Source organism: Furipterus horrens, unplaced genomic scaffold, assembly GCF_987537825.1.
Source record: "Furipterus horrens unplaced genomic scaffold, mFurHor1.1.pri manual_scaffold_6, whole genome shotgun sequence".
NCBI classification, from domain to species: domain Eukaryota; kingdom Metazoa; phylum Chordata; class Mammalia; order Chiroptera; family Furipteridae; genus Furipterus; species Furipterus horrens.
The window spans coordinates 144,552,600-144,624,688 of NW_028327176.1; positions in this window are offsets into that span (position 1 = coordinate 144,552,600).

Sequence of the window (72,089 nt, forward strand, 5' to 3'; positions counted from 1 at the left end):
TTTTCCTTCTCTGATGTACCCTGACTGGAAGATCGAACCAGCGACACTTAGCTCGCAGGCCGACGCTCAATCCACTGAGCTAAACCAGCCAGGGCCAGGATGTAGCATATACAGCTTACTAAATGGATGAGAACTTCAATAGACACTGAATTCCTATCATCTTATTACCAAGTAATATTTAATAATAATAATAATAATAATAATGAATATATTTAAGGTGGTGCCCTGGCTGGTTTGGCTCAGTGGATTGAGCGTCGGCCTGCGAGCTAAGTGTCGCTGGTTCGATCTTCCAGTCAGGGCACAACAGAGAAGGAAAACTCTGACTCCAAAAAACCTCCGCTGCCTTGCGGCATACCTCTTCAGGGGAAAGGCTAAGGGAGTAAACCCCGACAGAAAATCCGGAGCCGGAGTCCCTAAGGCGGTTTGACGTTGTAGTCAACACCGGCAACTCCTGCGGCGCACCTGAAGCCAAGCTGTATTGACTCCGTCTTTCCCTTGGACCCTTCAGCTGCGAAGAGAGGGGGGGTCTGCTGCATGGGCAACAGCAGACCCTCCATATTACCCTGCCCAGGCTCTGTAGCTTCAGCGTCATCGCAAGATGTCGATTCAACACGGGAGGAGACGGATACCATGTCACTCCCGAGTCGGACTGCACAGCCATTCTCGGCGGTGCAGATAGACTCTTAAGAAGCTACACCATCGTCTCTCGAGACAGACGGCTGCCAATGACGATTTAAGGTGGTAATTTTGTCAAAATAAAAAGACTCTAGAGATGTCTAAAATTTTTGGCAAGTTTTAAATATTGTTTAATTTACATTTGTAGTATACTTTGGGTAGTGATATTATATAAAATTATTTAATAAAGTGACAAATCTTTATAACTAGAAAATGAGGGCTAAATCACTGGGTTTGGTTTTAGAAACTATTGGTTTGGTGTCTAGAACTTTGTCATAGCAGCACTGAAATATTGGAAAACAACTTTAAGCTAAAAAATTTTAACTTAAATTTTATTTTATGCTTTTTAAAAATAAATTCTACACTACAAGAATTACTTTTATGTAAAACTTGATACTATACAGGTAAAAATATTGTATGATATGAGAATTATACATATCTTAGTAAATAAAATTAGACGTATAGCTTCTATCAGGGATCACTAGTTTACACAAGGAGAATTGCACTTATGTGACATACAGAAATATATTGATTAAAGTTTCCATTGATTTTAATACTTGTTGTTCAATTACAGCTGTCCTAATTTTTTCCCTATTGATCTCCCCTCTCTTGTCCACCCCTCTGCTCCCACAGTCAATCCCCACCCTGTTGTCCATGCCCATGGGTCCTTTATACTTGTTCCTTGACTAGACCCTTCCCTGTCTTTCTCCTATTATCCCTCTCTTCTCTCCCCTCTGGTCACTGTCAGTTTTTTTCCTTATTTCTATGTCTCTGGTTCTATTTTGTTCTTTTATTTGTTATGATCATTAGGTTCCATTTATAAGTGAGATCATATGGTATTTGTCTTTTACCATCTGGCTTATTTCACTTAGCATAATACTCTCCATTTCCATCCATGCTGCTGCAAAGAGTAACCAAGCAGTGGAAACAGCCTAAGTGCTCATCAGTAAATGAATGGATCAAAACAAACAGAAACAAAACAAAACTGTGGTGCACTTACACAATGGAATACTACACAACAGAGAGAAAAATTGACCTCATTCTTAATGGTAAAACAATTGAAGTTTTTTCTCTAAGATCAGAAACAAGACAGGAACGTCCACTCTCATGGCTTTTATTCAATATAGTACTGGGAGTCTTGATAGAGCAATTAGACATAAAAAAGGCAATCAAATCAGATAAACAAAATTAATTCTATTTGCAGATGACATGATTTATATATGAAAATCCTAAAGACTACCCCAAAATTGTTAGAACTATAAATTCTTTCAATGAAGTTGCAGAATACAAAATTAAATACAAAATTGTGTTTATATACACAATCAGAAACAGAAATTAAAGAATACAATTTACAACATTAATAATATAAAATATCAGGGAATAAATTTAAGCAAACAATTAAAAGATCTGTACATTAAAACTATACTGAATGAAATTAAAAAGAACACAAATAAATGGAAATATATTCCATATTAATTAATAGGAAGAATGAGTACTGTTACATTATTCATACTACCCAAAGCAATCTATATATTCAATAGAATTCCTATAAAAATTCCATTAGAATTTTATACAGAAATAAAAAAAAAATCCTAAAATATGTGTGTAACCAGAAAAGGCCACAATAGCCAAAACAATCATAGCACAAAAGAAATCTGGAGGCATCACACTTCCTGATTTCAACTACATTAGAATACCTTGCTAAGTAAAATAAACCATACAGAAAAATATATACTACATAGTATCACTTATGTATGGAATCTAAATAATGATGATGATGATGTTTAAGTTAGATTCATAGAAACTGATTATACAAAAGAGGTTTCCGGGGCTGGGAGTGGGGTAAATATAGACAGTTTGTAAAAGAAAACTGAAAAAATTAGCCATGCACTACCAAAAATGCTATTATTCATCTGGAACATGATGAATTAAAATAATATAAAGATAAAAATGAAATATGTAAGTTATTTATAATTCAATACATTTATATATTTCTATCAGAATTTGCTAAGTTTGGGGAAACTGCTGGGTTAAATTGAAGGAACAGCTGTAAAATATGTCTATATTGGTATCAATATTCATATCAACATTAATGTAGATATATTTTTAAGCTAAATAGATATAACTTAGATATATATGAAAATCTTATGGTTATTAGAGAATTCAACCACATAGAAGAGCAATAATTAGGACTCCTGTAGTGTGATGAAATTATGTTTTTTAAGGTCTCTTTTGCAAACAAATGAACAAACACATAAATAATGAAGGGAATGAAAAGAGAGAGGAAGAGAGATAAAATGGACTATCAAGGTTTCTTGTATAAATAAGTAAAGACAAATATACTTCCTCGCTAAAATATCCAGGTCTAAGGGCATGGGCTGGTGAGAAAAACTAAAAGCTATTCAGGATGCTTTTGCAGAATTAGATATCTAGTAATTCCATTGCCACATATAATATATCATACAAATAAACAGTGGAGAGATAGGAGAAATAAGAAACAGATATAGATCTCTAAGGAATTTAGATACTGAAGTTGGTGTTCTATCTTCCATATCCCTGATAATCTATATTTTTTCTAGTTCTCATGAAATTGTTGGATGTATAGATAAGATCAAAGAAATACATAAATACTCAATTCTTTTTTTTTCTTTTTGATTAATGTTTAGTTATTTTTAAGGGTTTCCCCATCCATTTAAGTCTCAAAGAAATGCCTTATTTTTGACTTGCTCATCGACAAATTGCATCTTTCCTCTTTTCTCTCTCACTGTAAATATATATGCTGGCTTCAAAGTGGGAACTAATCCCCCTCATATAACTTCGTTGGGAACTTCCAAAGAGCTCTGTCAGTGCCTTGTTTGTTCCTCGTAATAATAGATCAAATTTCCTTTATTTTATCACTCCTTTGGTTGAGCCTGATCTAAAAAAAAAAAAAAAAAAAAGGAGAGAGAGCGAGCCTCATCTTCCTACACACATAGAGTCAATTATTAATTGAAATATTCAATTTAAAAATAAATAAAATTCAATTCTTTGAAGAATTTTTGAAGGTTTGGGCTTCCTTCGCCAGCATCAAAATTCAATTTAGAAGTTTGTGGTTCTCTGTTTTCCCCAATCCTGGAGCTTTAGAGATGATTTGTAACACTATTTACAGGAAGCTAAGGCTGGATATTTCATCTATAGTATTTATTTTTCCCACTTGTCTAAGAAAGTGGGACTGTACCTCACATTTTAGAGTTTCACAAGAATGTTATTAAAAACTAGGAAATACTTTTCTACATAAATAAGGCTCATCTGCCTCATTTTACTGATTTTTAAAACAATAAAAGGGTTTTGTGTCTATGAACCAGACATCCACAGAAAATAGACTAAAATTGTGAAAGAAACAAGGCTGCTGTTTCTGGGTTTCTAGTCTGGTTCATTCTAATTTCCCAACATAAATTCTGCCTTTAGGCACATTTATATCTTTCTACCTTGGTATTATACCCAAGGAAAGCTATGGTCACCTTTCTGTAGAGGGTAGGGGTGTTCTAATCCTCACATCAGTGAAAGAACACTGGACTAGCTCTTAGAAAACTCTCTAACTGTAATCATCCTTCTGATATTTTTCTCACACAATTTTTCAAACCAAAGATGTTCATAGGATTGTTATGAAGAGCAAATTAGATGATGCATACTAACCATATGAAAAATCCTGAGTTGTTACAACAATGCAAATGATTTGAACATTAATATGTAATCTTCCTTCAAAATATACCTTTAGATTTTCAGTTTCAAAATTACTCATATTTAATGAACTAGGCACTATTATTATTTTATACTCAGAGTTTCCAAGCTAATGAAGTAAGATAGCTTTAATAACTTCAAATATATTATTTTTTTACACGTCCTTTTGATTTGGTTTCTTTTGGTAAAACAGAAAGTACTATGAACTATTAACCTGAATCTCTCTGTACACTTAAAATATTTTTTTGTTAACAATTCCTTTTAGGATAAGTTGATTATGAAAATAAAATCTTACCAATAATTACCTACATCTTTTTTCCCCATAATATACTTAAATATTTATACTTTTACTCCTACATTATACTAATCAAATGAGAAATACTGCTAAAGAAATTTGCCTTGTAAATAAAGGTTGTCCAGAAAGATGATAATCTGCTCCTCTATGCCTGTGTAATTTTCTAACTAAATAGGTTTTCATTGCATTGCAAAATACTAGCAGATTACAAGTGACATGAAAAATGTGTCAGCACGTATAAATGCAGGCTGATACTAATGACTATTATTCATTATATTATTGATGCTCAAGAGGTCTTGTTTACAGAAAGTAATGTTTGTACAAAGGATGAATAATATGTTTTAAAAATATAAACCCCCCTTTCACTATTTTATTAAGTCCAACTAATTTTATTTTGAAGTTACTATTGGCTTAGATTTGTGTAAGTACTTATAGACAAGTTCAAACATATTGGTTAATTTAGGTAATTTTTTATTGCTATTAATTACTTTTCAGAAAAATGATAGGGTTATGTGATCAAAGGGAATTATAAATATATGTATTAGAAAAGATAGATGAATTAATCTACATGTTTGATTTTTTGTTAGAATATATCCACCATTATGGATGTTAGTATCATTATGAATGTTTATTTTTTCTTCTCTCAGTTAACCTAGTTTCTCTACACATACAGGAATATTTTTCAGAAATAACTTGGATGTTTACCTGAATAAAACAACCAAATGATTGATTTTTCTCTGCTGTTGCAATTTCTAAATTTTTTGAAGTGACAACATATATATATATATATATATATATATATATATATATATATGTATGTATATCCTATAATAGATGATCATTCAAAAACCTTGAACTTATGTTGTTAAATATGTACAACATGGGTTTATTGGAAAATGTCATTCATGGAAAATATCTAGAAATATTGAAAAGAAATTCTTGACTACTTTATTGGTACAGTGAGTGTATCCTGTTGATTTAGAAATAGTCATAGGATCACCAAAAGTATACATATTTTCCTGATCTCTGAAGGTATTTTTTAAATTTTTTCATAGGGATACTTAGGAGGAAAATATTCAGGAAAACACCCCTGGCTACACCTAGTGCCCATTGTCTTAACCAGAGGAGAACACTATCTTCCCCAGCAATATTTATCTAAGTGAACAAGTGAGAGTTGGAGTGACCTGGTGGAGTCTTTTTAGTACTCTCATGTACTCACTCGTCTTCCAGTCTCAAGTGCCTGTAACTCTGAGAAGCTGAGATTGCCAAGATTATGAAGTAGATGGTGAATAAGAGATTCCTTATTATTAAAGAATCCCTTAGATTGTTCATTATTATATATTGCCACCCAATTTGTGATTTTTTTTTTTCTGGCAGGCCTATCTCATAAGTACAGTAATTTAAAGATAAGTATTTTCTGTGATTATGGATATTGCAAATTGGCACTGAGATTGTGGGTTAATTTACATCAAGTTATTTATTGATTGAACAAGCTATCTCATGAATCAATACCATATTTAAACAGAGATGGATGATTAGCTGTCGGGACTCTCAAGAATAAATATTTATATATATTAGGGAACAAAACTACCTTCAAAAATCTGGAATAATCTTCAGACTATTGTGTAAGTTAAATTTTCTCCAGTGTCTTCTATATTTAAGCATTAAATCATAATCATAAAATAAATTGAATTAGGTAAATAATGATAAATAGAACACAATTCCTTCCAATCAAGGGTCAGAGAATGAGAGGAAATGCTAATAAATTATAAACTAAGTTATGAAGTGTGATTGAACTACAAATGTCTTCTGATGAAGAACAATGAGGCCACAGAGGAAAAATGAATGGACTTTTTCTAGCATAGAGTTGCCTGTTAAGATCTTTGAATTGGACTTAGGGAAACATAACTTCCTAAAATATATTAGTACTTTAAGTAGTTACTTGTGTAGAGGTAAAAAAAAAAAAAAATTACAAGTGACAGAAACCCAATTCAAATGAGCTCATACAAAAAATGGTACTTATTTTAAAGATTCTAGGAAAAAGGAAAGATTGAAAACTTAATCCATGGGAAGGAAATGGATGCAACTAAACCCAAGGGAACACTTAAGTACTGTACTGAAGTGTTTCCACAACTCTATTTGAATCATTCATTATTCTACGTGTTAATTTATTTTCTTTTACTTCAGAACATTTTCCAGAAAAGTATGGGAAATGAACAGCTCAAGAGTTTTTAATCTTAAAGAATAAGGGAAGACATATTTCTTTACTCTCTTTAGAAACAACTTCAAAAATTCCAGTGAAGGCTCAGAATACTAAGATTTTGATCAGTCTATTTTAAAAACAGCTGCATAGAAAAAATAATGGGAAGGAGATCAGCTGTATGTACAATAACCTCTAGTGTAGATCCATGAGAAAAGCCTTCAAGTAATTTTAATTAATTTAGTAAGTGTAAAGCAGGAAGACCAGAAGGAAGAGCACTTTAAGCTGATAAAATAAATGAAACTAAAATTAAGTGTTATTTATGCTATGTAGTAAAGACCGGGCATAAAAATAAAGTAAAAAGTAAAGCTGGATCATGGGGAGAATATGCACTAATTTTTGCTTTAATTTGTATTATTCATGGATTTTAACACTAGCGTTTTTTAGTATTAGTCTCAAAATTTAATTTCAAGGAGCCCTAAGAATTCCATGATGAACATGTCTGATATATAGTAAAAATAGAGTTGGATCAAGAAGTCAGAGAAAGGGACTCTGCATCCCCTCAGCAATTAGATGAGTTAATTATTCTTTATGTATTTTATTTACAAGTGTTTTCTTAATTGACATATGACATTATAGATTTAATATTTGTACATAATGCAAAAGAATCACCACAGTAAATCTAATCAACATCCATCACCACACAAAATTACAATCATTTTGTTATGATAAGAACTTTTAAGATGTACTCTCTCAGCAACTTTAAGTATTCAATGCAGTATAGTTCACTATAGTCACCTACTGTATGTTACATCCCTAAGACTTATTTTATATTTGGAAATTTATATATTTGGACTCCAGTTACTCATTTCGCCTCCCCAAACCTTTGTATCTATGAGTTCATTTGTTTGTTTGTTTTTTAGATTGCACATGTAAGATCACAAACATTTTGTTTTGCCCTGTCTGACTTATTTCACTGAACATAATACCCTCCAAGTCCATCCATGTGGTCAACAAATAGCAAGATGGGTGAATAACATTCCATTATATATATATATATATATATAGCATTTTCTTTATCAATTCATCCATTGAGGCACAAAGGTTGCTTTAATGTCTTGGATATTGTAAATCATGCTGTATTAAATGTGAAGATGCAGATATCTTGAGTTACTGTTCGTGTTTCCTCCATAAATGACCAGAGTGGAAATGTTGGGTCATATGATAGGTCTCTTTTTAACTTTCCGAATATCCTCTATACTGTTTTTCTTAGCCACTGCACCAATTTACATTTCCACTAATAAGATGCAAGTGTTGCTTTTTCTCCATATCTTTCTTTTGTCTTTTTGATAATAGTCACTCTAATAAATATAAGGGGCTATCTCACTGTGGTTTTGATTTGAATTTTCCTCATAATTAGTGATGTGTTCAGCACCTTTTCATGTATCTGTTGTCTCTTTGTGTGTTTTCTTTGGAAAAAGGTCTATTCGGATCTTTTGCTCATTGTTTAATTGATTTTGTTCTGTTTTTATTTTTAGCTATTACATTGTGAGTTCTTTACATACTTAGATATTAACCCCTTATTAGATATGTTTTTGCAAATATTTCCTCCCTTTTCATAGGTTAACTTTTCATTGTTTAATGGTTTTCTTTGCTGTGCATGAGCCTTTTATTTTTATGTAGGTCAGCTTAATTATTTTCACTTCTGTTGCCATTTTTTTTTTAGTGTCAAATCCAAAAAATTGTCACCAAGACTGATGTCAGGGAACAACTTGATGAATGTTTTCTAATAAGAGTTTTATGGTTTCAGGTCTTATATTCAAGTCAATGCATTTTGAGTTGATTGTTTTGTATGGTGTAAGATCCAGGCTTTATTTTCCCACTCTTTTGCATGTGGCTGCCCAGTTTTCCCAAACTATTTATTGAATATACTGTCCTTTCCCCATTGCATAGTTTTTGCTTCTTTGTCATAAATTAATTGATGTATATGTGCAGGTTTGTTTCTGGAATCTCTGTTTTGTGTCATCAATATATGTTTGTTTTTATTTCAATATAATATTATTTTGGTTGCTATAACATTAAATATAGTTTAAAATTAAGAAATATGATACCTTTGGCTTTGTTCTTCTTTTTCAATATTTCCTTGCCTATTTAAGGTTCCCAATGACATCAAGTTTTCATTGTGGAGTTAGTCTACTTCATAGAGGAAGGTGGGGAATGATGAAACTAGAACTATTAATTTAGTATGGAGGTGAATACACTATTCCAAAATAATGGATAAGGTTCTACATAAATGAAACGACAATGATGATCATAAGAAAGAAATGGATTCAAAACATTAAGAAAGTAGAAATTATGCTTCTATGGTGGGATAGAAGGAAATAGGAAACAGCTGGGAGGACAGTGAATGACACATGAAATACATAATTAAGCCCAAATTTTTAGCTTTGGTCATTGTATGAATAATGGGAGAAAGAATAAGTGTAATAAAGTTAAGTTGTCTCAGAACGTGAAGAATATCCTTTAGGGAGTGAGAAATTATAATATGAAGCTCAGAGAAAATGTGAAAGCTGATATAAAAATCCTTAGGGGAAGGTTGAAGATCAAGGAGTGGGTAAGATTGCCAAAAAGCAATGTTTGATGAGAAAAACACTGCTAAGGCCAAAACCCCAGGAAATATATTGTTTAGAAAATTAGAAGGGGAGGCAAACCATTAAGGAATTCAGAATGAAAGTCCAAGGAATTAAGCAATGGTCCAAAAGTAAATTTTGTCCTGAAAACCAAAGAAGAGGATGTCCCAAGAAACAAATTCAAATAATGGAGAAATATGACTAAGATGAGGCCTGAAAAATGTTGATTACTTTTGTCAGTAAGAAGCCTATTAAGCAGCTTAATTAAAGTGTCATTTTGGGAAGCATTAATGTAAGCTAGATTTCAATGGTCTAAGAAGTAAAAGGAAAGCCAGAAAGGATGAAAACTGATATAACTCTATGAACCTAACAATGAACAAAAGAGAGATATAATAGAGATAGGACTCTACTCTTTGGAAACTGAATTGATTTGTCAAATTAAGTAAACATTATAAGGTAGATTTACATATCATCATAAAAATGATTAAAACTAAATAATATATCAGAAAGGATGGACTAACCTAGACTGCAGCTATAATATATACACAAATTTCAATGTCTTAAAAAACATAGGTGGGTCTACTACTGGAGGTACATAAAAATTTCAGCAATGCAGACTGAGATTCATGATTGTTACTACAGGGAACAGGGGATGAGTGCTTATCACAGGATCTTTATGTTCTGCTATATATTGAGAATTCATCGGTCCAATTAAGTAAATGGCTTTGCCTAACTTTGGCAGAAGATAACATAAGTAGGGAAGAGCTGGGTATTTTGCTGTATTCTGTCTAAAACTGATTAACATATTTGCTATTGCACTTAATTAATCTTACCAGAAACTACTATGCCACTCTCTGCTGACCCCTTGATCTTCCCTCTCTATAATACCCCCAAAATTATCCCATATAATTGTAATAAAAAAGCTAAGATGATTCCAAACATGTCTAAAATGTTTACCTAAAAATTAAAGGACCATTAGATTATAGAGTTTAAAATATACACAGTTAGGAGAAACATCATTTTCCCTTGATAAGAAAACAAAGTCCATACCACACCTAATTTTTTGTTAAAGTTGTGCTGTTGAGCTAACAGATTTATCACCTTCCTCTGAATTGTATATCTCAAGCTTTAAATGAGTTCAGATATTACTTTTGCCAATTAGAAACACCCTAAATGCCAATTACTTAATTTTTAATTAATCTAAAGTTGTCTTGAAAAGATGAAAAAGCATCTCTCCTATAAAGTCACAGACATCCCTAGGTTTGTTTCATATGATCTTCATTAGAAGCAGATTTTTCAGTGAAATGGAACATTATGAAAGCCCTTAATCTTGAAAATGGGTGAGAATGAAAATCAATGGCTTAAAGTTTGGTCCAGATACTAGGTTGATTTATAGTCAAGAGGAAGGAAGTTTTTAGAAATCAGCTGAGTAGCACAGAAACATAGAAATAAAGTATATTCATTCATAGCTACACAAATATATCCATTCCAACACCATCATCCAAGAAATAATTTCTTTAAAAGAATTTACATTGTATAACGCAATTCATCTGAAGAATGAAAATCCATGTTGTAGTGAAATTGGTAATAAAACATCTAGTATTTTATAATGATTTACAAATTTCCATAGCTTTCAAATTCAAAAACCTCATGCACAGATGGAAATAAATAACAAAAGCCTCAAATATGTGTTTACACATGGCTTTTAAAATAAATACAACTGCATTTAGTGCGTAAGAGTATTAAGATAAAAATTTGAAAGTATCCAAAATAAGCTGTGATAAATAAACTTCTGTATTATAACTTATAGTTAATTCAAGAACTACATTCAAGAAGATATTTATTCTCATAAAAATACTCATTCTAAGAAACTACACAGAACCAAATTACAGAGAAAAGCAAAGGTTAACTCCAGTACATAGGTTGAAAACAGATGGAGTCTATGGTTTGGAGTCAGATCAATAACCTTAAGGGCTAGATAATTCTAGAAGAAATATTTCCAATAATCACAAATTCTGACATGAGTACAAGTATATCAGTGTCAGAATCATAGTTCAATATAGAAGGATGAAATAAGGCTGTTCCTGAAGACAGTATGAGTAGCATATACATTGAAATGAGTGGGAATGTAGTGGGAACTCGTGACTCTATATAAAATCATTCAGTAAGCAATAAAAGGAGCATTTTTCCATTAAATAATTTGATTATTTTTATGTTGATATTTTATTTTTTTGCCTTTTTTAATTGTTGTTCTTTTACAGTTGTCCGAATTTTCCCCCTGTTGCTCTCCCCTACCCCACCCACCCTTTCCTGCTCCCACAGTCAGTCCCTACCTTGTTGCACATGTCGGTGGTTAATTTATACACGTTCTGTGACTAGGACCTTTCCCTTTTTGCCCCCCATCCCCTTCCCTCTGGTCCCTGTCAGTCTGTTCCCTGTTTCCATGCCTCTGGTTCTATCTTGCTCATTTGTTTGTTTTGTTCATTACGTTCCTATACTAGGTGAGATTACATGGCATTTGTCTTTTGCCACCTGGCTTATTTCACTTAACATAATACAGGAGAGTATTATGTCAGTATTTTAAAACTAAATTGACTGATGCAAACATTGCTGCTAAGAGATAGAAAACAACTTGCTAACTTCTCCAGCGCTTCTGAGTTAGGCAATTCCTCCTTGGAGTTATTAAAAACTAGAATCTGTTCTCAGCTCTAATAGTCCTGAGTTTCAATGTTATCACACAATAACTTTATAAAAAGCTTACTGTTGATCTGGTAATATAATTGATTTATACTGATATATAGTTTATACTGTGGTCATAAAATTTTTTAACACCTTTAGGTAAATACCAAGGAGCATGATTGTTGGATCATATAGCAAAAGTCAGTTCGGTTTTATAAGAAGCCATCAAACTGTCTTTAAAAGAGACATTACCATTTTGCATCCTTATCAACAATAAAAGTGTTCATGTTGCCCACATCTTTGCCAGAATTTAGTGTTGTCAATGTTCTGGATTTGGGCCGTATAATAGGTGTGTAGTGGTATCTCACTGTTTAATTAGCATTTTCTTGAAGACATATGATGTGGAGAATCTTTACATATGCTTATCTGTCAACTGTATATATTCTTTGGTTAAGTTTTTATTAAGTTAATTGTATTTTTTTTGAATTGTATTATTTTCTTACTAGTAAGTTTTTAAGAATTTGTTGTTTACTTCTTATAACAGTCCTTTACCAGCTGTCTCTCATAAATGTTTTCTCTCGGTCTGTGAGTTTGTCTTCTCTTTTTCTACACATTGCATTTTACTAAGCATATATATTTTTAAAATTTTAATGAGCTTCCGCTTATCAATTCTTTCTTTGATTTTTGGTCTAGAAATTTGTCCATCAATAAAGGTAATGTCATCATGAGATTCACTTCATTTAGGTTTCTTTTGTACTGACTTGGTCCAATATCTGAAAAGAGTTATTTCATATGTTTATGAAGCTTTCCACTTGTAGTTAGTGAGGACTTCATTCCGCAGATTTCAGTTCATCTACCTAGTAGTTTAGAAAGATAAAGATACGGAAATCACTGCCTTTAGAATGTAAAAGCCACTCCACATTTTATTTCTGTAGATAGCTATTCATTCTTAAGTTTCATGTCATGTCACTTTTTCAGGAAGGTCTTCCATAATTCTTCTATATAAAATAGCATCTACCTTTGTCACTCTCTACTTCATTTACCTGTTCATATAATCTTACAGTTTTCTTCCTTTTTATTTTTTGCTTTTTATTATTCATCTCTCATTTTCTACATATATACAGTTGATGACAAGAGTCCTTCCTTTATGTTCATATTTATCATTAAATTCATAGCATCTAAAACATGGAGCCTACCACAGAGTGTTTTTCAGTTGAAAAAAAATTATAATGCTTCAGGATAAAAGGAAATACAGTATTTGGAGAAAGGTGATTGATTATTCCTAACACATGCTTATACTTTGGAGCTAAACCTCCTAAACTTTTATCTGTTTAGAAGTGTGAGAAGACCATTAATGTCCATCACAAGTGACAGTGGGGATTCTTAAAGTGGCACAGAGAACAAGGATCTGCAGGGTTAACCACAGCTGTGAAGACAAGAAAATTTACTATTACTGGTAACAACATGATAGCATCATTTGTATTCACAAGTTGATGTGATATGAAGACGTGAGTTATACATTCTTAAATATTAATTGTGGCATCTAATTTTTAATAAGATAAATTTAAAGGTCCATTGATAATTTTATTCACTGAATATTTCTGCCCATTCTAATTGTGATATTTAAAAATCACATACAGATTTTAGATTGCATCATTTAAGTAAAATTTTCCTTATTAGAACACTGATAAAATGCTCAAAATTCCTTTTCTTAGAAGAAGTAATGAATAGAATTAGAAATGCCTATTTATGCTGGGTACAGACTTTCCAAACAGAGATGAATTAGTCTCCCTGCTATCTGGTCCCTAAGCTCTATTTAAAATGATCAAATGTAGTTATGATCACAGAAAATCTCCAGTGAAGTTTTGTAGTGCAGCAGTACAAAAATCAGCATTTTTTCAATTAGCCTAAAAGGCTGAGTGGCTGCACAAATTTATCTAGTAAGAGAAAGATGACTGAATTAGTAAGAAAGCTGGTCTCTAGTGGGGAAGCCAGATTAGTAGATGATATTAACTTTTTTTTCTATTTTACATATCACTGCATAGTGAATTGAATAAAATCCAAATTGAGATATTGAAACAAAACCACACTAAAGATATTTGTCTTATGAAATTTAAAATTAGAATGTATCTGAATAGTACTTTTATCCTATTTCCCACCTTGAACATATTATAATATGTACTGTGTCTTCATACGCTATATTAAGATGTGAAATTTAGTGGGAAAAGCCCCAGTGGGCTTGGAATAAGTGATCCCTGATTTGACTGAACTCTATTATCACTGCCAGGTCAACAAGGTTACACTGCACATGCAATCCTGGTAGATTTACAAGGACACTTTAATAATTCCATTTTAAATGTGATAGGCAGAAAATTTCTAAGTTCTGCTAAAAGTATAGCCACTACAGTATGTCCATACTTACATTCATATAGGAGATTAGAAAACCACTGTTCTTAATACTTGCCTTTTAGAAAATGGCAACTGAGAATCTGTTATTTTGTCCATCTTTTTTCTACCTAACAACTACAATTCACAACTTTTTAAATGTGCTTTCATTAATAGTTCTTTAAGTTTTGTAATACGTCTTTATTTTTCTTCCCACAATACCCCACGGATTCTCTCCCTCAGTTATTTCTTGCTAATTCTCTGTCTAGGATCCTTACATTTCAGTCCCACTGAGAAATGCCAAATTCTTGTTAGCTTTATTCGCTCTTCTTTTACTTTAAATTAGATCAAGAATATTGGCACGCAAGATTACATTGATCCAATATACAGAAGTCTCAGCAGTGAACAATAGGCACAATTATTTTGATAAAACCATGAAAGGAGTTCAACTGCATAAATTCATGGAAGCCTTATAAGAGAAGCTATCAATGAGAAGTTAAAATTTAGGGGGAAATTAGAGATTTTGGCAGATATATGAATCATAACATTGTAACACCATGGGGACTCACTTGAACAGATAGGAATTAACATTTGAGAGATTTTATTAGAACTATATTGACCCAATCACAACATCTGGGCATGGAATTACTGTAATGTCATGTTTGATGGAAGAGTTGGATAATGAGATTAAGTTAAGGAAGAAATCAAATATTTAAGGGAGATATAAAATATTTTTACATACCTGGTTACAGAGTAAGGAGACAATGTAAAACCTTAAGCAAAAAAATCAGAACACATTTGGGGCTGCAATTAGAGAGCAATATTAGGGTAAAATAATTAGGATATCTGATCAAATCAGATAAAATGTTGAATTAGTGAGTTATTAGTATGTTTGGCAGCCGTCCGTCTCGAGAGACGATGGTGTAGCTTCTTAAGAGTCTATCTGCACCGCCGAGAATGGCTGTGCAGTCCGACTCGGGAGTGACACGGTATCTGTCTCCTCCCGTGTTGAATCGACATCTTGCGATGACGCTGGGGTGTCCTCTCCAGTGGAGCTGAAGCTACAGAGCCTGGGCAGGGTGATATGGAGGGTCTGCTGTTGCCCATGCAGCAGACCCCCCCTCTCTTCGCAGCTGAAGAGTCCAAGGGAAAGACGGAGTAAATACAGCTTGGCTTCAGGTGCGCCGCAGGAGTTGCCGGTGTTGACTACAACGTCAAACCGCCTTAGGGACTCCGGCTCCGGATTTTCTGTCGGGGTTTACTCCCTTAGCCTTTCCCCTGAAGAGGTATGCCGCAAGGCAGCGGAGGTTTTTTGGAGTCAGAGTTTTCCTTCTCTTATTAGTATAAGGCTCATCCAAACCTATATGAATAAATCAAGGATTGGTCCAATAATACTGTTTTCACTTGCTGTTATTTAAGCCTTTATATTTCTCTATTCCCTTAAACCTGTTAATTTCACCACACTCTTCTGGTAAATTATTTTTACCTGTAAAGTCTTATCTGAAACCCTTCATGCAGAATTGTATAACTGTTTCCTGAAATTGCAATAATACTTTTATAGTACTTAATGTATGGTCAATTTTAATGCAATTTTGGCTTAGATAAAGGAGAAAGGAAAAAATCCTAGAGTAAGTTTAGTTTGTAGTTAAAATTGAGTAATCCATGTCAGGCACGAAGAATAATTCCAGAAATAACAGATACTATTATGCAAATACTTCTAGAAAATTGTACTATGACCAACAGAAAAGAAACATATAAGTAAAAATGACAAAGGGAAGGAATTACATTTACTCTCATGAGGTGTTCCCTCTTAGATCTGGATCATAGTTGTCTTTCTCTTGTTTTCTCCAGATCAACCTCTCTATTAGTCTAAGTTTACTTGCAGAGTGAAGAAACTCTTGAAGTTCTTCTAAGCATAAAGGAACTTTATACATGAATTTGGCTCTTTCAGAATTATTAAACGGATTGAAGAAAGTTGAGCCAACCACAAATATCTGAGAACTTCACCTTGTGTTTTCCTGAAGCAATGATATAGGAAGGAAATGTGAAGGAGGGTTGTTACAGGGCACCAAAGAGAATTCAGTTAGAAAAACAGAAACCACAGCAACTATTTCAAAAGAGAGCATTTAAAATCAGAAGTTGATTAAGCAGACATTGGAGAAGTTAAATGGCAAAATGGGAAGAAATGAAAGTAGAGGTAATAAATGAGAAAATGGAGATTGCTTTTAGAAATGAGAAAAAGGGGGTTTTCAGAACCTGCATATCATGAGTGGGATCCACATAGATTTGGGAATGGGATGTATGAAGAGGAAGTGCCAGCCAGCCACTGTGGTCACACAGGGGTGGGTAGGTTGTGTCTTGTGGACAATAACTCAGACCTCCGAGCAAGATGTGCTAGGAGCTCAGAATAAAAGTTCCACAGAGCCAGGGCCAAGTCCTTACCAGAAGATGGCGAAGATGGCACTTGTTCAGAGGAGGGGTCTTGTAGAATTGGAAGTCAGCCTAGACCTTGTAGGCCACCAGGAGGGAGGAAAAGATGATGAGGATGGTTGAGGAAGAGCCCAGTTAAGCTGATGATTAGAAAGCACTGCTGCAGGCAGGGTGACACAACACTAAGGTGAAGTGACACCAACAGAAGCAACAGGCAAACAATAAACACATTTCTTCTTTCCTCCTCTTTCCTTTCAGTCTCCTCCAGCACCTGTATTGAAAAGGGATAAAAGGAATCCACAGGAGCAAGTGCAGATTGGTGAATCCACACAGCAGAATCAAAAAGACAAGAATACCAAGTATGAATTTAAACCTGAGGGTAGAATAGCTTATTTTCCAGCATGAATATGATATGTAATTTCAATCTTTAATTAGGATTCTTAATCCTGTGAAATGTCCTATCTTTATGGCCCAGTGCGTGAAACCTAGAAAACAATATTTGGCTTTATAGCTGCAGAGAGAATAAGCTAAGTTTTGATAATTAAACACTAAGTAACTTAATTGGCTTATAGGACTTTCCTGCGAGCAGTTTTATAAGCCCACCTTTACAACCTGCTCTCCCTAATAGGGATAGGGGAGGGCTGGTGTTGGGGTTGGGAGTAGAGGTAAACACTAAATACGGAGAAGTAATACTATGAAATAGTAAAGATGGTCACATATTGTTTGCTACTCCTCCATTCATGGGCAAACTCTGATCTCCCTCCTTGGAATTTTAGTTGGCCTTAGTAATTTCAGCAATCAGATGCAACCACAATGACATTCTGGTATATTTGAAGCAATACCATAAGAATTTCTCCAGCTTCCAACTAGGTTTCCCTGTTTCAGAATCTCTGAGCTGTCACATAAGAAGTTGACTAAACATTGGCGAGGTTTCTTGCCCATACTCAGATCCACAGTTCCTGTTGAGACCAGCCTTCCAACTATTACAACTATTCCTGCCAAGGCACAAAATATGAGAGGCCAACATTCTTGAATTCTCCAGATTAGCCCTATTTCTAGCTGAAACTCACTTAGCTAATGAAAACTTGTGGAATGGAAGACTCAGCCTGCCTGAACTCATGAACCACAAACTGATGATAGAGAATAAAATCATCTTTGTTTTAAGCCAGTAAGTTTTGGGATAGTTTGCTATGCAGCAGTAGATATTAGGAAAGAAATATAAGGTAAGTGATATGCAGGATTTCTGTGAGAGTTTTTTGAGGCAACATAAACAATATAGCATGTTAGTTTTTAAATTTTACTCTAAGTACTTTTTCCACTTCATTCTTGAAAGGAGAGGAAACACAAAATGAGAGAAAATTATAAAAAGGAAGTAGTGTATAACAAATAAAGCAAAACAAGACAAAAATAAACAAAGGAATATACTTCTCTCAGGAGAAAAATGGACTCAGAATAATAAGAGAAATATGAGGTAATAAAATGACAGAAAGATATCATATGGTATTTTTCTTTCTTTGCCTGGCTTATTTCACTAAGCATAATTCTGTCTAGTTCCATCCATGTTGTTGCAAATGGCAGGAGTCCCTTCTTTCTTTCTGCTGCATAGTATTCCATTGTGTAAATGTACCACAGTTTTTTGATCCACTAATCCACATATGGGCACTTAGGTTGTTTCCAGCATTTAGCTATTGTAAACAGTGCTGCAATGAACATAGGGGTGCATAAGTTCTTTTGAATTGGTGTTTCAAGATTCTTCGGGTATAATCCTAGTAGTGGAGTCGCTGGTTCAAAAGGCAGTTCCATCTTTAATCTTTTGAGGTAATTCCATACTGTTCTCCATAGTGGCTGCACCAGTCTGCATTCCCACCAACAGTGCAGTAGGGTTCCCGTTTCTCCACATCCTCGCCAGCACTTGTTGCTTGTTGATTTGTTGATGATGGCCATTCTGACAGGTGTAAAATGGTATCTCATTGTGGTTTTTATTTGCATCTCTCTGATGGCTAGTGATGTTGAGCATTCTTTCATATGCCTATGGACCCTCTGTATGTCCTCTTTGGAGAAGTGTTTGTTCAGGTCCTTTGCCCATTTTTTAATTGAGTTGTCTGTCTTCTTGGTGTTGAGTTGTATAAGTTCTTTATATATTTTGGAAATTAATTCCTTGTCTGAAGTATCATTAGAAAATATATTTTCCCATATGGTTGGTTTCCTTTTCATCTTGCTGATGTTTTCTTTTGCTGAGCAGGAACTCTTTAGTTTGATGTAGTCCCATTTTATTCTTTCCCTTAGGAAATACATTGGTGAAAATATTGCTACATGGGAATCTGAAGTTTTCCTGCCTATGTTTTCCTCTAAGACTTTCATGGTATAATGGCTTACATTTAAGTCTTTGATCCCTCTTGAGTTTATTCTGATGTATGGCATAAATTGGTAGTCTAGTTTCTTTTACTTTTTTTATGTCTCTGTCCAGTTTTCCCAACACCATTTGTTGAAGAGGCTCTTTTCACTCCATTTGATGCTCCTTCTCATTTTGTCAAATTGTAGTTGACCATATAGACATGAGTTTATTCCTGGGCTCTCTGTTCTGTTCCATTGATCTATATGTCTGTTCTTATGCCAGTACCAGACTGTTTTGATTACCATGGCCTTGTAGTATAGTTTGGTATTAGGTATTGTGATTCCCCCTACTGTGTTCTTCTTCCTCAAGATTGCTGTGGCTATTTGTTTGTTGTTGTTGTTGTTGTTGTTTGTTTGTTTGTTTTTTGATTCCATATAAATTTTTGAAGTATTTGTTCTAGGTCTGTAAGATATATCGTTGGTATTTTAATAGTGGTTGCTTTGAATCTATAAATTGCTTTGGGTAGCATGGACATTTTAATAATGTTGATTATTCCCATTCATGAACATGGTATATGCTTCCATCTATTTGTATCTTCCTTAAGTTCTTTCTTTAGTGTTATGTAGTTTTCTGAGTAAAGGTCTTTAACCTCTTTGGTTAATTTTATTCATAGGTACTTTATTTTTTCTTATTGCTATAGTAAATGGGATTTTTTTCTAGTTTCTATCTCTGATATTTTGTTGGTGTACAGAAATTCCTTTGATATCTGAATATTTACTTTGTACCCTACTATTTTGCCAAATTCTCTCATTAGGTCAAGGAGATTTTTAGTGGAGTCTATAGGGTTTTCTATGTACACTATCACGCCATCTGCAAATAATGACACTTTTATTTCCTCTTTTTCAATTTGGATGCTTTTTATTTCTCTTTCTTGTCTGATTGCTGTGGCTAGAACTTCCAAGACTATGTGAATAGGAGTGGAGAGAGTGGACATCCTTGTCTTGTTCCTGACATTAGGGTGAATTCTTTCAGTTTTTGCCCATTGAGTATGATGTTGGCTTCAGGTTTCTCATATATGGCATTTATTATGTTGAGGTATGGTCCTTCTATTCCCATTTTGCTGAATGTTTTCATCATAAGTGTGTGCTGTACTTTATCCAATGCTTTTTCAGCATCTATTTATATGATCATGTGGTTTTTGTCTTTCATTTTGTTTATTTGGTGTATTATGTTTATTGATTTGTGAATATTAAACCGTCCTTTCATCCCTGGAATTAATTCCACTTGGTTGTGGTATATGATCTTTCTAACATGTTGTGGATCCAGTTTGCCAATATGTTGTTGAGGATTTTAGCATCTATGTTCATCAGTGATATTGGCCTATAGTTTTTTTTTTTTTTTCTTTGTTGTGTCTTGACCTGGTGTTAGAATTAGAGTAATACTGGCTTCATTGAAAGAGTTTGCTAGTAGTGAGGGGAGAGGGAGAGAAGGGGGATAAGTAAGGGAAGGGTTTAGTCAAAGAACCCGTATAAATGACTCATGGACATGGACAACGGGGAGGGATATGATAGTGGGAGAGGGGGTGGGTTGGGTGAGGGAGAGAAATTAGGGGAAAAGGGGACAACTGAAATTGAAAAACCAAAATTAAAATATATATATATATATATATATATGTATATATATATATATATATATATATACACATATATATTTAAGTTGGTTTGAGTTTGAAAATAAATAAATAAATAAATAAAAAAGAAAGAGTTTGGAAGTATTCCTTCTTCTTGGATTTTTTTGGAATAGTTTGAGAAGGATAGGAGTTAGTTCTTTCCTAAATGTTTTATAAAATTCACCTGGAAGTCATCTGGTCCAGGGCTTTTGTGTACCAGGTATTGTTTAATTACTGCTTCAAATTCATTTGTTGTTATTGATCTGTTCAGGATTTCTCCTTTTTCTTGATTCAGTTTTGGAAGATTATATTTTTCCAGAAATATGTCCATTTCATCTAGGTTGACAAATTTATTGTGATACAGTTGTTTGTAGTAATTTCTTACAATCCTTTGTATTTCTGTTATACCAGTTTTGATTTCTCCTCTTTCATTTCTGATTTTATTTATTTGAGTCCTCTCTCTTTTTTTTTTTGTTGATGAGACTGATTAAAGGTTTGTCAGTTTTGTTTATCTTTTCAAAGAATCAGCTCCTGGTTTTCTTGATCTTTTGAACTGTTTGTTTAATCTCTATGACATTTAATTCTGCTCTGATCTTGATGATTCACTGACTTCTTCTCACTCTGGGCTTTGTTTGTTGTTGTTCCTCTAGTTCTTGTAGCTGTAGGGTTAGATTTTTTATTTGCGATTCTTCTATCTCTTTTAAGTAGGCCTGTATTTCTATGAATTTTCCTCTCAGAACTGCTTTTGCTGTATCCCATAGGTTTTGGATTGTGTGTTCATTATAATTTGTTTTCAGAAACTTTTTGATTTCTTCCTTGATGCCATTGTTAACCCATTCATTATTTTATAGCATGTCATTCATTCTTCATTACTTTGAATGTTTTTGAGTTTTTTCCTTCAGGTTGATTTCCAGTCTCAAGCCATTGTAATCTGAGAAGATGCTTGATATAATTTCAATTTTCTTGAATTTGTTGAGGCTTGTTTTGTGTCCTACCATGTGGACTATCTTTGAAAATGTTCCATGTGCACTTGAAAAGAATATATGTTTTTCTTCTTTGGGGTTAAAGCTTCTATATATGTCAATTAAGTCCATTTGTTCCAGTGTGTTGTTCAATGCCTCAATATCTTTGTTGTTTCTTTGCTTCAAAGATCTGTGCATTTTTGATAATAGGGTTCTAAAGTCCCCAGGATGAGTGTGTTGCTGTCTATATCCTTTCTGAAGTATTTCAAAATGTTCCTTATATATTTGGGTGCTCTTATGTTGGGTGCATATATGTTTACAAGGGTTATATTATCTTGGTGGATTTTTTCCTTAAGTATTATGGAATGCCCTTCTTTGTCTCTTTTTATGGCCTTTGCTGTGAAATCTGTTTTGTCTGATATAAATATTGCTACTGCAGCTTTTTTTAATGTCCATTGCTTACAATATTTTTTTTCCATCCCTTCACTTTCAGTCTGTGTAGATCTTTTGTTCTTAGGTGGGCCCCTTGTAGACAGCATATGTGTGGGTCATCCTTTCTTATTCATTCAGCTGCCCTATGTTGTTTGATTGGTGTGTTTAATCTATTTACATTTCATATTATCATTGATAGGTACTTATTCATTGTCATTTCCTCCCTTTGTTCTTGTGTTCCTCTCCATCTCTCTCTGTTTCTTCATCTTCTTAAAGCAGACCCTTTAGCATTTCTTGCAGTGATGGTTTGGTGAAAATGTATTCTTTTAGCCTTCTTTTATCTGGGAAACTTCTTATTTCACCTTCCATTTCGAATGAAAGCCTTGCTGGGTAGAGTATTCCTGGTTGTAGACCTTTGTTTTTCATTGCTAGGAATATTTTTTGCCATTCCCTTCTGGCTTGTAGTGTTTCTGTTGAGAAATCTGATGATAGCCTTATTGGAGCTCCCGTGTATGTTATTAGCTGCTGATCTCTTGCTGCTTTTAGGATTCTCTCTTTGCTTTTCAATATTGCCATCTTAATTATGATGTATCTTGGAGTGAACCTGTTTAGGTTCATCTTCATTGGGACCCTCTGTGCTTCCTAAACTTGTGTGACTTTTTCTCTCATCAAGTTAGGGAAGTTTTGTCATTACTTTTTTGAACAGATTTTCTATTCCTTGCTCCTCTTCTTCTCCTTCTGGTATTCTTATGATGCAAATATTATTATGTTTCCCATTGTCCTACAGCTCTCTTAAAGCCTCTTCATTCTTTTCAGTCTTTTTTCATATTGTTGCACTGTCTGGGAATATTTTTCTATGTTGTCCTCCAGCTCACTAATCCGATCTTCTGCATCCTCTAGCCTGTTTTTAATTCCTTTTACTGTGTTATTCAATTCAGAAATTGTATTCATCATTTCCTTCTAGCTCTTATTGTTAGCTTCTATGTCCTTTTTAATGCTGTTGTAATTCTCAGTAAGTTCTTTGTAGATTCCCTGGAGTTCTTCGTAGTTTTTTTTTTTTTTTTTTTGAGATCGCTGAGCTCATTGAGCTTTCACTTAATCCATGTTTTGAATTCCACGTGTGATAGCTTGCTTTCCTCTATTTCATTTAGCACTCTTTCTGGGGATTCCTTCTTTCCTATCTATGGGGGTTGCTTCTCTGTCTCCCCATTTTTGTGACTCCTCTTGTTTGTCGCTGCTTCTTATATTGATCTACACTTCCTGGATCTTCTAATGAATACTTTTTGAGCACCAAATTTTTTTCGTGGTAAGTTTTTGTAGTATGATTTGTAAATATTAACTTCTTCTGTAGAGGACAAAATCAAAACAAAGAAAAGTGATATTAAACTCCTAAAAATGCTAATTAAAGATATTAACTAGTCTAATAGCTTTTGCTATATAGGCAGAATTCATTAAATATATGAAGTTTGGAGTGTAAGTAAAAAACTTATGATTCATTGAAGATAACATAAATTGAATACTATGATTAAAAAGGTAGAACCAACACGAATGATATGTATAGATGAAAAGGGATGGAAACACCACACCGTAAGGTATATAGGTACATTTCATGTTACTTCCAGATTGGTAGTTATATCATCCCTAAATCGCACCCCCTCTACTGGTGACAAACTAGTATGATCTCCTTCTGGCTCCATACCTGCTATTTCCCAGAAACAGGTTTAAAGAGGGGGAGAGAGAGAGAGAGAGGGAGAGAGAGAGAGAGAGAGAGAGAGAGAGAGAGGGAGAGAGAGAGAGAGAGTGAGAGAGAGAGACTGTTTTGTTTCTTTTTTGTTAAAGCTATCTGGGAGCTGCAACTGCGGCAAGGTGTAGTTAGTCCTGAACCACCCCTATAGAGCAAGTATGTGTTTGCTCTGTCTTCTACCTGTTGAGCCCCCTTGTTTACTCATAACTCTGGTCTTGCACATATGATCAGAGGGGCTGGGATAGAGGTCAAAAGAGAGGGTGGAGAATAAGGCAGGGAGGGAAGGAAAAAGGGTGGAAGGGTGGGAGGGAATATAAGAGCATTGGGTAGTAAAGGATTAAGGTAGTGTTCTTTCTACCCCACTTTAACCCTGTTTAACATTAGCCAAGCCTTCATCTTCTCCTTAGTTGTTTGCTGTGTTTTAAAGTAAATCAAAAAGCTATGTGCTCTCTGTACTTTGCTTTATTTGTGACCATATCTATGGGATAATCTATTAATACTTGTTAATGTAAATAGAGGTTACTGTAACATCATGGTAACTTTCTAAGTGACACTTTGCTTGTCCACTAGTGTAAAAGGAACTCTAACAGAAATGCCATTTTCATCTTTTGGATTTTTGAAACAATCTTCTCCTTCAAATGTTCAAAATCTATTTACCAAAGAAAATTGAAAATGGAATTGCCATTGGGATAGGGAACTTTTACAGTAAGATTGATATATTTATTCCTTATTGGACAGCTTTCCCTAAAATGCTATAGGAAATAGCAATAGTCATTTGTGAAATATTTTGGAAGAGAAAATTGTTAATAGTATATTCTGCAAGGTCATAGTGGATAGGACTGAATATTTTGTCTTATTACCATAACATTTCCTTTCTGAATATTGAATATAATATATGTCAGTCATTGTGACATATCATAATGGCAGGTTTATTTTTTTAAAGGAATTTATATAGAGCACATTTCTATTATGACAATATTTTATAAAAAGTGGACATTTTTATATTTCTTATCAATCCAGTTTTATATTTCTTATTAATTAAGATTTCAGGAAAAAACCCTGAAATATTGCATACTATTTTCTGTAATAATACAGATTTATACAGTAAAATTATGCTAACTTCTCTTAATCACTAGTACAATTCATGATTACCTTTGAAACTAGATATAAAAATAGCTCCTAATTTTATTATAAAGTTATGAATAAGTGATCAAGCTATCAGAAGAAAAATATAATCTATCACATAATACTTGGAGAATCTTGGTTGATTTTTAAATTGTGATCAAAGATAGGTGCCATATTACTTTAAAGTTAACAAGAACTTCATAATGGCATGTAGGAAAATCTAAGGACTATATATTCATTATAATAAAATGGAATAAAAATGAGTTATATCATATGTATACTATTTAATAACTTGTCATAGATGAAGGCCATTTTTTAAATAATATACTTAAAATAAATTCACATATGGATGTATGTGTATATACATGTGAGCACATATATGGTTTGCTATTCTGAATAATATAGAGGACAAATTATATACCCAAATGTTACCTCTTATTCTGTTATTCTTCCATATGTTGCCTACATTACCTCTATGTAATATGACAAGAAATACTTGATATTCATACTATGTCCTTGAAAATAATAAAAATCTGAGCAAAATTAGTAGCTCTATTAGGACCTGCTGTTGCTACAATATATAGAACCTACAGACAATGTATTTCCAGTATTGGGCTGAACTGCTTACTCCAGAAAGTTACACTCAAATTAAGAATCCTCAAGCTATCTGGAATATTTTGTCTTAAATTGCTTCTCAGGATACAAGTTCCTCCTGGAGGTGCTGGGACATACCCAGTCACAACATATGCTACCCTAAAATTACCTTTCCCACTCTTTCTCTCACATGATCAAAGCACCTAAATGTAAAAATTAAACCCCTTAACACACACACACACACACACACACACACACACACACAAAGAAAAAAAAAGAAGGAAAAAAGTGTGATTATGTTGTTCATACAGAATAATAAGTATGATAATTCTAATTTAATATTTACTTAATAAATAAGATAAATACTTGAAGTAGTTCACAATCAACTTCCCATTCCATACATCCCCTCAAAAAATAAAAACCCCAAATGGGAGTCTTACTGTCAGTATTGGTATTTAGCTAAATCTGGGAGCAAAGGGAACTAGACATTGAGCTTAATAAATGGTGAACATTAACCTACTTGTTAGCCAGGAAGCTACAGCTTCACACCCCAGGGTGTTACATCATTGCTCTACCAAGGGGATTAACATTCTTGCCTTCCCCTCTCCACTACCAGTTTGTTGGGGGAAGGAGTGCAGGGGTAGGTGCTAAAACATAGAGGCCTGTCTGTCTAAGTAGGGGGTGGACCTTTCCAAAGCTGATAAAAGGTTAAGAAGTTGATTGGCACATGGTCCATCCCAAGACAATGCTAATATTCTCTTCTCTCTCTCTCCTCTCTCTCTCATTCTGTTCATTTCTGCACTCTCACCTCAGCACACATGACCATGTGGGTCTAATAGGTACCAGGTCCACAGCAAATGCCTGGACTCCTAAAGGATTAAGCTACCTCTCTCTTGTTCACCCAGTTATGATTAACACACTTGCCCTGTGTGCTCATGCATTCTCTCTCCATAGCCATATGGCTGTAGCAGCTGCATGGCCAGCAGCCATGTGGACTCCACCATAGGAGCAGCCAGAAACAAGCTAAGCTACCCAGATAAGGACTGAGACCACTTAGCAGCCACCTGTGGGTTCTAAAACACTAAGCTTTAATATGAAGCAGAAACTCTAGACACTGGCTTTTGTGTTGGCCTTGCTGATGATGCAGTTGGACTTATCCATGGTGGGACAGAGAAGGATGGTGCATTGGATAGCCAGCAGCAGCTTCTATTTCTACACAAATGAAACATGACATGTCACAATCTCTTGTGCATGGGTCCTTGAAATACTTTTCTTGTGATCTCATGGAAGAATCTAATTCCCACTTACAAGACAAAAGCCTTATAGAAACAGATTTACCATATTCCAAACAAACAAAACAACAACAACAACAACAACAACACAAACAGGGAATTACCTCCAAATAAATTTACTCTTTTCTAAAATATTTTGGATTATTTCAATTATGTGCTTATTAAAAAGAAAAACAGTATACCCAGAAAAGGAAGATACACTTCAAGAATATAAACTGTGTATTGTTAATTTCTCTCATTAAACAGAAAAAATATATACACACTCACACACAAATTATTATTTTTTAGATCTAATGGGGTATTTTTATAATATTAAATTGATTAATAAATCATTGATTACTGACGCATATTCCTAAACAGTTTATGAGAAGACATATTATTTATGTTACTCATTGTTTTAAAAAAATAGTCATTATTACCTAATGTCAATTGTCAATATGTAATTGTTGATAAAATGGCATCTCAACAATGCACTTCTATTTTATTCATAAAAATAACATTGAAAATTCAAATGAAATACAGCAGGTATAGTTCCTCTTTTAATGAAAAAAAGGTTATAGGTACGTCTTATTTCAAAAATTCTATAATATCTAACATAACTTTTAGGCATTATTTAATAAAAGTTTATAAAAACATGAATACAAATTCTTTATAAAGTAAACTTTTATTTAAGATATAAAAAGAAGTCATGAAATATTATTTTTTAAAAGAAAGCTGTAACCATAAGAACACACATGGGAAGGACTTACACTAAGAGTGTCACTTTGAAGCTAAGAATTTTAATGATCAATCTCTAGCTGACAGCAAGTAAGGTTAACAGGAACTCAGTCCTACAACCACAAGAAATTGCTTTCTGCCAATGCTGTGGATGACTGAGAAAATTGATTTTTCCCTAAAGTTTCCAGAAAGAAATCCAACACTGATTAAACCTTAATTTTCACTCAGTGAGAACCATGTGGAACTTCTGACCTACAGAATTTTAAGATAGTAATTTGAGTTGTCTTAAGCTGTTTCATTCATGGTACCTTGTTATGGTAGCAAGCAAAAACAAATTTAAATACCTAGAAATGATATGTAATAAATTAAAATCTGATTTCTGGTAAATCTTTTAAATAATGTCATTAAGTTAAAACACTAAATAGTAAATTTACCATTAACAAATTTTTTTTAAATTAACACACTCATAAAAGTATTCATCAAATTTGAACTTTTAAAAATACTTATTTCATGCATTGGATTTTCTCCAGGTACTTATAAACCATTGCTCTTTCACAGAAAATATATTTTTTTTTGTCAATCTTTGAAAATAAAACCACTTTTTACATTTTATTTTTGGTAAAACAACCCTAATCCCTGATATAATAAGAACTTCAAAAAGTACAGTTTGTTTAAAAAACATTTTGGGTGAATATATGTCACAGAGTTTCTCAAGTTACTATATCAACATAGAGTACTAGAAGTCATAAAGATACATTATTTTCCTTAACAGTTTTTAAAAAATAATACCTTAAAAACAATATTAAATTTTATTTATTTTTATGTATATAAAGAAGAAAAGAAATGAAGTCATGTTTCTAAAATATTTTGAATGCTGACATATGTCAGCCCCTTTAGCAGAGCTGTCAAAATGCCACATAATTTGTCACATCATGTTTAGTTATACATTTTATAGAAAAAACTGAGAATTAGAATGTCCATATAACTTGGCAAGGCCACACATCTTGTACTTATGTCAGTAAAGTGGTGAATGCAATCCAGGTTGGCCTAAATGTTAATCTTTGCTGAGTCCTCCTACTAAAATAATAGATTTTGGAGAAAAACATGTAGAAAAATATTGAAATAGAGAAAGAACAGGTAAAGATAAAGAACTTTATAAGTTATTTCCCAAATTTAATTTTCTACTAATAACTTTAATTGTTTTTGCTTTTATCCAAGAGACAGTAGGATTTCGGTTTAATCTCTATCCTTAGCACCTTACCCACAGAGATGGAGTCGCTAAAGACCAGTTAAATAGCCTGAAAGCAGACACCAGGAGACAGGAGGGGAAGAAGCAGGGAGTTTGGGTAATTTAACCAAAAAAGAAAAAGAAAAATCAGTCTCTTAAACTTCAAAATACAGTAGTTTTTGATGTTACCTCTACCTTATCATCTGAGTAAAAAAAAAGAAATTAGAATATGATTTATAGTTTTAAGTTTCATCAACTGGGGAGTCAAGTTAGATTTTCACTAATCACTCAAACAAGAATAAAGAGTTATCCAGAGTTTTCTCCTGGTTTTTAGAGTCAAAAGCAGTTACTTCGAAGTACTCAACTTCCGCAGTCTTTTTCTTCTCCTATTCCATCTACCCTCTCTCTAGTTCTCCTGCCCGTCATCCCCACCCCTTCTCGGAGTACTTTGTTACTTGAATCTTCTCTTTCCCTCAGTCTTGTTTTTCTATCCCTCCCTCCCTCCTTCTCTCCCTTCCTTTCTTCCTTCCTTTCTTTTTAAATCCTGGCCATTGATTAAGAAACTTCTCCAATTATTTTTAAATGTCTTAAATCATCTGTATATCACCATCTAAAGTGTCCTCCCTTCTTTATTATATAATTGACATTTATCTTCTTTTTAACTACTATGACTTAACACACATGCATGTGTGTGCACACATACATACTGACAATTTTTTGAACAAAACTCGTTGCACTCTTTGTATGTAAAAAATGTGTCCTTGATTGGTAACTTCAGTTAGTGTAGTCAGTACCTTGAGCTACTCATGATTATCTTTCTCTCACAGTATGTCCTAATCTATCCTTCTGTTAGACTTATTAGTTTTCCTATATTTGAGCCAGCCTGTTAAATACTAACATGCTATTATATGAATGCTACTTAATTGGGAATAAAATATATACTTTTCAAAGCAAAGACATTTCATTTTTTGCATTGAAAAATATTCCTTGGACTTGGTGATTTAAGTGATCAATTTCACTCTATCAACTTTAGTTTTCTTATATTGTTTTATGGAGAGCAATATCAAAGTTTCAGTAGAAAATTTATTATATGATGACAAATGATAGGAGACATCAAGGTTGATCATTGTATTAAGGGGTCTTTCATGTGAGAAATTATTCTGATGCAGTTGTAGCCTCCACAGTTGCTTCCAACAGGCTTATTCCAGAGGTCACAGAACAAAATGTTCATTGAACAAAGTAAGATGCATGGTTTATTGAATGAACTTAAAGGTATAGCAAAAATCCAGAGGGAAAGAGAAAGGATAAGACACCATACCCATGACAGGCTGCACATGTATAGGAGTGCCTTGCTACCTGGATCATTGTTTCATCACCCATGTTTATATGCCCTGTCTTTCTCTGACACTTAAGCCATCTCTCCTAATGGTGTGGTTGAAAAACGGGCTTAGCCTTTAGAAGGTGCCTGGAGCCCATACACACTTTCTTTTTTTTATTTTTTTAATGTTTTTTATTGATTATATTGTTACAACAGTTCCAATTTTCTCCCCCTTGTTCCCCTCCACCCAGCACCCCCCTCCCCCAGCAATCCCCCCCAAGTCCATACCCCTGGTTCATAAAAATTAACTATCCCCCCCCTCTCAAATATTAGGACCCTTTGTAATCTTGTAAAGGACAATGGGCGAAGGTCTCAAGCTCCTCTAGCTGCTTCAAGCTGGACATGGCCGTCGTCCTACCTACCCTTGGGTCCAGAAAACCCTAATAAGAGTGGGGGTGTGGAGGGGAGGGTGTCCTTCCCACATGGGGAAGGATCGTGCAGACTCCAGGTCAGTTGGCTGCCTCCGGTCAACGGCGTGCTTGGTTTAACAGGCTGGTGTCCTTGTTGTGTTCTGAGGGCAACAGATTTAGCGAAAAGGGTTAAAAGACATCATTCAATCCATAACTACTAGATGACAAAAGGCAGGGATTAATTTTTCAATGTTCCATATTAGGGGAAAAAAAAAAAAAAAAAAAAAAAAAAAAGGCTTCTTTGTAAGAAGGTGTGCTAGGCACATCTCGCCTGTCCAAAACCCTTTTGCCCATTATACTTAGTTTGGGCTGAGGTAAATAGTTTAGGTTTTTCCCCCTCTCGGACCTCTGGGCCTTTTCTGTCCAAGCCATTAGGATAGAAAAGAGAGACCCGTTTTAAAGTGAAGCCCACAGACCACCCCATTCTTCCCCAACCCAGCCATTTAGTTCAGCCAAACCGTTGAGTCTCAGGAGGCAGCGCTGCAGAGAGGATTAAGTGAGGCTTATGTGTACAGACAATCACTCAGGTAATGTGATCATAGGCTTATGTCCTTTGAAAACAAAAAACACTTGTTAATTTATGTAACATAACCCGCAAACAAGTCTCTAAATCTGGAGAAGAAACTTTTAAGACGGTTAGTTGTCCTGTTTTATACTCTACTACTGATCATTGTGATTTTCCTTGAATAATAATTTTTCTCCCTAAGGTTACCCTCCTTGTCTTTAAAGGGACTACATTAAGTCCATTTTTAATTTATCCTGTTTGTTTGCATAAACATAACAAGAGCAGCAAATGATCACTTATGATCTTTAGTTCTGCTTTGCTGGAACTTACCCAAGGAATATTTGGGGTGACCTTCAGTCTGTTCTTCAGGGCACAGAAGCTGTGCCACATATCTGGCACTCATCCTTGCCTGTACACACCTGTTTTTTCCAAGTCTTTCTGGTCTTTCCTTGTGCCTTAAGGTCCCTTCTAGCCATCTTTCAGGAAAACAACCTTCGTTCCTTCCCTGGAAAGATTGCTGTGGACCGCACAACCAACCATGGTACCAGGCCGTACACACTTTCTATGTGTTTGAGACTCAGGAATGAAAAACATCCATTGATCAGCTACAGGTTATGTAAGATAAAGGGCACTTGGTAACAGAATAAAATGGCCAGAATGGGAGTCACAAATAGAAAACATAAACACTTAGTATCTATGTGATTCACGTGTTTTTTGTGCCATGATTAACTTGTGCTCCATATGTTCCATAAAAGTGTATTGTGAATATTTGTTACTTCTTAGTCTTTTTTATTCTTTCTGTCAATGTTCAGTAGATATATACTCTATCTACATTATTTATGTCTAGCACATTTCTCAAACTTGTTACTTTATACTTGATTTTATCCATTAGCCTAGTATATTTGCTTTTTATTTTTATAACATAATTGAATACTCAATACTGTAAATGTATATACAAAGCTAAATTTTGTGGAATAATATGAAGAGCAATGAAAATTGACACACACACACACACACACACACACACACACACACATATATATATATCACAGGAATCTTAAGAACATCTGATGAATGATGTTATCTTACCAAAAACATATAACAGGTTAAAGAAAAAAATAGAGTGAAGATATGCAAGTATGCTAATTTACTTAAGCTGCCATGTTATTTAAGGCAAGTTTGCTCAAATAAACTAATACTGAGATTCAACAGATTTCACATATTAACAAATTTGTGTTTATAAATTCATATGCTACCTAAATTTTTCTAAAAACATTAAATAACAAAGCATCATGTGTGTTCTCTATGTGCAGTCCTCCCGCTTTCTGATGGGTTTGCCATGTAAAGTTTATCATTGGTTAATCTACCATATTGTTTAAATGCCTTCCCCACCCTTAATTCCAGGTAGTTTTCTGATTTCTCTGTATGCTGTGTATAGACAGATTTGTCCTCATAGGTCAGTCATTGTGCATTCAACTCTTAACTGCAGTATTGCCGTCCTATTAGATACTGTTCACTCTCTTGTTAACAGAATCGCAGTGGTCAAAAAGCAGAACTTGTTCTCTCAGAATCTTTCCTACATTTTCTTATTTTGCTTGTGTTCTGTTGTTGTTTTATCATTACATTATAACAATATTATTAACCCAACTCTGATGTTAGTACTTATCTAAATAGTCCATAGGCAAAATGTTCTCAATTGCACTACCTAATAGTTGAACTTCCATTATTATGAAATGCATTTTGGTCAGACTTTGAAAGGAGCACAGATTTGAAATAAATGTATCCAGGCTTTCTCTCTGATTGTTCACAAACTTTCTCAATGCAGAGTTTCCTGGCAATCCTTTGGGACTGAACTTAGATTGTGATTTTTCCCTTTATGACAAGAAGCAAAAGAGTAGCAATCTTATGAATTTAAAATTATTGTGAATAAACTCCAAATTATCTCATATTCTGTGTATATAAGTAATAATATATTGGACCTACAATATTTAATGACTAGTACTTTCACTTATTATCTATCATGTGTCCTTTCTCACTTTCTGTACTTGTGGTTCAGAATATTGGAGATTTCCCTTATTTATTTATTCAAGAAGTATTTATTGTGCACCTATTGCATGACAGTCACTCTCTTAGAGCCTGCATATACAAAAAGGAATGAGCACAAAGTAGCTGCATTCACTCACCTTATATTACAGAGATATATTAGATGATAGGTAGATAGATAGATAGATAGATAGATAGATAGATAGATAGATAGATCTCTCTTTGGAGGTCACGTTTGTGCAGACATTAAGTGAAGTAAAGGTTTTAGCTTTGGGGGTGAAAGAGCCTTCTTTTCAGAGGCCCTGAGATAGAAGCATGCTTGCCTGTTTAGGAACAAGAAAGGACACCAATGTGTCTCAAAAGCAGTGAAACATTTCAAAGCCATAAAAGAGTAGTCAGAATGTAATCCTGTAGTTAGAAAGATCACAAAGTTTGCTATGACAGCTTACAGGTCATAGCAACGTCTTTGGTGACATTCTAAGTATAAAGGGAAATCAGTGGAAGCTGTGAAAAGGGCACTTGCGTAATTTGGATTATAGTTCTGAAGGCTTGGCACAGTTCCTGTATGGAGAATAGCCTCTTGTGGAGAAAGAGTGGACCACTAATGAGGTTATCATACAAGTTCAATGATTGAGGGATAGCTGTTCCTTGAAAGTAGGAAATAAGGTTAGAGGTGATAAGAAGTGATCAAAGTTTGTGTGCAGTTTAAAAGTGAAGTGCACAGAGTTTGTGCATGTTGAATAAGGCTTACTGAGTAGATGGTCTTGTCACTTACCAAAATGGAATCATAAGAGAATAGTCAGGTTTGAATGGTAAGAGCAGGGAAGAGTTAAGGTTTCCACATGGTACTTTTTGAGATGCCTAGTAGAGATACAAATGAAGCTGTCAAGGAAAATTTGGGTCCAATTCCAGAATTCAGGGGAGAGTCAGTATCAAAGATAGTAATTTGGAATATTCAGAATATAAAGTTGGTATCTAAAGCCTTGTGACAATATGGTATCACTTTCAGGGTAAATCTATATACAGAAGAGAAGAAGTCAGAAACTAAGTCTAAGATATATCAAACCTCAAAATAAAGAATAAGAATGGCCAGAAAACAAAAATTAGAAGTAGTGTTCAGTGAGGTAGAAGGAAACTATGTAGGTGTGTCATCTAAGAAACCAAATAGATAGTTTTGAGTAGTAAGTAACTGTTCAGTGCAGCTAAGACAACATTTATTTTGTATTGCAGACTGAATTGATGACTTTGGCAAGAACAATGTAAATACATTGACACTGATGAAAACCTTAACAGAATAGAATCAAGAGATTCTGAAAAGAAATGAAGACATATTTTATCCCCACCTACCAAATAACATTCTCTTTCCCACTTGGATTCTGAACATGTTGAGAAATAAAACAAAGGAGATAGCAGATACAGAACTAAAATAGCATCTCTATTAATTCTAAAAGCTAAAGTAAACAATATGGCTTTATATCTATGGGTGAAATTAGTTCCCTAACAAATCTCGGAATCATACACAGACTCAGTCCTAGGTTGTTCTAGACAACCTTTCCCTGAAGGAGCACAGAATGCAAACATACTATAAAATGCTTATCTCCAAGAAAGAAAGAGGTGGTGATGCTGAGTGTACTTATCAAATAAGATCAATCAGAACACTTGTCCTGAAGTGGAGTAAAAAAATCAAAGAAAATCCAGAAATCACGTAGTAAAGCTTTTTTCAGAGGAGGAAACATCAGGCTTGAGAAACAATAATATCTCACTAAAAATATTCAATACCTTGGGGAAGTTTTCTATAAAAATGAGCAAAAGTGGAATCTGGTCAGAAAAAAGTGAAATGAAGTGTTTTTGTTTTGTTGTTGTTGTTTTTTAAGGATTTGAAATATAATAATCAGCTTTGTGATGTTCTATATTTCTTAGCATGTACATATTTATGCCATTTTGTGTTCATTTTCTGTTAATCCCTCAAAAATGTTAGTTCCATAAAGGTAAAGATTTTGTTTTATCTTTTTTGTAAATACAAAACCTATCAGTATGTCCAACACACATTCATAAATATTTACTAACTGTCTTGATTTTTTGAGTATACACTCATATCAATAATTTAATCTATTGTTGAATGCACAACATAACATAACCAGCATTGATATAGAATCAGAATACATGGACTCTAGTCACAGCTCTAACATTTATGTCATTTTGGATAAACATTTGAACTTTTCTAAATTACAGAACACCAAAGCAGGATGGAATTTTTAAAAAAACTACATTTAGGCATATAATTTTTAGCTGTAGAAAATCAGGATATACCAGTCCAGTTCTTCTAACACCATTTATTAAAGAGACTGTCTTTATTCCATTGTATGCTCTTACTTTCGTTGTCAAGTATTAATTGACCATAAAAACCTGGACTTATTTCTGAGCTGTCTATTCTGTTCCATTGATCTGTGTGCCTGTTCTTATGCCAGTATCAGGCTGTTTTATTACAGTGGCCTTGTAGTATAGTTTAATGTCAGGTATTGTGATCCTTCCAACTTGATTCTTCTTTCTCATGACTTCTGGAACAGGCTGGGTGAATGGGACAAAGGGGAAAAAATTGGGACAACTGTAATAGCATAAATAATAAAATATTTTTTTAAATGAAAATCAAGGGTAAAGAATAGATCCTGAAAAAAGCCAGACGGGGAAAATAACACTTTACCAACAGAAGAAGAAAGATAACACTCACACATGACTTCTCAGAATTTATGTCTGCAAGAGGAGAGTGGAGGGAATTATTCAGTGTTGAGAGAAAAAACCTCACCACCTCTTTAGAGAGCTGGAAAAGATATAGGTCAGAAACTCAGTTCTATACAAACAAAAGGAAGAACAACCATTGAAGGAGGACTACATGAAGTAAATTATTTTTGTTTTTTTCTTAATTAATTCAATAGGCACCATTTTGTTCAAAATAGTAGCACCACAGGCCATTTATATACATATATATTTGTATATACATTTATTTATAGATATAAGTATTTTATATAAATATATTACATATGTTTATGCATATGAAATGTACACTTATATATAATAGCTACATATTATAATAGATATTTATATGTTATATATATTAGTGTGCATTTCATATATATGTGTGTGCATTTTATATATAAATATAAATACATGTATGAAGTCTGTCCATAAAGTATCCAGCCATGTAATATGAAAAATAGAGACACTTATAGAAGATACAAGATACAAAAAACATTGTACATAGGACAATGATGCCTCAGTCCCCTTCAAAGTAGGCACCTTGGGACCTCACACATTTTCCCAATCAACATCAATTGCCCCATCATATTTTCCCAAATCTCATTGACAATGGTCTGAAATCTCATCCCTTTCAAAGGTGATTTTAGTTTTAGAAAAAGCCAGAAGATGCAGGCCACAAAATCTGGGTTGTAAGTGAGCTGAGTCACCTGGGTGATTTGATGTTTCACCAAAAAACTCTGCAGGAGACATGATGCATGAGTAAGCATGCTGTCCTGATGAAGCTGTCAATCACCAGTTGCCTATAGCTGCAGCATTCTGAATCACCTGAATAGTTTTCGTGGAGGGATGTTCAATTATAGTGCAAAATTTGATGCAGATTTGTTACTCTACTCATTCAGTCATTTTGAATGTAAGGGCCACACATGGTCACTCAATGGCGTCTACTGTCCCTACTGACTAGTCCAGTCAAGTCATTATTGTTCATGCATGTGCTTTCCTGTTAACTCTCCTTGGCTGCCAGGTTACATCGATGTTGTGTAAAGTGTTCGCATTATATTAACAATGGCTGGACTCCATATATTATATATGTACACACACACACACACATATATGATGCACACTTATGTATCAGTGAAATGAATGACAAGAAAGATGGAATGTTACCAAGAATGAAAGGAAGCAATTAGGAATGATTTCCAATTTATTTTAAGGTACTTACATTGTCTTTAAAGTAATATAATATTATTTGAAAGTGGCCTCATATTAGTTGTAAATGTATATTGCAATAACTAGAGCAACCACTAAAATATAGTAACAATAGATGTATAAATGAAATGTTAAAAAAGTGGCGAAAATTGAATAATAGAAAATGTTCAAATAAAATGACAAATATAAGAAAAAGTGGAAAAGACAAATCAAAATGAAGGACAAGTGCAACAAGTAGAAAACAGTAGCAAATATGATAGATATTAATCCAGCTATAGCAGTGATTTCTTTAAATGTTGATGGTAAGTGTACCAGTTAAATAACATCTTGCTAGACTGGATTAGAAAATAAGACACTTTTTTAAGTTGCCTACAAAAAACTCACTTTAAATATAAAGGCATATAAATTAAAAGTAAAATCATATTAAATGTAAACTGTACTTAAAAATACAAATTTGAGCAATAAATAGATGGAGACTAATATACCACATTAATATTAATCAAAAGAAAGCAGGAGTAGCTAAATTCTCATTTCAGACAAAGCAGACTTTAGAGTGAGGAAAGTTAACAGGAATGAAAAGCTTTATTTCTTAATGACAAAGCAATCGATTCTGCAAGAGGACATAGTGATCTTTAAAAAGTATTTGACTAAGAACAGAGATCAAAATGTTGAGGCAAAAAACAGAAATGCAAGGGTAAGTAGATACATTTATTGTTATACTTGCAGTTGTAGATTTCAACACTTCTCTATCAGAAATGGACAGATCAATAGGCAGAAAATCATTGCAAGTATAACTGAAATCAACAAAACATTCAATCAACAGGAAATAATTGACTACTTGTCTAACAATTATAAAAGTCTATAGACTACTTTATCTAATGACTGCAGAATTCACATTTAAGTTCATATGGAACATTTACCAAGATGGACCGCATTTGAGCCAAAAATTTTATCAAATTTTAGAATACAATATATACAAAGTAAACTCTCAGAACACAATCAAATTAAAACACAAAGGAATTCTATAATAACAGAAAGATACTTGGAAAATTTTAAAATACATGAAGATTAAACAAGGAACTTTGAAAAAACACATGGGTTTATATTTAAAAATATATATTTGAATTAAATAAAAATAGAAATACAAATAGTCAAAAATTGTGGGATACAGTGAAAGCAGTATGGAAATTTATAACACTGAATGCACATTTAAGAATAAGAAATTTTAAAATTAATGGTTTAACCTTCACTCTTAGAAAACTAGAAAAGTGAGAGAAAATTTAATCCAAAGTAACTTGAAAAATAAAAATTAGAATTTTACCAAAAATTAATGAAATTCAACACATATAATCAATAGAAAACTTAGCAAACAGTTGATTCTTTGTTATTATAATAAAGTTGATAAACATCCAGATATAATTAAGAAAAAGAGAGCACACACAAATTATATCAGAGATGAAAATATGGTGATCACTACTGATCCCATGGACATTGAAAGGATAACAAAGGAATATTATGGACAGTGCTATACTCAGAACTTTGATAAATTAGATTAAATTGACCAATTGCTGAAAGGCAGTCTACTAAACCTCTTACAAAGAAAAAGAGATAATCTGAATAGGTTTATATCAATTAAAGGAATTTAATCAACAACTAATAATCTTGCAAAACAAAAAGAACAAGGTCAATATAGTTTCATAACAAGTAAATGCTATCAAACATTTAAGGAAGAAATGATACGCTTTTCCTACATTTTCTTTCAGATGATAAAAGCAGAGGTGATACGTCCTAACTTTTTCTATGTGACCATCCTTAATTTAAAACCTAAATCAGAGAAAGGCATTACAGAAAAGGAAACTACAGACTAAATTTCTTCATAAATATAGATGTAAAAATCATCAGCAAAGTAGTAGCAAGTAGAATTCAATAAAGAATACAATAATTATACACCATGATTATTGGGATTTATTTCAGGAATGTAAGGCAGATTCAGCATTTGCTATCAATTAGTATGATCCATCATATTAACAAGTTAAGAAAATATCAATAAATGCAAAAAAGCATTTGGCAAATTCATCAACCATTCATGATAAAAACTCTCAGCAAACTAAGAATATAGAGGAGCTTCCTTGACTTGATAAAGAAAATTCATTTAAAAAACCTACAGTTGGCATGATACTTAATGATAAGAAGTTAAATGACTTCTTAAGATTGAATAAAAAGAAAACAAGATATCCTTTCTTATGACTCTTATTCATCATCATACTGGAAGTTCTAGCTAATGTAATAAGATAAATAGAAAATAAAAGGTATACAGGTTGAGAAGGAAGAAGTAAATTTTTTCACAAAATACTTGATTGTCTATATATTAACATTCAAAAGATCAATCAAAAACACTTCTTGAATTAATAAGCAGTTATAACAAGGTGCATGATACAAGATTATAATACAAAAATAAATTGCTTTACTTATATGCCAGCAATGAACATTTGAAATTAAAAACACAATACCATTTACATTAACACCAAACAATGAAATATTTAACTGTAAATATAACAAATGTAATATATGTACAAGACCTATTTGAAAAAAACGTAACTGTAAACTCCTGATGAAAGGAATTAAAGAAGCTGTAACTAAATGGAGATATGTTCTCTGCTTATGGACAGCATTCCACATTCATATTGAGAACTCGATTTTTCAAAGATGTCAGTTTTTCCTAACTTGATCTATAGTTTCAACATAATTCCACTCAAAATCCCAGCAAGTTATTTTGTGGACATTGCCAACCTGATTCTAAAGTTTATATAGAAAAGCAGAAGACCCAGAATAGCAGACACAATACTGAAAAAGAAAAAAAGAGGACTGACATAATTTTACTTCAAGAATAATATGAAATTCTAATCGTAAAGACCGTGGTATTGATGAAGAAGAGACAGATTAATGAAAGAAATTAGAAAGCCCAGATATAGTCAGTACGAATATAGTCAACTGATTTTTGACAAGAAACAAAAACATTAAGTAGTGAAAGGATATTTATTTTAATTATGCAGTTGAGCAACTGAACATGCATGTGCAGAAAAGTTATGTTAGACACAAGTAGAAATAAAAATATATACAATGTTTTTGAAAACTTTAGGTCCATGCAATCTACACTAACTGGTTCTCCATAATTTGAAGTCACTAAATTATAAAAATTCTACAATTTAAATAGTTTTGTGTAAGCAATTTTAATTTTTAAAAAAATGGAAGAGGAGAAACACCTAGGCCTACAAAACACACATTTATGGTAAAAGAGTTCTCAGGCTTACCAGATTCTTAGCTCCCCTCTCCCCCAATGTTTTTCACGGTAAAAATTAGTCAATTTCTTTTTCTTTTCTTCTTTTTTTGTAAAAGTGATTTCATACAAGAATGTAAAATACTGTTAGAGGTCACGTGTACATTTAAGTCCATTTTGTTAAATTAGGATCCATTTACTAAAGATTATAGTGTCTCTAGAATAGGGAATATCACCATCCTGCCCTACTTTATCTTAGGAAACCAAAACACATATTAAAATAAGGATAGTATTTTTTCTCCACAGATATCATGTAATGAAAAGAAATATATATCACATTGACAAAAACAGCTCAATTATAGAGCATTTTTCAATTGAAAAATTGCAGGACATTTACCTTATTACTTAATAGCATAACACTGGACAGCCGCTCTCTGAATAAATGATTGGCATAATGTTACGTAGATTAATGCTATCCAAATACAGATATAAAAGCCTTTTAACTAAAACAACATGTTTTTCATGAGTTTACATTTCATTTATTAACTGAGTCAACATTTGGACTTCGCTATGTGCCAGGAAATCTGTTGGATCTGAAGTAAAAAGATAGATAAGGTTTCTTTGCCATGGGCACTTAATAATATTATAGTGGAAAGAAAAGGAGCAGGCATAATTACAATAATTCCAATAATATACAAAATGCTAACATTTTCCTATTCTGCCTGAATGACACTTAGACTGTCATGTGTCCTATAAGCATGTCACGAACAGAAAATAATATTGTTTATCAAATTTGAAAACCTTATGAATATGTTGGAACATAAATGTGTTCAGTGCAGCTGGGGTATTGCGTTTAGAAGTGAGGGCAATAATGGGTAAACTTAAAGGGGTAAATTGAGACCAAATTATAAACATGTTTATACTTGGCGGTAAGACTCAAGGATCCTAGTAAATGAACTATAAAAATATATGTTGGCCATATAATTATGGCCTCTAAAAATGGAAAAATGGAATAAGATGTATACATAAAGTGTTTAAAGAAGATTCTAAGATGTTACCCACACAGCTAAACACATGAGCAATATTTTTACTTAAAAATGATACTATAGTTAAAAAAATCATACTTAGATGTTTCATTAAAATTATTTTTTAAGTATTTTGAAACTTTTTATTCATTTGTTTTCTGAATTATATTCAGGACTTCTTTTTTATTTATTTATTTATTTTTAGAGAGAGGGGAAAGGATGGAGAAAGAGAGGGAGAGAAACACTGATGTGTGATAAAAACATCCAATTGGCCGCCTCTCGCATGACCCCAAACAGGGACCTGGCCCGCAACCCAGGCATTTGCCCTGACTGGGAATCACTCTGGCAACTTTTGGCTTGCAGGATGACACCCAACCCACTGAACCACACCAATTAGGGAAGAATTTCTTAAGCCATTGTATTCACTACCCTCAAATGTAACAATCTGCTGCCTTCTTAAAACACTAAGATCTATACTCTAATAGTTAAAATACTGACTCTGTAGGAGAGGGTTGGGGGTTGGTGTGGCAGGGAAGAGCAACAGGGAAATTTTTTAAAAAAGATATTCAAAGAGGATGCTGTAGTTTTATAGTCAATTTTACCATTAAAAAAAGTGGAAAAGATAGTGTAAAAAATATAAGATCCCTATTTCTATTTCAAAAGTCAGTAAAACAGTTATAACTTTAATGAATTAATGAGTTTAGTAAAAAATAACAAAGCAGTAATTTCTTTCATTCACATGGAAAGCTATAATTTAATTCAATGACCAAAGCTTCAAAGAAACAAAAGATGCCTTAAAAAATACTAATAAGTAAATTGTATTTTTACATATCCCTCCTGAATTTTTTTTTTAATTTGAAATAATTACAAAAAAAAAATACATACAGAAGTGTCCCATGTATCCTTCACTTGTTTTTCCCCAGTAGTTACATACCACTTCATGATAGGGATACATTATGAAAAATGTGTCACTAGGTGATTCCTCCTTGTGCAAACATCACAGAGTGTTCTCAAAACTAGATGGCATGGTATATAGTCTATTGCTCCCAGCCTACAAGATTGTACAACATGATATTGTACTGAATACTGCAGGCAATCATAACACAATGGTATTTGTGCATCTAAACATTTCTAAACATAGAAAAGATACAGTAAAATATAGCATAAAGATAAAAAACTGTATACCCATATAGGGCACTTATCAGACAAAGCCCATATGACTTGAGGCAAATCACCTCAAACTCAAAATAGATTAAGAATTAGATTGAAAATAATTAATTTTTAGTTTAATAGATATTCATATTCTAACTTTTGTGATTACTGTCACTTTTGTCATGCCATTTAGAGGACAAAGGTTATATTTATATCTCTTTGAATGTGTCATTGTTTTCCATGTTGGTATTTTTCTTCTTTCCACCTGTATTTCAAGTATAGCCATAGAATGAATTTATTATATATTTGTTAAATGACATAATAATTAGTATAATTTAGAATGCAAGTAAATTAATATAAAAATAAAATATGAGTGAGAAAATCCAATATGAAATTTTTGTTACCTAACATTACAAATTTAGAAGTAAGAAAATCACATGGTTGGTTAATTCAGTAGCTCAAGTGCATGATGCTTAGAAATGTGCTTTATTAATATACAAAATAAATAAATTATCTAAATGCATGGCAGCTACTCAGTAGGTTAAATAATATATCACAGCAAAAGTCAAAATGTTTTTAATAGTTTAAAATATTATTTGGTTATAGTTTTACAATTTTCAGTCAGTGTGGGCATATATATAATTTGTGTAACAAGTTCTAAGTTAATACCTTTCTCATTAAATTTTCCTCTTCTACTAAATTAACAATTATACTAGGTTATTCTTAAAGGATTTTTAATTTCCAAATTATCTAATATAGTTCATAGTTGGTTTAATATAGCTTCACAAAACTTGTTTCTTTTTCTTTTTCAAAAGAGTTTAAGCATGAAATATCTGTATACATAGTTGCATTACTGTGAACAGTAAAAAAATTTCTTTCTGATATTTGTAAATATTGAGTAAATTATACACTATTCCGTAAAAAAGGAACCTCTCAAAACTCATGAGACTTTGTGTGTGCCAGCTATTCGCAAGGCCTTACTTTGGTTTATAGAGAAATCTGTGCTTCAGTGAAACCTACGCATTATCTAAACACAACACACACGTCCAGGTTAAGTGATTTAACATAATTTTTTTTGTATGCTTGAGTTTTTTAAAGCTATTTATAACTCTATTAGTAGTTAGTAGATGATAAAATGTAAATTCTGTCCTGTTCTGTCTGGCATTTTTCTCCCACTCTATGGAAAACTAGTTTTGCCCCCCATTTCCATATTAGTTTCAATATTACAGACTATTAATGTGCTTATTCTCCAGATTCTGTTTTGAACCAGTCATAACTATTGCCTGTTTCCTTCATTGACTAATGAGTAAAGTAAATTTAAACATGTCTTATTATTTATATTTCTATGAGAGTTATGATTTTATCCTTTATGGCAAATTATCTTTTAACACTGGGAACTCATTATATAAGAGTAAAGACAATGTGCTCTTGACACATAAATAAATGTATTAAAAATAAAACTAGTAGATCAATTTTAAAGACCCACCTCTGTGATGACATTTGCAAAGAAACCTGAGAAGTAAGCATCGTCCTAATATTTATATTTTTACTTAGAGAGATCATTCTGCCTCATATTTGGAGAGTGTATTGTGCTGCAGCAACATTATATGAGGGAAATAAATTAGAAGATTTTTGCAAATGTCAGTGGGAAATGATGGCAGCTTGGATTGGTGTGGTAACATGTGAGGCAGAGAAAAATAAATAGTGTGATATTGTAAAGCCAGTAACACTAATGGTTTAAATATGATGGTTAAAACTAAGTGAGATAGTTGTTTGGAATAACAAGGAGATTTTGAGAGAAACAGTGGTACAGTTTCAATAAGTGATAGCTGTGAAACAAATGGGTTTTTATTAAGGAAATTACTGAATAGCTTTTATAGTCAGCCAGATATTTATGATAACTACAAAAGAAGTAGCATCATTAGTATATGATTTATATCAATAATCTAGTTAATATATTCTCAGATAAAACATTTCTCTGGTAAACTTCAATGTTAAAATTCAAATTTATAAGTCAGTCAACATTAATATTCAGTTATGAAAAAATAATATAGCTAACAAGTCCAGTGAAAGTAGTAAAAGGTTGGGGAAACTCTTCAGAGAATGATGGAATAATGTTTATATTTTAGATGGGCAATACAGTAGTCCCTCTCTATATCCCGGTTCACTTATCGTGGCTTCACCGTCTTGCGGGATTTTAAAAAATATTATATTTAATGATTTATCATGGATTTTTTGCTATATCGCAGGATTTTGCAGTACTGTATATGTATGTTGTTAAAGTTACATAGGTTTAAGAGTGCAGAATATGTTTAAGAACATAAGTAGTGTTTATAAAAGTCTAGAAAAGGTTAATAAGGGAGTGGGAAAGGTTAACAAGGGACTGGGAATGGTTTATAAGTGTGTGGGAAGGACTTATAAAGCCTTAAAATATATATAAATACTAAAATAAATGTAAGGTTCCTACTTCGCGGATTTCACCTATCGTGGGGGGGACTAGAATGTAATGCCAGCAATAAGTGAGGGAATACTGTATTGAGAGTGATAAAACACAGAATATGTACAAAATAAGAAGTGAAAAAAGAATGAAACAACATTATGAAAGTAGAAAATGACCATTAGAAAGGGAAACAAACTCATAACTGTGGATAAATTGTACTGGGAGATATTAAAAATAAAATCTCTAAACACCATCTCACTGGACTTTCTTCTCCACTTCAGCAGACACTGCAACTGCCAGGCATCTCTGGCATCACTATCAACAGGAGACTGAAATTAATTGGAAACTTCAAAGGTTTTGTTCCATAGCCGATCAATTTCTTTTCTGTTAAAAAAGAATATCAAATATGAGATTTTAATAGATGTCCAATGTGGAGAATACCTAAATTAAAGCAAACTCTCTCCATCTCTTCTACATAATTTGAAAAAAATTTACATGAGCTCAGCACGTGATTAAATTACTGTAGTCAGTGTTTACACTTTGTTAAATTAAAGATAAATGTATATAATAGACAAGATATAGATGTTTAATATGTAGTGTTTTACAACTACCAGATATTCTTTGTTAAATATGTGAAAAGACTTGAAGATTTTAGGTTTTTTATCTTTAAAATATTATTACAAAACCTATATATGTAATTTTCATCAAATAAAAACCATTAGAGAAATACTTAGTCTATAAAAAATGATTAAACTATCATATATTTTAAAATTTTTGAAATTAAAAAGAACTTTAAATATTATAGCATATAAAATGCATTTAAACACTGAGGTTTGATTATTATATATGAATTAAAATATCAGATGAATACCCTGCTTAAAAACAAAATGAAAATAAAATTTAAAAAAGAAAATGACATTTTTTTTTTTTTTTACTATTATGATGATAAACAGAAGGAAGAAAAACATTTTATTTTGATTTGGGTTATAACCTCAGATATACATAGAAATGGAGTCCATATGTTTCATATCTGGAGCTACAGGCAAGTAACATGAATGCTATTTTGAACATGAACATATTGCTCTTACAGGCATTTATGCACAAGGCCTTTTCTAACACCTCTCAGATACACACCCACACTTCACAGGTCAGCGAAGTCAGTTTTAACAATATATCTATACCATGATCTTAGGCGGAAAATACTGAAACCAGAAGAAGAAGGAGAAGAAGGAAAAGAAGAAGAAAATTCTGCTGTACTTTCAAAAATTCATGTTAATGAATATATGTTTCACATTAAGTCTGCAAAAAATAAAATAAAGATTTTAGCACACCAATTAGAGTAGTTATCAATAATAAACTGGATCTAAGAAATGTCCAAGATATGTAGAAGGAAGACTTTGATATAAAGATTTCCTCCCGCCTAAAATCAATTATTTTAGAGTTGATTCCCAGCAAGGGATTCATTGGGTTTAGCGGCTTTCATTAAATTAAATTGTAAAAACTGAAATTAAATACTTTTCAAGCTTACTCAAAACCTAGCATTAAAGTAGGAATTTGGTGGACCAATGAGTCTTTAGTTCAGAATTTGCTGTTTGGTTGAGGAGACAAAAAACTATGAAGCCAAATGTAACAAGAACATCATGGTAAAGGTAGCAAAATGTTCTTCTGTACCATAGTTACCATAATTACCAGTTAAAAAATGAAGAAGAAAAAAATATGCTTGTATGCATATACATAAAAAAGTACCACATAATCTCATTAATATATAGAATCTAATGAACAAAATAACACCAGAGGCATGGATACATGGAACAGACTGACAGATAACAGAGGGGTGGAGGGTAAGAGGAACTAAAAGAGGTTAGCCAAAAAACATATGTGTAAGCATATGCATAGCCCATGGACACAGATAACAATGTGGTGAAGGCCAGGGAAGGACAGGGGCTGACTAGGGGGCAAAGGAGGAGAAAAGAGGGGGAATGTATATAGTTGCTAGTAAAAAATTAGAATAAATAAAATTCATTGTGTTGAAAAAACAGAGGTAAAAGTTAGAATATAAAGCACTTTTTTTGGGGGGGGCAATATGAGACAGCTGATGATTTAATATTGTTTTACCAGCTGTTTTTACATTATGAAACCTATAATGCTCTAAAGAGTCAAGTCATTCCAAATTCTCAAACTTCAAATTAATACCAGGCACATTCTTGCAATGCTATTATGTAATATAAAGCTAAAATGTAATAAAGTACCTTGACTCATATTTCTTAAATAATGATGGGTAAAGGAAGTCTTCCTTGAAATGAGAGAAATCATATGCTTCTGAACAGATTAATTTAAAATGCCACAGAAGTTTCGCACTAGTACAGTAGTTTGTGAGAGTGAAGAAAGAGATACAAACATTTTTCATGTGTTTGCATATTTATTTTGAAATTTCTTACCTGCTGTTAATTTCTTTGTTATAATAAAGTAAAGCCTAAAAGAAAAAAACACTATATGTTTTCAAGAAAATACTAACTTGTTTCACATTATAGAAGAAAAAAGAAAAAAAAACATTTAGTTGGTTTTACTAATGCAAAGATTTTTGAAGTTAAAGATGTTCTTTAGTCTTTATTTTATACTACCCTGTGAATGTAAAAATGTTTACTATTGCATTTGTTTATGATTATTTTATTATTTGAAGTATTTTATTAATAATCTTGACAGTATATTCAACCTAAATTTGAGAAAGGAACAATGGGTTTAAAAGTTTTAAGTTATATTAATTACAGACAATCAATGGAAAGAAAATGAGGAAATGGAGAGGATATATTTGCCTATCATTGTTATTGTTCTTCTGTTGGTTGGGTAGTTTTATCTGCTAGATACATTTGACAATGTTTGAAAGTTGAGGAAATTGCAAATAGAAAGAGAATTGCTGACTCCATGAGAGACAGAAGAGATTTTGGTGAGGTATCTAGGAAAACTAGGAAGAAGGGAATCATGTGCAGGTGTGGAAACAACGGCTGAGAGAAAGAGGCATTCTTCATCTTCAGAAGCTAAAAAAAATGTATAAAGGATGTAAAAATACACCGAGGTGTGAGATAGGCTCCTAAAACTACATGCTAAATTATTGAAAGTTATTTGGGGTGGAAATGATTATAGAGATCTTCTTGGTGTTGTGATTTGTTTTCCTTGTAGAGGTTAGCTCTTAAATTACAGAAAAGAGACACATACGCATCTTTCTATAGTGAAAATTCATAAGAGTAGCCTAAACCTCAATTATTTTCATTATTTCTTCTTTCAACTAATGTAATAATGATTTGCTGAACTTCAGAAGCCACTCTGGCCTTTCTTTTTTTTATTTTTAAAGTATACATATATTTCTTAAAGTATGTTGTTACAGTAGTCCCAACTTTTTTTTTCCTTTGCTCCCCTCTACCCAGTACCCCGCTTCCCTCCAGCAATCCCACCCCCCTTAGCTCATGTCCATGGGCCACACAATAAGTTCTTTGGCTTCACCCGTTCCTATATTATTCTTAACTGCCCCCTGCTTATTTTGTACCAACCGATTATGCTTCTTAGTCCCTGCACCATTTCCCCCTTTCTCCCTCTTCCCCTTCTGGGCTGATAATCCTTCAAATCATCCCTATACCTATAATTCTGATCCTAATCTGGTTTCCTTAGTTGTATTTTGTTTTTATTTTTTAGATCCAGTTGTTGATAGTTGTGAGTTTTTGTCATTTTTGTGTTAATAATTTGATCTTCTTTTTCTTAAGTAAGTCCCTTTGACATTTCATATAATAATGGCTTGGTGATGAAGTCCTTTGGCTTTACCTTGTCTGAGAAGCACTTCATCTGCCCTTCAATTCTAAATGCTAGCTTTACTGGATAGAGTAATTTTGTTTGTGGGTCCTTGCTTTTCATCACATTGACTATTTCTTGCCAGTCCCTTCTTGCCTGCCAAGTTTCTTTTGAGAAACCAGCTGATAGTCTTACAGGTAACACTTTGTAGGTAACTCTCTGCTTTTCTCTTGTTGCTTTTAAGATTCTCTCTGTATCTTGAACCTTTGGAATTTTAATTATGGTGTGTCTATGTGTGGTCCTCCTTGGGTCTATCTTGTTTGGGACTCTCTGTGCTTCCTGGACTTGTATGTCTATTTCCTTCACTAAATTTGGGAAGTTTTCCTTCATTATTTTTTCACATAAGCTTTCAATTTCTTGCTCTTCCTTTTTTCCTTCTGGCACCTCTATGATTCAGATGTTGGTACATTCAAAGTTGTCCCAGAGGTTCCTATGCCTCTCCTCACTTTTTTTTCAATTCTTGTTTCCTCATTCTGTACTGGTTGACTGTTTTTCTTTCTTTCTTATATTCCAAATAATTAATTTGAACCAGTTTCCGTCTCTTTACCATTGCTTTTATGTAGATTTTCCTTTGTTTCATGTAGCATAGCCTTTATGTCTTTCCTTATGTGTTTGCCATATTTAAACATATCTGTCAAGCCTGTGAGCATCTTTATCACCAGTGTTTTGAACTGTATGTCTGTTAGGTTGACTACCTCGTTGTTTAATTCTCCCACTGGAACCTTGATCTGTTCCATCTTTTGGGCCATACTTCTCTGTCTTCTCATCTTGACAGGCTCCTGTGTTTGTTTGCCTGTGTCTTAGGTAGAGCTGTAGCACCTGTTAAATTGTAAGCTGTAGAGCCCTGGGCATTCGTCAGTACAGGGCAACTCATCTCACCATGTTGTGGTGCTGGATGTTGGGAAGGGGCCTGAGAGGGAACAATGCTGCTTGCTCAGCACTCACCCCTTTTCCGGGAACTTCTCCCACTTTTATATGGGACTGGTCCCTCTCTAGCTGATGCCCTAACTGCTGCTCCCAGAGTGGGTGGGTCTACAGATGTTCTAGAACTGTGAGGTTCCTTTAAACAGACTCTGCTGATATATTGACAGTTTTTTCCTCCGCCCCAACCCCCACTGGTTTCCACAGTCAAAATCAATGAGGCTTTATTTTCCCCAGTGCTGGAACCACGAGCTGTGAGGTCTGGTCTGGGGCTGGGAACACTCCCCAGGTGTGTCCTGCCCTAGTTTTTAGAATGCATGACCATACTTTCTCCCAACCTGCAGTTGCCACCAGTGCTGCCGCCACCACACCATATTCTCTCCACCCTGGCTCCACCTCTCCTCCCTGTCTGGATGAGTATTTTTTCTTTATTTCTTTGTTTTTTGGACTTCCATGCAGCTTGACTTTCTGGAACTTCTGGTTGTCTCTAGTTTTGAGGTAGTTGTGTTCCTTCTTAGTTGTCTAGGGAGACTCAATGTGTCTGTCTAGGCCTCTATCTTGGCTGGAACTCACTCTGGACTTTCTTGAAATCAGTATTATATTCTGTGAGCTGTGAAAAATTAAAATCAGATCACGTTATAAACCTTACTTACCACTCTTTAAAGGCTTTCTGTTGTATTCAGTATAAAAATAAAACCCCATACCCAGCCTCTTCAAAGTCACATGTAATTTGCACCTACTGTGAAATGTTAAGTATTTTGAATATAGGCAATGACAAGAACAATTATGCAATACAAATTAGTAATATATTTTCAATGTTTCAAGTAAAGTTACCTTTGAGAGTCAAAAATATTTTTGAAAATATATTTATTGATTAATTTTAGAGATAGTGAAGCATCAACTGGTTGCCTCTCATTAATACACCAAATAGGGATTAAACTCACAAGTTAGGCATGTGCCCCAACAGGGAATCAAATCGGCAATGCTTTGGTTCACAGAATGACAGTGAAACCAAACCACACAGCTGGGGCCAAAAGATACATATTTTGAATCACATCTCATTCATAATGTAATTACCTTACTGTCATAATTCCCTAATCTCCTCGGAGATTGGTAGGGGTATTTGCTTTTTTTTGCTTTTTTTTTTTTTGTCACATCTATATAAGCACTCATGACTCTAATGTGAATTTGATTTTTATATATATTTGTATTTATAGCAACTCTTCTTGTCCATAGGATGCTAAGGACTATGGCCCTTCCTCCTTAATTTTCACCAAAAGCAAGCAAACAAAGACTCTGTTACAGACTCTATTGGCAGTTTGGGGCCACAGAGACATTTACATTTTATCAACAAAAACAGCAACGACAAAATAAATAATTAACATCCATGTTCTTTATAGTTTCACTGAGCCTCTCTTAATATGTCTTTGTCCTTCTCTGACTCCCAGGATTTTCTTTTCAATTTTATGAAGGACAACTTCTGTACCTCCTCCTTGCTAGTTGATTATCTGCTGTTTAAAATTCAGAGTAATTTATCTCAGCACACTCTATTTAGTTTTCTGCATAACTGGCATAGTGAAAGACTCACTAAAATATGGCTGTCATTTCCTCCAGGAACCCCCCTTTTTCTGAAAGCTAAGGAAGTGAGAAAAATTCCATTCACTCCATCTTCAATTTCTAAAAGCCAGTGTGAAGTAAAAGAGTCAATTTAGAGAGTTAGTTCCTGATCAGCATGAAAAATGACACCAGTTAGCACCAAAATGGCCATAGGCAGTTTGATATTATATGATACTCTTTCCCCCCTTCATCAATATTATATTGCTTCAAGATAGTTTTAAAATTACCTTATATAAGTATTTTCCATAACTATATATGATTAACTTATAGATGATAAGTGCTGGCACATATACTGGAAAAAATTGATCAAAACTAATCGGATATATAGACAGTAACTATTTGGGTTTTTGGACCCAATGTGTGTGGGCTGGGCATCACCGCACCAACAAGATATTGTCAAGACACCATCAGGATGTCTGAGAACTCAATTCAACTTAATTCTGATACTATCTACCTGGAGATATCATCAGTTTCCACAGGTAAAAGACTGAGTCCCACAGGACTGCCAGCTAATTCAGATGCCAATCACAAGTCATTACCTGTGTTTCTGACCAATTAGCTGCAAATCAGAGGGTCCTGTGCCTCCCTCCAACTCAGAATGCTAGTGACAAGTCCAGGTTGTTACCTGTATTTTTGACAGACTGGCTTTAAGTCAGAAGTTCCCACACCTCCTTTCTTGGGTTAGATTAACTTGCTAGAGCAGTTCAACAGACTCAGGAAACCTGTGTATCCAGTAGATTAGAAGCTGAAATTCAAAATTGTCCATTTTACAATTTAGCCAAAATATCTACCAGCCATGCTTGCATATCTCAGTAAGAGAACTAATGCAAAGCAAGTTAATCTGTTGATTTATGCTTTTGTCTTTTGACAATAAATTGTTAAAGGAAAATAAAGAAAAATGACAATACACCACAGGAGATACACACACACACACGCACACACACACACACAGACACACACAAACACAACATATATTTCATGTAGTCATTCAGATTTATCCCAGTGTGCATTTGACCATTAAGAGCTCTGGGGATATTTTATAAATGAATAAGATGTGGTATCCATCCTCAAGAACAGAACACTTTTCACCTCTAACCAGAAGCTTAACATGCACAGGAAAAGAAATCTGGTTCTTGCCCTAGACATTGATTAAATCAGAAACAAAGAAATGTTAGAACAATATAACTGGATTTTTTTAAACTTGAAACAACTTTAAAATATCCATATCCCCAAACTCAAAAATACTTTTTAAACTAAAACATACCTAGTGATGCATCTCCAATTAATACAACTTAATGGAAATCTCTCTTTAAAAAGGAATTTGAACTTGTATTTTTTCTTTTTTTTGTGGGTGGGGAGTGGAGAGTTTGTCTGTAATGATGACGGTAATATATTTAAAATAACAAAATTATTTCATACTAAAATATTTTATTATGCTTACCAGTAACTCTTTATCAAGGATATATGAATCAAAACACATAAAAACAAAGGTTAAAATATTAGACAAATAGGTGAAACTATTTCTAAGATTATGTAAGACCCTATATTTGTTAGCTGGGTAAACCATAAATAATAGAGACTATGTAGCTTAAAAAAACAAAAAATGCATTTTGTCATGAGTGTGGGTTCTGAAAGCTAAGTGTATCAGCAGGTTTAATTTCTTCCGAGGCTTCTCTCCTTGACTTGCAGATGGCTGGCTACTTTCTCATTGTGTCTTCGCATGGCCATCTCCATGTATGTTCAGGTATCTGGTGTTGCTCTATTTCTTAATCTCCTCTTATTATAATGACACTGGTCAGATTAAATTAGGCCTACCATAACCAACCCATTTTAATGAAGTTAGCTCTTTAAAAAACTGACCTTAAATAAAATCCCATTCTGAAACTAAGGGATAAGACTTCAATATATGAATTTACAAGGGACACAAATCAGCCCATAATAGTCTCAGTCTTTCTCTCTCTCCCTCTCTCTCCCTTCTCCCCCTCTCTCCCTCTTCTCTCCCCCTCAGAAAGGTTATTTTTATAATTTTTCTCAATAAGCTGCCATAAATTATACATATGTATACATGTATAATTGATAGGTCTTTAATAGGTGGGTAGCTATATCACTATAAATTCTCTTTCCACAGATTATTTTTTCCAGAATAGTTCATTTCTCCCTGCTCTAAACAGCACTTTCACAGTTTGCATTAGAGTTCTGTGCCTGTGTTCTCCTCTAGTCATCACACCACAGAAGAAAATTATTGTGCTTTGTTCATCTTTTGGTATCAGAACACAGCACACAGTCTCACTCAGGAGGTTTTCAGCCAAAGTGTGATTATGGGTTAAATTTTGGGCAATACAAAAAAAGAAAGCTGAAGTAAAAAACAATTATAGTACCATATGTTATAAATACATAGCACAGCAGTTACCAAGTAGTAGCTCTGATATATGTATATGTGTACATACACATATATGTGAACATGTATGCATAGAGAATAGATAAATGATATGTTCATAATTTATATATAATAGTATATAATTAATATTCTACATAATATATAAAGTGTACATATAATTATATATCATTATATGTATATATACAAGGCATACATTATATATAATTCACATATAAATATATATAAATATATCATATATTATGTATTATATATGTATATATGTATTATACATAATATATAAATTATTTATGTATATATACAAGGCATATATATACAAGGTGTAAAGTATATATACAATTTATATATGTATATATAAAATAGAAAAATTATGGTTGTTTGATGGATAGTCTAGTTTTTGGTCTTGAGTTTCAAAGCATTTAGTGCCACAAGGAGCAAAACATTTTGTGGATTTGTTCTCTCTGTTACTAGCAGTTTTTGAGGTCCATATTGCCCAAATAACTTTTAGTTTACTACTGTATTCAGTTGCTATAATTTGGCAAATTATTTCATACATTTATGAATTTTTGTTGAAAATATTGCCATTTGAGCAATATTAACAGTATTCACTGTATATGTACATGTGTATAAATAAAATTAAGTTTTATGTAAACAAGGAGTATAATTAATTTCCTTTTCTTTTCACATTATAGACAGCTATTAAATGTATTACCCTTGACTTATTTTGTGCTTTTGGAGATCTTTATTTTCTCTATGGAAGGCAGTAAATGGATAAAGTTACTTTGTTATTCATATAAAATATTTTAATCAATGCAGGAGAATAATTCATAATAAATTCAACCTGACATCAAACTAATAAATTAGCATATTATTAAAAGGTTTTAATCTTTGGTAACTCTCTTTATTATAAAATAATTTTCATCTAAGGATCTTAATCACAAAACAAAGCAGAACAGTGAGTCATTTTTGATACAGTGGGAAAGTAACCCAAGAGATCAAGAACCACAACAAAAATGAACACAGGAGAAGATGAAAAGAGACAGAGTTGGTAGAATAGCTTTACAAGATTAAAAGCTGATTGGAATAATTAGATTTAAAAAATTTACAGACACATGAGGAATATGACAGCAAAAAAGCAATAGAGATATAGTTAAAAATTAAATGAAAGTACAGGTAAATGCATCTTTTACAAAATCCAAAGAAAGAGAGCAAAGAATGAAATCTCAATAAAGTGAAGGACCAAAGATTGTTATATTAGAGGTACAAGGCATTAAGGAGAAAACTCAATCTTGTCAAACAACATACATGAACACAAGTGAATATGTCAGAATACTTATGAAGTTTTCAAAAATGAATGTAATAATCTTCAAAAATAGAGAATATATATGTGTATATATATGCATATATATGAATACAAATTATATTTTTAATTTTTCCTTTTTTATTGTGGTAAGAACACAACATAAGATCTACCCTCTTAACATAGTAAGTGTACAATATTATATTATTAATCATAGACATTATGTTGTGAAGCATATTTCTAGAACTTATTTATCTAGCATAACTGAAACATTATGCCTGTTAAACAACAAATCTCCATGTCACAATCTCCCTAACTCCTGGCAGTCACCATTCCGTTTCCCTCTTCTTACAACTTTTATTATTTTTGATACCTCTTTGAGGTGGAATTCAGTGCAATTTTCCAACAAGAACCTAACGATGTTTTGGTTTGTTTGTCTGTTTTGAAACTAGGTAAGCTGGTCATAAACATAGAGGAAAAGTGTCAAGAATAACAAAGACAATAAGAAGGAGGAAAAAGAAAGGGGACTGGCCCTACAGATATAATAGGGCCAATATGGTAATATGGAATTTAAAATAGTGTAGCAAATGCACAAATAGACACAGTGACTGGGGAACAAGCTAGTCAGTTTAGAAACAAACAGAAGAGAAGATTCATGAAATACTGAAGGTAAAATTAATTGCCATAATCATTATGGTAGGTGAATTGGCAATATCTAGCAAAGTTAGAAATACATATTACCCTTGAACACAAAAGTTCTACTTCCCTCCGTGGGGAGGGAAAAAGTTAGCCGATGCTTCCAACACCTTAACATTTTCAAGAGCTACTCAAAGGACTGGTTTATGTCTTATCTGTCTTAAGAGTGTTGACAGGACCTGACATAATCTAGACATCTGGATACTAATGAGAATGGACACAGAACTTGGGGCTGGAACTCACCATAGCCACTCCTCCCAGCTAAATACAAAGCAAGTGGTTGGATTAGCCCAAGCTCCCAATTTCTCCCTAGTTAGGGACCTGGTCCATTCATCCAAAACCCAACTTTTCTTAAAACTTCCCTATGGACTGATTTCTGTCTTGCTTGTTTTAAAATGTTAATAGACTCTTAAATACTCAACCTTTATTATCATGGAAATGCAATCTAAACCAGAATGAAATATCACCTTACACATTTTGTGATGGCTATTATCTAAAAAACAAGAGATAACAAGTGTTGATGAAGTTGTGGAAGAATTGGAACCCTTGTTGATGGGAATCTAAAATGGTGTAGCCTGTATGGAAATAGTATGGAGGTTTCTCAAAAAACAAAACAAAACAAAACAAAACTACATGACCCAGCTATCCCACTTCCCACTTGTACTTATTCAAAATATTAAAAACAGGATCTTGAAAAATTAGTAGCACTCTCATGTTCATTGAAGCACTGTTCACAATAGCCAAGATGTCAAAACAACCGTAATGTTCATTGACAATGAATATATAAAGAAGATATGTAATATTCATAAAATGGAATATTATTCTACCTTTGAAAAGGGGGGGGTTCTGTAACATGTGCAAACTTGGGCGAATCTTGAAGTTTTATGTTAGTGAAATAGGACAGTCACAAAAGAATAACTAGTGCATGATTCCAAGTGAGGTATCTAAAATACTCAAACCCAGAGAATCAAAGAATAAAATGGTTGCTGCCCATGGCTCCAGAGAGAGGGAAATGGGGAATTTCTAGTCAATAAGCATGAAGTTTCAGCTATAAAAATGATTAAGTTCCATAGATCTTCTGTACTACATTGTGCAGTTAACAACACTGTATGGTGCACTTAAAATTTTGTAAAAGGGTAGATCTTATAAGTGTTCTTACAACTATAAAAATAATTTTTGTTAAAAAATTAAGATAATACTTTCCCAAGAAAGAGGAGTGTTGACTCTTCAGTAGATTTTATTAGAAAAAACAAAACTTAATAACAACTATAAGTATTAGACAAATTTTATCTGCAACTGTATGTGTGTGTGTGTATATATATATATATATATATATAAAATATATGTATTTATATATACATATACATATATCATACTATTTTTTCAATAGTCTCCTCAGCATTAGGTTTGCAATGATAAGTGAAAACTGTGCATCTTCTCTTCTATAATGTGGGCTAATATCTTCACTAAAAGAATGTGTTTTTCAGACCTATTGTAAGTATTTATGTCTGTCTAACATTTTCCTCAGGCTTCATTCACCTCAGCTGGAAACTTTCAGCTGGGTGAAAGTAAAAGCTAAAAAATGACTACTCATACCATTCTAAATGGAACTACAGGAGTACATCTCCCGCGTTTTTAATTTTTTTTTTTTTTTTTTGTCAACAGATGTCTTGTTTTCATAGTTTTGTATACCTGAGAGATTTAAGTTTTGCAGGGTATTTATTTTTATTTGTTTGCTTGTTTTTGTTCTTAGAATTTTTGCTATGTATCCTGAGAATATTTCTGTCTCCTTAAAAGCCAATAAAAATTTTTTTCTGCTTAATCACTTCAAAGCAGTTTCTGTGAAGGTTATCTCACTGCTGAACTTCAGCTGATAAAGACTGCCTTTTCATTTCCTTAGATCTCTTTGTTTATTTTAACAGTTATCATGGACCTTCTACAATATTCACCTAGTGCTTTTAAATACTATTAAAAATATAATCTAAGGTACCATGAATTGTATACCTGCCCTATTTAATGAGCCAGTATAAAAGGAAAAAAACTGCTAATGTATTATTTCCTATTACTTAGAGATTTTAGTCACTGAAAGAATTTTTAGACTTATATAGTGCTTTTGGTGATGTTAATTTGTATACAAATGAAAAGGATAATATAAATTAAATATATTTGTTGAGCTATTGTTAAATGTTTTATATATTTAGAAACTGACTTTTTTGGATCACTTTTTGACTGAACCATTGACATACATTTACCCAAAAAAGTAAAATTCACTTAAAATATTGTGTATTTATTTTTATATTCTTAAACTTCAGTCACCTACAAAGTACTCTCCGTTTGATTAAATCTACCTTCTGAGATGTTTTTTCATTGCTCAAAATATTTTTTGAACGTCTCAGTTTTGATGCCTTTTAGTATTTCTGCCACATTTTGTTTCATCTTTTCCACATTGGCAAAATATTTTCCTTTGAGGACATTTTTTATCTGGGGTAACGAAAAAAAGGCCTCTAGGGGTGAGATCAGGTGAATAGGGAGGGTGGGGCATGGTGGTCATGATGTTTTGATGAAAAACTGCTGACCATTCAGTGCAGTATGGGCAGGCGAGCTTGTATATCACCCATCTGAAATGGGCAAATGCACTGAAGAGTCTTTAATTTTACTGAAGCAAATGCAGCCTCTCACAACAGTGCCAGCTAGTACACTGATATACATGGTTTCCTAGAACACTCACCTAGTGGGGGGAGCCTTACTGCAAGAGCACCTTTATAAGATAATTCTCAGTTTTTTGGGGTGTCCCCTTCTGTGTTGATGTACAGGATATAATTTTCAAGGCAGCAGTGGTGATGCACTTCTTACAATGTTGCTTTTCTCTTAAAATATTTTCCAAAACAGTGACACCCTCTCTGTATATTTGATGATGTTGCTTTCTTAATCTTCCTAGAAGGCTTAATAAAAGGTTTTCAGAAAACAAGTAAGATTCATATTCTTTCCCTAAAGTAATTTTTAAAATAATTGCTTGCATTTATAATCAGAAGTTGCAATTATACATTTACACCAGCAGGACAAACCGTCAAGTGCATCCATGAACCAGCAATGAGAATTCCATGACTACTATCTGACAAACAACTTTAAGACAGATCTCAATAAACAATGCTCTCTGATTTTAGAATTGTAAAACATGGAAACAAACAGTAGGCTTCTTAAGACTTTCTACAGAATGTTGCTTCTATTCTCCTTAAACCCACTACTACCCACTAGCCTGTATTTCCATCATTCAACAACTACATTGACTTCCTTTAGAGAGAACAGGGAAGGACTATGGCAATTTGGCATCTATTGGTCTGCTGTTATTTATTAAGTTTTAAGTTTGTACTCTGCTATCAATATTTTGGCACTTTTAAACTACAACGTGATTCCTGTTGTGTATGTATACTGTATAATTAATTAAATGAATTGTTTTGCCCCTCACACCTGTTTCCTGCTAGAATCATACAAAAAACATCTGATGCGTTAGCACAGTTGTCCTATATAGTGATCCATCCAGTTTTGGGTTCAATTTTAAGTTTTACCAGAGGATACATGGAGTTTGTTAATAGTCATATTCAGGAGTGAACTAGAACAGTGACTTAAGACAGATATTTTCTTCTTTCTTTAGGTTAATTTCTGGCTCAGAAATTATTGGAAATCTCTTTCTCTTTTCTTTTTAAAAGTCATAATAATCACCATGCCTGGAAAAAAAAAAAAAAAAAAAAAACCTCTCCAAAGTCAACAACAGTGCTTGCTTCTCTGTGCAAATCCAGTATGTTCTCCTGCAAATAAGAGTGAGCTCATGGCTCAGATAAATTACTGTCACTTGTCTTTTCTAAGATCCTTATAGTCTTCATATGTAGATTTATGCCTTATTGTTCTACTTATAATTTTATCTTTTCTTTTTATCTCCTTATGTGAATTAGGATTCACCTACAACAGGACAGTTGCTGCATTTGATTTAACCAATATTCAGAAAGAGGAAATAGTTGCTACTACTTACTCTCCTGGTCGCTCTTCTTTCACTCTTTTTCCTTTGTCCTGCTATTTTCCTTACTATTATTTGTTTCTGTTTTTCATTTTGCCCCAACATATCTGAAATCAGTTTTTTTCTTTTCTGTCATTCACTAAAGCTGATTTTTTTATAAAAGAGACATTGACTTAGGGACAAGTTTATTGCCCCATTTTGACCACACACACACACAAAAAAAAGTCTACACATTTAACAGAGTTTTCTAAAAATAGGTAAACAAACACAACAGGTAGTTAGACTGTGTGCTATGGAACAAAGATAAGAAAAAGCATGTGTTGGTCCAAGATGAGTTGTTAAGTATGCTTCTCCAGATGGAAGCAAAGCAAAGTGAAAAGCATTAAAAAATATTGCCTTTTAAATGCTTTTTCCCCCTGAATAAGGTGATACATTTTTACTGACCAATATTGAGAAAGATCTTTTGGGATTTAGCAATGTATTTGCATTGATCTAAGTTTTTTAAGGTATATTTTATTGATTATATTGTTACGGCAGTACCAATTTTTCCCTTTGCTCCCCTCTGCCCAGTACCCCCCTTCCCTACAGCAATCCCACCCACCTTAGTTCATGTCCAAGGGTTGTGCATATAAGTACTTTGGCTTCACCCTTTCCTATATTATTCTTAACTTCCCCCTGTCTATTTTGTACAGACCAATTATGCTCCTTAATCCCTGCACCATTTCCCCATTTCTCCCCCCCTCCCCCCTCCAAGCTAATAACCCTCCAAATGATCCCGATACCTATGATTCTGTTCCTATTCTGGTTTCCTTAGTTGGATTTTCTTTTTATTTTTTAGATTCAGTTGTTGATATTTGTGAGTTTGTTGTCATTTTAATGTTCATATATTTGATCTTTTTCTTAAATAAGTCCCTTTAACATTTCATATAATAATGGCTTGGTGATGAACTCCTTTAGCTGTACTTTGAGAAACACTTTCACTGCCCTTCCATTCTAAATGATAGTTTTGCTGGATAGAGTAATTTTGGTTGTAGGTCCTTGTTTTTCATCACATTGAATACTTCTTGCCAACCCCTTCTTGCCTGCAAAGTTTCCTTTGAGAAATAAGCTGAAACTCTTATGGCACCCCTTTGTAGGTCACTCTTTGCTTTTCTCTTGTTGCTTTTAAGATTCTCTCATTATCTTGAACCTTTGGCATTTTTATTATGATGTATCTTGGTGTGGTCCTCCTTGGGTCTAACTTGTTTGGGGCTCTCTATGCTTATATGTCTATGTCCTTTGTGAAATTTAAAAAGTTTTCCTTTATTATTTTTCACATAAGCTTTCAATTTCTTGTCCTTCTTCTTCTCCTTCTGGCACTCCTATGATTCGGATGTTGGTATATTTAAAGTTTTCCCAGAGGTTCCTATGCCTCTACATATTTATTTTTTCAATTCTTGTTTCCTCATTCTGCACTTGTTGACTATTTTTTATTTCCTTATGTTCCAAATCATCGATTTGAACCCTGGTTTTCTTCCCTTCACCATTGGTTCATGTGGATTTTCCTGCATTTTATTTAGCATAGCCTTCACTTCTTCCCTTATGCATTTACGATACTCAAGCATATCTTTCAAGCCTGTGATTATCTTTATCACCAGTGTTTTGAATTCTGTGCCTGTTAGGTTGGCTATCTCCTCATTTGTTAGGTTGGCTATCTTCTCGTTGCTTAGTTCTCCCACTGGGACCTTGATCCATTACTTCTTTTGGGCCACATTTCTCTGACTCCTAATCTTGACAGACTCCTGTGTTTCTTTGTCTCCGTGTCTTGGGTAGAACTGTTGCATCTATTACATTGTAAGGTGCGGTGCCTTAGGTATTTGTTAGTACAGGAAACCTGTTTCACTACGTTGTGGTACTGTATGTGGGGGAGGGGTGTGAGAAAGAACAATGTGTTTGCTTAGCACTTGACTTTTTTCCAGGTACTTCTCCCACTTTCTTATGGAACTTATATCTATCTAGCTATTGCCCTGGCCAGTGTTCCCAGAGTGTGTATGTCCGTGGGCGTTCTAAGAAGATAGGGCCCTTTAAACAAGTCGACTCTGCTGAGAGACCAGCAGTTTCTTCCTCTGCCCCAACCCCCATTGGTTTGCATAGTCAGAAGCAATGAGGCTTTATTTTCTTCCCCAGTTCTGGAAGCATAACTGTGTGGTCTGGTCTGGTGCTGGGAGCATTCCCCAGGTGCCCCTCCCCACTTTTTGTAATGTGTGACTGTGATTTCTGTCAGCCTGCCGCTACCACCACTGCTGCCACTGCTGCTGTTCCTGCTGCCACTACACTGCGTCCTCTCTGTCCTGGCTCTGCCCCTCCTACCTGTCTGGATGAGTATTTCTTTTTTATATATTTGTTTTTTTGACTTCTATGAAGCTCAATTTTCTGGAACTTCTGGTTGTCTCTTGTTTTGAGGTAGTTGTATTTCTTCTTAATATTTGTTGAGGGAGATGCAGCGTGTCTAGCTAGGCCTCCATCTTGGCTGAAAGTCTCAAGTTTTTTAGAAAGAAGGAAAAGGTATGTCAGAAACCTGTATTTACACGAAGAAAGTAAAACTACTGAGAAGGAATAAGTGAAGGTAAATGAAAACTTCTATTTTTCTTACTCTTTTAAAAAGATTTTATTTATTTATTTTCAGGGAGAGGGGAAGGGAAGGGTAAAAGAAGGAGGGAAATATCAATGTGTGAGAGATACATCAATTGGTTTTCACTTGTATACCCCCAACCAGGGGAACCTGGCCCAAAACCCAGGCATGTGTCCTGGCTGGAAATCAAACCAGTGACCTTTCAGTTGCCAGGCCGGCACTCAATCCACTGGGCCACACCAGTCAGGGCTTGTTTTTCTTATCTGTCATTGACATAACCGTTTAGTCAAAACAATAACAATACTGTATTCATGTGTGTGTGAGAAAGAGAGAGAGTGAGAGAGAGATGGATAAGGCAATGCTACAAGGGAAGGGAGGGAAGCATTAGTATTTTTATTATAAGATAACTGACACTCGTCGTCGTCGGCAGCCGTCCGTCTCGAGAGACGATGGCGTAGCTTCTTGAGAGTCTATCTGCACCGCCGAGAATGGCTGTGCAGTCCGATTGGGGAGTGACAATCCCTGCCGCACTTGGTACAGGTGAAGGCAGATGGCTGTTGTTGCTGCTGCTGACGCTGCTTCCGCCTCGATCTTTTCTGGACCGCCTCCTCGTTGCGCGCAGCCTCCGCGCGTGACGTACCTTGCCTGACCGCGAGCCTCCAGGCTAGGTGGTCGTCTGCTTGAACTTCCCATGTGTTGAGATTGATGGAGCATTGTGTCATGTCCTTTTTGCAGATGTCTTTGAACCGCAGTTTTGGGCGCCCTGTCATCCTCTGGCCTTCTGCTAGCTCGCCGTAGAGGAGGTCTTTGGGGATACGGCCTGCATCCATTCTTTTGACATGGCCGAGCCACCTGAGGCGTCTCTCGCTAAGAACTGCATGCAAACTGCTCATATTGGCTCGCTTCAGCACCTCGGTGTTGGGGACCTTATCCTGCCAGGTGACATGCAGGACGCATCGCAGGCACCTCATGTGGAAGCTGTTGAGTTTCCTTTCGTGCCTTGCGTAGGTGGTCCACGTCTCGCTACCATAGAGGAGAGTGCTGAGTATGCAGGCTTGGTAGATGCGCAGTCTGGTTTTCTCAGTGAGGCTGGAATTGTTCCACGCTCGCCGGTTCAGTCTGGCCATAACTGTGGCTGCCCTGGCGATTCTCCGGTTGACCTCCAAGTCGACTGACAGAGAGCTCGAGATGGTGGACCCGAGGTAAGTGAAGTCGTTGACAACCTCCAGGGTGTATCCGTCGATGGTGATGCATGGGGGAGTCCCCGTGCCTTGAGCCATAACATTCGTCTTCGTCAGGCTGATGGCTAGTCCGAACTCCTTGCATGCGTGGGAAAGGCAAGTGACTAGCTGTTGGAGTCCCTCTTCGGAGTGTGATGTCAAAGCTGCATCGTCGGCGAAGAGCATCTCACGGATGAGCACCTCTTTGACTTTGGTCTTGGCTCGTAGACGGGCCAGGTTGTAGAGCTTGCCATCGGATCTGGTGTGAATGAAGACACCCTCGCTGCAGTCCTTAAAGGCGTATTGGAGGAGCATGGAGAAGAAGATTCCGAACAGCATAGGCGCGAGGACGCAGCCCTGCTTTACTCCGCTGCTGACTGGGAAGGCCTCAGAGGTTGTGCCGTTGTAGGACACCGTGCTGTGCATGTTGTCGTGAAAGGACATGACCACAGCAAGCAGATGTGGTGGACAGCCAATCTTCCGTAGCAAGCTGAAGAGTCCGCTTCGACTGACCAGATCAAACGCCTTCGTGAGGTCAATAAAGGCGAGGTAGAGTGGTTTATGCTGCTCGTGACACTTCTCCTGCAGCTGGCATAGGGAGAAGATCATGTCCACTGTTGAGCGGCCAGCTCTGAAGCCCCACTGGGACTCTGGGTAGACGCGGGAAGCAAGGGTCTGCAGGCGGGCAAGAGCGACCCGGGCGAATACTTTGCCGACGACGCTGAGGAGAGAGATGCCCCGGTAGTTGTTGCAGTCGCTGCGGTCTCCTTTGTTCTTGTACATGGTGATAATGTTGGTGTCTCTCATATCCTGGGGGATGTAACCCTCCTTCCAGCAGAGACAGAGTAGATGGTGGAGCGGCTGTAGCAGGACTGGTTTCCCGCTCTTTAGGATTTCTAGAGGGATTCCGTCGCTTCCTGGTGCTTTCCCGCAAGCGAGGCGGTCGATGGCTTTGCCGAGCTCTGCCGCAGTAGGTGGAGTGTCTAGCTCCTCCATGACTGGTAGGTCTGGGATGGCGTTAAGAGCAGTGTCTGTTACGGTGTTCCTCGTTGCGTACAGCTCGAGGTAGTGCTCGGTCCACCGCCGCATTTGCTGTTCCTGGTCGGTGATGACCTCACCTGTCTTGGACTTAAGGGGGGCGATCTTGGAGGGGATTGGGCCTGTTGCCTTCTTGATACCCTCATACATTCCTCGTGCGTTGCCTATATCGGCGGCTTCCTGAATGCTTCTGCACAGGTTTAGCCAATAGGTGTTGGCACAGTGGCGGGCGGTCTTCTGGACTTTGTTCCTGGCAGCCCGTAGAGCTTGAAGTGTACTGGGAGTGGGCGTGACCTTGTAAGCCAGTAGGGCCTTCCTCTTAGCCTCAATCACAGGTTCCATTTCTTCCCAGTGAGCCTCGTACCAGTCAGCGTTCTTCTGCTCTTTCTTCCCGTAAGCAATAATGGCGGAGTTGTATATGGCGTCGCGGAGACGTGACCAATTGGATTCGATAATGTCATCTGCCGCCACTCCCTCGCCGAGTGCATCTTCCATCTTGTTGATGAATTACTGGGTCTTAACTGGGTTGCTGGCACAACTGGTGTTGATGCGTGGGCGACCCTTCATCTTGGAGTGGTGCAACCTCTTCGGCATTATGCGCACCTTGCTTACCACGAGGGCATGGTCCGTGTCGCAGTCTGCACTGTGGTAGCTGCGGGTGAGGAGGGTGCTGCCAATATCCGTTCTTCTGGTGATGACGAGGTCAAGCTGGTGCCAATGACGGGAGCGGGGGTGCCTCCATGACACCTGGTGGATCTCTTTGCACTTGAAGAATGTGTTTGTCACGCACAGGCCGTGGTGACACAAAAGCTCAAGCAGTCGCTGACCATTCTCATTGATCTTTCCTCTCCCAAAGTTTCCAAGGCAGGTGGGCCAGGCCATGTGGTCGGCTCCTACTCTTGCATTGAAGTCTCCAAGGAGATAGAAAGCGTTACTTCTGGGAATCTTGGATAACGCTTCGTCCAGTGCATGGTAGAACTGTTCTTTCTCTTCGGTGGTGGCGCAGAGGGTTGGGGCATACGCGCTAAGAATGCTGACTGGGCCGAAAGTTGTTGACAATCGGAGGGTAAGTAATCTCTCTGTGCCTCCTGTGGGTGGCTCTATGGAGTTAACAAGCGTGTTCTTCACAGCGAACCCAACACCGTGCTGTCTTGGTTGGTCCGGAGACTTCCCTTGCCAGTAGAAGGTGTAGTTGGTTTCTCTGATAGTTCCGTTGTCGGCCAACCGGGTCTCCTGTAGAGCCGCAATGTCGATGTGTAGTCGTGCCAGTTCCCTATCGATGACAGCGGTTTTCCTGGCACCCTTGATCCACGGAAGGTCTGCAGTAAGTCCGGGGCACATGGTCCTGATGTTCCAGCTAGCGAGGCGAAGAGCCGGAGGCTTCTTTCTTGTTGTTTGCTTGGAATTAACTGGTGCGGGTGTTTTGTGGCCCACTTTTCGAGAGGCGCCTCTCTGATCCCCACGCACCCAGTGGGGCAGGCGAGCCATGGCGAGACGGTAGCTGTCCAGTGAGGTGCGATGACCTCTCCCACCATCAGAGGAGATCCCTGGCGCTCGTTTCCTTCGCCAATCGGATGAGCTTATAACCGGTATCTGTCTCCTCCCGTGTTGAGTCGGCATCTTGCGATGACGCTGGAGTGTCCTCTCAAGTGAAACTGAAGCTACAGAGCCTGGGCAGGGTGATATGGAGGGTCTGCTGTTGCCCATGCAGCAGACCCCCCCTCTCTTCGCAGCTGAAGGGTCCAAGGGAAAGACAAAGTCAATACAGCTTGGCTTCAGGTGCGCCGCAGGAGTTGCCGGTGTTGACTACAATGTCAAACCGCCTTAGGGACTCCGGCTCCGGATTTTCTGTCGGGGTTTACTCCCTTAGCCTTTCCCCTGAAGAGGTATGCCGCAAGGCAGTGGAGGTTTTTTGGGGTCAGAGTTTTCCTTCTCTGATTTTAGAGATGTCCTTCCTCTTTCCTCCTTTACAGTCTTGAGGGCAGCATAACTGACACTACTACACTTGAAATAGCATAGTATACATTAAAAGTACAATTGGATTAGCTACAACTATATTTAGCAAGTTCTAGAACAACCACTAAAAAAAGTCACAACAATACATAACTAATAAGCTAAGAAAGGAAAGAAAATGTTTATATAATATACTCAAATAAAACAAAAAAAATTAGAGAAAAAGTGAAAGACAAACACAGAAACAAAGAACAAAACCAACAAATAAAAAACAGAAACAGATTTTCTAGATATTATTCCAACTATAACAATAATTTCTTTTAATGTCAATGGCTCAAATGCATCCATTAGAGAATTGTTAGAGAGGGTCAAAAAAACAAGGTACAACTATATATTGTGTTGTCTACCAGAGACTCATTTTAAATATAAAGACAAATAAAGATTTAAAATGGACAGAAGAAAATATACCATACTAACACTAATAAAAATAAAGCAAGAGTAGTTATATTAATTTCAGACAGAGCAGTCTTCACATAAAAAAATTTATATGATTCATTACTTAATGATAAAGTGATCAGTTCTGCAAGAAGACATCATGTTCCTTAATGAATATGTGCCTAACAACAGAACATCAGAATACTTGAGGGAAAAACTGATAGAACTGCAAATATAAATAAATTCACCATTGTAGTTAGAGACTTCAACACTCCTCTACCAGAAATGTACAGATACAGCAGGCAGAAAACCATTAAGGACATAGTCAAACTCAACAAAAACATCAATCAACTGGAAAAAAATTGACATCTATAGACTATTTTGTCCAACAACTGCAGAATACAGATTATTCTTCAGCTTACATGGGACATTTAACAAGATGACCACATTCCAGGCCATATAACACACCTTAACAAATTTAAAAGAATAGACATCATACAACGTCTGCCCTCAGAACATATTGGAATTAAGCTAGAAAGACAAATGGAAAGTCCTCAGATATTTACAGATTAAGCAAAACATCTATAAATTGCACATGGGTCAAGGGAAAAAAGTCTCCTACTTTTTGCAACAGCATGGGTGGAAGTGGAGAACATTATGAAATAAGCCAGCCAGTGAGAGGCAGATACAATATGATCTCACCTATAACAGGAATCTAATGAACAGAATAAACTAATGAACAAAATAGAACCTTGCAAAACACGGGTCAGACTGAAAGTGACCAGCAGGAGGTGGGGAGGAGATAATGGTGAAAAGAACAGGATGAGACTAGACAAAGAACATGTATGTAGGAATGACCCACAGACATGGACAACTGTGGGAAGTGACTGTGAGAATCGGGGATGGGATGGGCAGAGCAGAGTAAAGGGGGAAAATTGAGACAACGGTAATAGAAATTTTAAAAATATTTTGAAATAAATGAAAATAAAACTACAACTTATCAAAACTTGTGAGATGTAGGGAAAGCAGTGTTTACAAGGAAAGTTATTGCAGTGAATGCATATATTAGATCGAAGAAAGACATGGAGTCAATCATCTAAACTTTCACGCTAGAAAAAAAGTAGGAGGGAGGCAAATTAAATCCAAAGTAAGCAGAAGAAAAAGAATACAGTATTCCCTCACTTATCATGGGTATTACGTTCCAGGCCCCCCCACAAAGTAGGAACCTTACATTTATTCTACACTCTTAAACCTACGTACCTTTAACAACGTACGTATGCAGTACCGCAAAATCCCATGGTATAACAAAAAATTTGCAATAAATAATTAAATATAATATTTTTTAAAATCCTGCAATACAGTGAGGCTGCAATAAGTGAACCGTGATATAGTGAGGGACTACTGTAATAAAAGTTGGAGCAGAAATCAATAAAATTAAAAATAGAAAACTAATAGAATAAATTTTAAAAAACTGTTTCTCTGAAAATATCTATAAAATTGATAAGCTTTTAGCCAAACTAGCTAAGAAAAAAAGAACACAAATTAATACTATCAGTTACAAGAGATGACATTATGTCACATACTGTATACATTAGAAGAATTAAAAAAGCAATACTATGAATAACTGTATGCCTCCAAATATGATAACCTAAATGAAGGGGACGAAGTCCTTGAAAGACACAATCTACCAAAACCCAAGCAAGAATATAAAATTTTAAGTGCTCTCTATCTATTAAACATATTGAATTAACAATTAACCTTTCAAAACAAAACAGAAGCACTACATCCAAATGTGGTCAAGTGTGATTTCTACCAAATAGTTAATAAATAATTTATACCAATTCTGTGCAATGATTTTCAGAAGATAAAAACAGGAAACTTTCCCTAACTCATTCTATGAAGCCAGCATTACCCTAATATCAAAACCAGAGAAAAACACTACAAGAAAGAATAATACAGACCAGTATTTCTCATGTGTTGATTAAAAGTACCATGAATACGTGGATTTATAAAAAAAAATCTCACAATCATATTAACAGATATAGAAAAAACACTTGACAGAATTCAAGACCCATTCAGTTTAAAAACTTTCAGTAAAACAGGTGTAGGGCTGAACTTTCTCCACTTGATAAAAATTATCTACTTAAAACTACAATTGACATCACTTGTTGAAAATGTTGATGCCTACATGCTAATATCAGGCAAAATCCAAAAGCAAAATGGCACATTTCACTTCCACTTTTCAACATTTTACTGGAAGTCCTGGCTAAAACAGTAAGACATAGAAAGGAAATGAAAGTATACAGTTGGGGAAGAAAGAAATAAAACTATCTTTGTTCAGAGATAACTTGATAATCTATATGGAAAATATTTAAGAATCAACAAAAATTCTCCTGAGCTAATAAACAATTATAGCAAGTTTGAGGAATACAAGGCAAATACAGAAAAATAAATTGCTTTCCTATATATCAGCAGTGAACAAATGGAATTGGAATAATACTATTTACAATATCACCTCCAAAAATAAGATATTTATATGTAAATCTAACAAAATATATATGACATGTACATGAGTAAAACTAGAAAAACACTGATTAAAGATATAAAAGAAATAGTAAATAACTTCATAGATAGTCCATGTTGATCCATAAGAAGGCTCTATTTTTTCCAGAATATCACTTATTTTCATCTTGATCTATAAATTCAATGTAATTCCAATCAAATTCCAAATTATTTTGTATATATCAACAAATTTATTTTTAATTTACATTGAGAGTCAAAAGAATCAGAATGCCTAACACAATATTGAAGGAAAAGAATAAAGTTGGAAGGCTGATAATGCATGACTTTAAGTCTTATTATAAAGCTACAGATATGAAGATAGTGTGGTATTGGCAAGAGAATAGACAAAAGAATAGAGAGTCCAGAAATAGCCCACATAAATATAATAAACTGATCTTGAACAAAGAGCAAAAGCAATACAATGGAGCAAACAATCCTTTCAACAAACGGTGCAGAAAGAGCTGAATATTCACATACATTAAAAAGAATAGGCATTGACTTTATACTACTTCATAAAATGAACTAAAAATGCATGACAGACCTAAATGTAATATTTCAAACTGTAAAACTCCTAGAAGATAACATAGGAGATATCCTAGATGACCTTGAATATTGATGACTATTTAGATACAAACCGAAGTCACAGTCCATGAAAGAAAGAATTGATCAGCTAGGCTTCATTAAATTAAAAGTCTGCTTCACTCAAGACAATGCCAAGAGAACAAGAATACAAACTTTAGCGTGAATAAAATATTTGCATACACATAGCTGATAAAGAACTGTTATAAAAATATACAAAGAACTCCTAAAATGCAACAATAAGAAAACAAAAAACATGGTTTAAAAAATTGAGCCTAAGGCTTTAAAAGATACCACACCAGAGATGGCATACTAAGCATGTGAAAAGATGCTCCACACTATATATCACTGGGAAAATACAAACCAAAACAACCATAAGATACTACTGTACATTTATTAGAATAGCCAAGTCCAGAACAAAAAGCAAAGACTTAATAGGTTGTAGAACAACTGGGACAAAAAGGAGCTCTCTTTCATTGCTGGTGTGAATGCAAAATTGCACAGCCACTTTGGAAAACAGGCAGTTTCTTACAAAACTATATATATTTTTACCATATAATCCATCCATCACTTTCCTTGTTGTTGACCCAAAGAAGGTGAAAACATGTGTTCATGCAGAAACCTGCACATGGGTGTTTATATTAATTTTATTAATATTGTTTAAACTTGAAAGCATCCAAGATGTCCTTCATTGGATGAATGGATTAAGAAACTGTGGTTGGTACTTTCAATCAATTATTAAGTGCTATCACGCTATTTAAAACATTGGAGAAGACATATTACTAAGTGAAAAAAGCCAATTTATTCTGGAAAAAGGCAAAAATATGTATAAAGTAAAAATGCCAGTGGTAGCCATGGTTTGGGGGATAAACACGTGGAACACAGAACTATTTTAGGGCAATGACACTACTCTGCATGATATTTTAATGGTAGACACATATCATTATACACTTGTTCAAACCCATAGGATGTACAACACCAAAAGTAAATTTCTAATGTAATTTATGCAGTTTGAGCGAATAGAATCTATTAGTATAGGTTCATGGGTTGTAATGAATGAACCATTCTGCTGGGGTGCATTGATCACAGGGGAGGCTATGAATGAGTTGGGGGAAGGGGCATAGGTGAACATCTCAGGAACTTCTGCTCAATTAGCTGGGAAGCAAAACTTCTAAAAATTGAAATCTATTAGGGGAAAAATAATTAGAGATAATATGTTATACTCACCTAAGATCAGTTTTACTTTTTCAATTTTATTAATTTTTATCTCAAGACTCTTGTAAATATGCATAATAAAATGTATAATAATGTTAATGATACTATTTATGTAATAGCAAAAGGTTCCTGAGTATCTGTTGAATGCTAATTATATGCAGCATATTTATTTAATGGATTCCTATTTATCAAGAAAAAGAAATGTGTGAATCATAGGTTTTATGTTTATAATGAGATAATTCTCACAGTAAGTCTAAAATATTTTTAAATCAAGAGACAAAATAATTATATACATACACACATTTTGATAACAATTTACATGAATAAGCATTTATAAGACATTACAAAGAAATTTAAGGGAGTGATAAATAGTATCTTCTTAACAACTACCTT